General features: G+C 56.2%; 3 protein-coding genes across 5 annotated transcripts; 2 read left to right on the top strand and 1 right to left on the bottom strand.

Moving 5' to 3' along the window:
* Nucleotides 1-8,114: 8,114 nt before the first annotated feature.
* RHEB (Ras homolog, mTORC1 binding) lies at nt 8,115-23,299 on the top strand. Its single transcript, XM_060196850.1, has 8 exons — nt 8,115-8,297; nt 18,074-18,145; nt 19,770-19,837; nt 21,595-21,677; nt 22,059-22,115; nt 22,214-22,261; nt 22,510-22,591; nt 22,898-23,299. The coding sequence occupies exons 1-8, from the start codon at nt 8,246-8,248 to the stop codon at nt 22,988-22,990; spliced, it is 555 nt and encodes a 184-aa protein (XP_060052833.1). The 5' UTR covers nt 8,115-8,245; the 3' UTR covers nt 22,991-23,299.
* Nucleotides 23,300-28,027: 4,728 nt separating this feature from the next.
* On the top strand, nt 28,028-36,621 carry CRYGN (crystallin gamma N). Its single transcript, XM_060195745.1, has 4 exons — nt 28,028-28,114; nt 34,428-34,676; nt 35,995-36,137; nt 36,455-36,621. The coding sequence occupies exons 1-4, from the start codon at nt 28,094-28,096 to the stop codon at nt 36,588-36,590; spliced, it is 549 nt and encodes a 182-aa protein (XP_060051728.1). The 5' UTR covers nt 28,028-28,093; the 3' UTR covers nt 36,591-36,621.
* A 5,752-nt stretch (nt 36,622-42,373) lies between these two features.
* NUB1 (negative regulator of ubiquitin like proteins 1) lies at nt 42,374-61,014 on the bottom strand. 3 transcript variants are annotated; one of them, XM_016193680.2, is made up of 15 exons: nt 60,908-61,014; nt 56,540-56,657; nt 53,725-53,892; nt 52,658-52,716; nt 51,873-51,943; nt 49,594-49,776; nt 49,378-49,469; nt 46,722-46,828; nt 44,870-45,056; nt 44,644-44,751; nt 44,170-44,322; nt 43,806-43,952; nt 43,580-43,669; nt 42,828-43,029; nt 42,374-42,737 (listed from the first exon to the last, which is right to left on the bottom strand). In XM_016193680.2, exons 2-15 carry the CDS (start codon nt 56,654-56,656, stop codon nt 42,559-42,561), a joined length of 1,863 nt encoding a protein of 620 aa, XP_016049166.1. In that variant the 5' UTR covers nt 56,657; nt 60,908-61,014; the 3' UTR covers nt 42,374-42,558. The 3 variants fall into 3 exon arrangements, with proteins under 3 accessions (XP_016049166.1, XP_060052817.1, XP_060052816.1); XM_060196834.1 differs by having other exon boundaries at nt 60,854-60,938; XM_060196833.1 differs by lacking the exons at nt 51,873-51,943; nt 52,658-52,716; nt 53,725-53,892; nt 56,540-56,657; nt 60,908-61,014 and adding an exon at nt 49,925-50,068 and having other exon boundaries at nt 49,594-49,822.
* Between the last annotated feature and the right edge of the window lie 7,268 nt (nt 61,015-68,282).

Below are 68,282 nucleotides of genomic sequence, written 5' to 3'. Positions count from 1 at the left end.
CTGAGTAATAGGCTTAGCAGATAGTGTTTTACATAGAGTTTTAACATATTTCATGAGAGGAGGTGAGTAAGTATTATTAAGAAATTTTCCTAAAACTTTATGTATTTGATGACCCATAACTTCGTCCACCTCATTTCTTGTTCATCTGTATCTAATCTGGGAACAGGGGCTGTTCGTCCCCGATGACACGGCATCATTACCATGTACATAATGAAAACAAGAATCAGAGTTTCCAATTTAGATCTGCTCAGGATGCCAAGACCCACTCCCAGAATTCTTCTTCCTTGAAGAGAGTTTTCCTGGGTGCTGACCCTGTCAGACCTATCATTCTGGATTTGAGTGGGGTGTGGCAAATAATAAATATTTTTTTAAATAAAATTAAAAATATGCATTTATTAGGGGAGAGAGAGAAGTGCAGTCTCACCCCGGCACATGTGATGCTGGGGATTAAACTTGGAACCTCACACTTGAGTGTCCAATGATTTATCTCCCGTACTGCATCCCAGGCTGCTGTCTCTGTTTAAAATTTAGCAGTAAAGAGGCTACGGGGAGGCTCCAGGCAGTGGTGCACCTGGTTGAGTACACATGTTACAGTGCGCAAAGACCCAGTTTCAAGCTCCTGGTCCCCATCTGTAGGGGGAAAGCTTTTCAAGTGGTGAAGCAGAGCTGCAGGAGTCTCTCTGTTTTCCATTCCTATTGCCCCCTTCCCTCCTGATTTCTGACTGTTTCTAGCCAGCAAACAAATATAATAAAAATTTAAATAAAATGAGTTTAGGGACAGGGCGGTGTTGGGAAATTGTGCAGATGTGGTCACATCCACCATGTTGTCCCCTCAGGATATTGTCAATTCCCGTGAGAGTTGAAACTCTATTCCTGGAGTGCCTTTCCCAACCAGTCCTGTCCCGACTTCCACTTCTGGCTTTTATCCTATAAAGCCCGCTGCTGCCGCTGCTGTGGGTCCGCTCTCTCCTTGCCTGCTTCTCACCTTGGTGACCTGACGCAGGGAAGGGTCCTCGCACACAGCGGGAGGCTGCCATTTTGCTGGCTCCATGTGGCCCGAACTGCTGCGCTCTCTCTCTCTGAGGTACCCGCATGAATAAAGATTTGTGTTCCCTCCCTGCTCGGGTCTCTTCTCTCCCCACCGCGGTGCAGCCCGACAGGGTGGTGGTTTTGCAGGTGTCTCTCTTTCTCTCTAGATTCCCTCATCTGAATTTCTCTCTGTCCTGTCAAAATCATAAGATATACTTTGGGCCCCCTTATCCCAGAGCCCTGCCCCACTAGGGAAAGAAAGAGACAGGCTGGGAGTATGGATCCACCTGTCAACGTCCATGTTCAGCGGGGAAGCAATGACAGAAGCCAGACCTTCCACCTTCTGCAACCCACAATGACCCTGGGTCCATGCTCCCAGAGGGATAGAGAATAGGAAAGCTATCAGGGGAGGGGATGGGATACAGAGTTCTGGTGGTGGGAATTGTGTGGAGTTGTACCCCTCTTATCCTATGGTTTTGTCAGTGTTTCCTTTTTATAAATAAAAATTAAGAAATAAAAAGTAAATTTAAAAAATCAAATGGAAAAAAAATCATAAGAAATCAAAGAGCTTCCAGGAGCAATGGAATCTTCATGCAGCCACAAAAGCCCAACAATAACCCGAGCGGTAATAAATGAATGAGTGAGTCCAGCTCTTGGGTCAGCAACTCAGCAGCAGAGCACAGGACTCGCGTGCCTGTAGCCCCAGCACCACCACAAGCCAAAGCTGCATGGTGCTCTGGTCTCTACCTGTCTCTATCTCATGAAATAATAACAACAGAAGCAAGCATTGCACCAGCTACCACCTCGCTATCTTAGTCTGACCCAGTGGGAGAGAGAGAGCTCCATGTGTCACCTCTCGGAATGAAAGCATGTCTGTACACCAGGTCAGACGTCAGCTGCCGCTGAACTCGGACAAGTCGCCATTAACTCTGTGACAATCCCACAATGATTCCATGAGCAGCTTGGGCTTCACGTCACTGTCACTCAACTATCTCGTCCTCTGCAGGGTTAAGCCAGAGAGCTTTACGTGCCTGGCCAGTTGAAGGGTTGGCACAAGCTCCTTACTGGTGGTGGTAATCAGATGAGTGCCCTCTCTCCGGAATGTGAGTGGAAGACAAGAGTTCTCAGTCCCCAGGAACATGGGACACTGTCAGTTCAAAATACTGTCAGGGTGGAGAGATCTCTCCGTGGTGGAGAACCAGACTTGCACCACTATCCCCAGCACCAGCTAGAGCAGGGCGGTGCCCTGGTACCCCTCCGTTGGCCTAAAACGAAATCTTTTTCAAAATACCTCGAAATGGGACGTCATTCAAAGTCACTAAGGAGAAAAGGGACCCCTTTTCCTGTTTCCTGGGGAGATCACTTGAAGGCCTGAAGTGTAGCTCAGTGATGATACACAGAGAAGAAAGCAAAGGCCCATTATGGTGAGATACGAGACTTCAAGGATGTCGTCCCCATCCACCTGGGCACCTGGGCACAGCCTGCACACTTCAGGACTTCAGGATCTGCAGGGCGTGGGGGGAAGACTCGGTCCTCTCTCTCTCTCTCTCCCCCCTCCCTCACTCCCCCTCTCCCCCCTTCTCCTCTCTATATGTGTGTGTGAGTGTCTCTCTCTGTGTGTAGACCCTTGTTTTACTTTAATAAGAGAGACAGAGAGAAGACTAGGGCCCTACTTAGCTCTAGCTTACCGCGGTGCAGGGGATTGAACCTGCAACTTTGGAGCCTCTGGCATGAAAGGTTTCTGTGGTCTGTTTTGTGTCACCATTATACTGTCTCCCTCATTCTCAGTGCCCTCTGTCAAAAAAAAAAGGAGGGCTGGAGAGACAGCACAGAAGTCACGCACTGTGACAGACTTGGCGGCTGGGATCCTGGGTTCCCCTGTGACCCAGGATTAAAAAGATGGACTCAGACACTCACAGGACGAGTGTCAGAGTGTCTGGACAACACACAGCAGTAGGTTTCACCGAGTGTGACCTCCGAACAGACTCTCCTCACGGTAGCGACAAAAGCTGCATTGCATCAGAACGTGGAGCGAGGGACGTCATGAGCATCTGTGTGCCCCAGCAGGTTATTAGAGTCACTTGAAGGAGGAGGGGCATCAGCGAAGGACGAAGAATGAGAGACGAGTGAGTTGATGCTGAATCAAGCTCAAGCAGACGTCTCTGTCTTACTTAAGCAGAACTTTATTTTTATAGTCTCATAAGGCTTAGATCATTCAAACAAAAATCACCAAGGCTTTGATTATTGAAACAAAAATCACCAAGTAAGAACAGCACAGGTAGGGAACACCTCCTACTTTGTGGAACATTTACATTCCAGGGGCACTTTCTGCCCTAGAGATCACATCACCATTTCTGTGTCTTTTGTTGTTCCTGTACCTGTGTGCTAGGCAAATGTCCTACTGATTAAGATTAATTTCCTACCTTTTATGCCATTCTCTTGGCCCTGTGCATCAGAAGACAGTGGTTTATAGAAAGTTCAAGTTTGTTATGTTTCTAGGGGCCTTAAACAAATCGAGCAGCCCATTTTTCACAAAATCTGTTGCATTGTTTGATCGAGGAGTTTTGTTTGATTTTGTTCCAAGTTAAACTCTCTAGCTAGAATCCATCTTCTGTGCATGCTCACTATGCGACCTAGGTTCTCGTGTACTATTCCTGCATAAGGAGGTGGAGCATGGTGGTGGACGGTAGATTAAAAGGCCCGTTGTATCTAGGCAGGTACCATAACTTTCCATTAATTATTTATGTTATAAGGTGGCCCCTCCACTGTGGGAACCACCAGTCTTTTTCTATATTGTAGTGGGAACACTAAAGGAAGTGGTGTAGATAAAGGGGAAAACATTTCTTCCTATTGGGGCCTCCTGAAAAGTTCTGCATTACTGCTATTGCTTGTTCCATTATGTTCAGTCTTACAGAGTGCAGTGCAGGTTTTGTCATTATTTTTGTCATTTGGTCAGGCTCTGAGCCTGGCCATAGGTAAATATTATTAAGACCACACAGAGCTGAATCATGGCAAAAGGTGAGATGGTTTCAGTTTGGCCTGGAGAGTCCAGCCGTGCTGAACTTCCTGCGAAGCTGGTACCTTGTCAAGCAGCTCGCATGGCGGCGCCTGTGCCATCTGCAGGGGACAGAGATGGCAGTAGGTGCAGGACACCAGCTCACCCAAGTGACCCTCTGTCTGGGCGGCAGGGCCCTACTCTGTCCCCGTCAGCGTCCCACAGTCTGAGAGGGGCAGGGTGCAGCCTCACAGGTGCAGCTTCAGGCCTTTTTGCCTTTTTTCTTTTTTTGGGGGGGGGTGCTGCAAACCTCAGAGCCCTAAAGTTCTGTCATCCACCAGCTGCCCCTCAGAGAACAGGAGCTGCAGCCTGAGGGGGACCTGAGTGCCTGCAGGTGGTCAGCCTTCCTTTGATCTCTACAGAGCTCTTGGTAACTGAGGAAATGGGGCAGCAGAAAATGTGTGTGTGTCAATAAGTAACAAGTATGGGGGTGGTCTCTGACATCAAGTAATAGGCAGAGAGAAATCAGGGGTCTCCAACAATGTACAGAGTTTACATGCAAAAGATCCCAAGTTCAATCCTTGGCACCACCGGTAACCAGAGCTGAACAGAGCTCTTATCTCTATCCCCCACCCCGTGTGTGTGTGTGTGTGTGTGTGTGTGTGTGTTTCTTTTCTTTTTATATTTATTTATTTATTCCCTTTTGTTGCCCTTGTTGCTTTACTGTTGCAGTTATTATTGCTGTTGTTACTGATGTTGTTGGACAGGACAGAGAGAAATGGAGACAGGAGGGGAAGACAGAGAGGGGGAGAGAAAGACAGACACCTGCAGACCTGCTTCACCACCTGTGAAGCGACTCCCCTGCAGGTGGAGAGCCGGGGGCTCGAACCGGGATCCTTACGCTGGTCCCTGCGCTTTGCGCCATGGGCACTTAACCCGCTGCACTACCACCGGTCTCCCTGTGTGTGTGTTTCTGTCTGTATCTCTCTCTCAACACTGAGGACAATCCCAAGAGAAGTACAGTGTCTGCTTTAGGCACCAACAGGCACAACATCATCTACCATGACAAAAAAGGCTCCCAGCTGGAACAACTCACGGCACATCCTTCTCAGACCCCAGGCCACACCCCCTTGTTTTATTGTTGTAGTTATTATTGGTGTTGTTACTGATATTGTCGTTGTTGGACAGGACAGAGAGAAATGGAGAGAGAAGGGGAAGACAGAGAGGGGGAGAGAAAGACACCTGCAGACCTGCTTCACCGCCTGTGCAGCGACTCCCCTGCAGGTGGGGAGCGGGTGCTCGAATCGGGATCCTTACAACAGCCCTTGCACTTTGCACCACGTGCATTTAACCCACTTTGCCACCACCCGACTCCCCCCTTTCTCTCCTTTCTAAAAATATAGAATAAAAATCAAGTGGCTCAGCTTGAGAAGAAATTTCCAAACTTTAGCCCCTGGATATGCTTAAGGTACAGGTGTGTGTTTATAAAATGTTTGGCACGTCATCGTGGTGCATGTATAAGGAGGCCTCGTCACAGGACAGACGGACTGAAAATATAGTAAAGAGTGCAGAGTGTGGAGAAGGCCTGAGATGCTGTAGGTGGTCAGCACGTCAGCACGGAGATGCGGGCTGGCCTTCATCGGGTGAGCAAGTGACAACAAAGCAGAGGCCATGAGGGTCAGGCTGGACTTTCTTGAATGGACAGTAGGTAAGATGAAAGCCGGAGAAATGCTGCGTGGAATGTGCCTGATTCCGTCTACTGAGCTGCCAGGTGTCTCATTGCATTTCTTGCCTGCTTGCTCCCAATAGCTGCTGGCTAGGTCAGCTTCCGTAACCCTGCTTGCTTTGCATTTGCAGAAAAGGGATAGAAACTGAAACTGAACTTAATTCAGGGCTGGAGTTCTTAGAGAGATTTGAACTTTCGCCCCCCCCCCCACAATAAATCTTTTTCTCTTTTTTTTTTTTTAATTTTCCTTTTTGTTGCCCTTGTTGTTTTATTATTGTAGTTATTACTGATGTCATCTTTGTTGGATAGGACAGAGAATGGAGAGAGGAGGGGAAGACAGAGAGGGGGAGAGAAAGACAGACACCTGCAGACCTGCTTCACCGCCTGGGAAGCGACTCCCCTGCAAGTGGGGAGCCGGGGGCTCGAACCGGGATCCTTACGCCGGTCCTTGCGCTTTGCGCCACCTGCGCTCAACCCGCTGCACTACCGCCCGACTCCCAATAAATCTTTCTTTATTGCCCCACACCGGCTTCAGTCATAATGTTGAGGGAGAGAAGGTACCACCCAGAAAGAGAGTGGCTGCAGGTGGAGGTGCGGCCTTTGGCTGGAAAGGGATGAACCTCTGGGGGCGCAGGCTGCCTCGGGACCAGCATGCGGCCATAGAGCGTGGGAGCGATTCCTCTGCCATCTCTCTGTCTCGCTGTCTGTCTCCGACATGTGCTCTTTTCAGTGGAAGTTTAGTCTCTTCTTGATGCTTTGCCACTTCTGCGCGGCGCCTTCTCCCCCCAACAACGTCGGGGGCGGGTTCCCGGACCAGGGCGGCCGTGTGGCTGCTGGGGCAGCGCGGGGGCTCCGGGTGGACACTGTGGCCCAGGGGATAAAGCGGGGCCTCTCGAGTCCGAGGTGCCGAGTTCGAGCCCCAGCAGCCTATGCCTGAGTCCTGTCTCCTCCTCTTGCTCATTAATGAAAAACAAACAAAAGGGAGTCGGGCTAAGCGCACGTGGTGCAAAGCGCAGGGACCGGCATAAGGATCCCGGTTCGAGCCCCCGGCTCCCCACCTGCAGGGGAGTCGCTTCCCAGGCGGTGAAGCAGGTCTGCAGGTGTCTGTCTTTCTCTCCTCCTCTCTGTCTGCCCCTCCTCTCTCCATTTCTCTCTGTCCTAGCCAACAATGACGACAACAATAATAACTACAACAATAAAACAAGGGCAACAAAAGGGAATCAATATTAAAAAAAAAAAAAACAAGAAACAAAGAAAAACAAGAAAAGAAATAGAAAAAAAAAAAAAAACCACAGGGGCCAGGTGGTGCAGCCCCTGGCTAAGCACGCACATTAAGGGCGGAGGGTAAAGCGCACAGTGGTCACGCAAACGGACGCCCGTGCCTGCGGCTCCAAGGCGCTCACCTCGCAAGCGCAAGGACGCGGGTTCAAGTCCCGGGGGCCCCCCGTGCGGAGGAGGGGACCTTCCAAGGGGTGGAGCGGGACGGCCACGTGTGTCTCTCTCTTACCCTCTCTACTGCCTCCTCCTCCTCCCTCTCGTTTTCCGTGTCTATCTAGTAATAAATAAGACATCATTATTTTTTATTTAAAAAAAAAAACGGAACCTTAAAAAGTCACCGCGTTTTATTGTATAGAGTTTTAAATGTTGGGTTCGAGCAGGCACCACAAAATCCAAGACAAATGAGTAAAATTCAGGTAGACGAGATCAAAATAAAATGCCTGACGTTTCTGCAATTTCGGGCAAATTCCATTCTTCCCACGGCCCGTCAACCGCCGACACCTAGCCATCGCCGACGAGGCCACCGCTGCCCTAACAAGCGCCGCGCTGCACCTTTTAAGGGAAGCGCGCCCACCAATCAGCGCGCCGCATCCTGATCTGGCCAATCACCGGGGCGCAATCTCCTCTCCGCCCCGCCCCCGGGAGCCCCTACCCCTGACAGGTCGGCCGCCTTCCAACGTTCGCCGAGGTCCTGAGCGCGGTCGCATCCGGAATTTATTTTTAGCAAGCAGCCCAGCAGCCCCGCCCATGCTTCCGCTTCCGCTCCCCCTCCCCACCGCCGCCTGGCCAATGGGAGACGGAGTTTCCGCCGCGTCATCGCGCGGGGCTCGGCATCTGTCCAATCAGCGCTGGAGCAGCCCGCGGGTCATTAAAGAGCGTCGGGGCTGGTGGGCGGGTCATGACGCAGCGAGTTTCCGGAGTGGGGGCGGGGCCTCGCCGCCTGCCTTTTTTTTGTTTTGTTTTGTTTTTCCCTTTAAAAGTCCAACGTCGGCCGACGCAGCGCTGCGTACGTCGAGGCGGCTCCCGGCGCGCGGGTGACGTGGCGTGTTTGGGGGCGGGCCCGGCGGCGTCGCGCGCGTGCGCAGAGGAGCGTGGAACCGCGCCCGCCCGCCCTGAGGCCGCTCCGCCCCGCCCGGGGCCGCCGCCGATCGCGCACTCGAGCCGCCGCCGCCGCCGCCGCGGTGGACGCGCTGGGCCTGGGCTGAGAGGCCGCCGCCATGCCGCAGTCCAAGTCCCGGAAGATCGCCATCCTGGGCTACCGCTCCGTGGGTGAGTCGTGCGGCGCCGGCGGCCATGTGGCGGCCGCGCGTGTCGTCACCGCCGCCGCCTCCATCTTGAGCGGGGGAACGGGGGGGGGAGGCCCGGCGGGCGCGGGGCCCCGGGAGGCGGAGGGTCGCGGTCGTCTTCCCGGCCCCGGGGGGTGTCGCACCGCCGGTCGCTCGGAGCGCGCCGCGGACCCACGTGACCCCCCGCCCGTCGCCGCTGTGGACACGTCACCCGTCGGCGGCCCGGTGCTGAGTGCTCGGTGCTCCCGCGACCCCTTGCCCGCAGCAGCCCCGCAGCCCAGCCCCAGCCGCAGCCCCCGGCTCGCGGGGCGGCGTCGCCACGTGCAGGGACCCGGGTTCGAGCCCCACCTGCGGGGGGAGGGAGACGCACAAAGGCCGCCGCCCTCTCGGGGAGGGAGATGGGCGCCCGCAGACGGGGCCTGGCCGAGCACCTCGGAGACGGAGCCCAGGCCGGTGCTGCCCTGTGTCAGGCCGGGTGCTGTCCCGAGTCAGGCCGGGTGCTGTCCCGTGTCAGGCCGGGTGCTGTCCTGTGTCAGGCCGGGTGCTGTCCCTGTGTCAGGCCGGGTGCTGTCCTGTGTCAGGCCGGGTGCTGTCCCGTGTCAGGCCGGGTGCTGTCCTGTGTCAGGCCGGGTGCTGTCCCTGTGTCAGGCCGGGTGCTGTCCCTGTGTCAGGCCAGGTGCTGTCCCTGTGTCAGGCCGGGTGCTGTCCCTGTGTCAGGCCGGGTGCTGCCCTGTGTCAGGCCGGGTGCTGTCCCGTGTCAGGCCGGGTGCTGTCCTGTGTCAGGCCGGGTGCTGTCCCGTGTCAGGCCGGGTGCTGTCCCTGTGTCAGGCCGGGTGCTGTCCTGTGTCAGGCCGGGTGCTGTCCCTGTGTCAGGCCGGGTGCTGCCCTGTGTCAGGCCGGGTGCTGTCCCGTGTCAGGCCGGGTGCTGTCCTGTGTCAGGCCGGGTGCTGTCCCTGTGTCAGGCCGGGTGCTGCCCTGTGTCAGGCCGGGTGCTGTCCTGTGTCAGGCCGGGTGCTGTCCTGTGTCAGGCCGGGTGCTGTCCCTGTGTCAGGCCGGGTGCTGTCCCGTGTCAGGCCGGGTGCTGTCCTGTGTCAGGCCGGGTGCTGTCCTGTGTCAGGCCGGTGCTGTCCCTGTGTCAGGCCGGGTGCTGTCCTGTGTCAGGCCGGGTGCTGTCCCTGTGTCAGACCGGGTGCTGTCCTGTGTCAGGCCGGGTGCTGCCCTGTGTCAGGCCGGTGCTGCCCTGTGTCAGGCCGGGTGCTGTCCTGTGTCAGGCCGGGTGCTGTCCTGTGTCAGGCCGGGTGCTGTCCCGTGTCAGGCCGGGTGCTGTCCTGTGTCAGGCCGGGTGCTGTCCCGTGTCAGGCCGGGTGCTGTCCCGTGTCAGGCCGGGTGCTGTCCCGTGTCAGGCCGGGTGCTGTCCCTGTGTCAGGCCGGGTGCTGTCCCGTGTCAGGCCGGGTGCTGTCCCGTGTCAGGCCGGGTGCTGTCCCGTGTCAGGCCGGGTGCTGTCCCTGTGTCAGGCCGGGTGCTGCCCTGTGTCAGGCCGGGTGCTGTCCCTGTGTCAGGCCGGGTGCTGTCCCTGTGTCAGGCCGGGTGCTGTCCCTGTGTCAGGCCGGGTGCTGTCCCTGTGTCAGGCCGGGTGCTGTCCCTGTGTCAGGCCGGGTGCTGTCCCTGTGTCAGGCCGGGTGCTGTCCCGAGTCAGGCCGGGTGCTGTCCTGTGTCAGGCCGGGTGCTGTCCCTGTGTCAGGCCGGGTGCTGTCCCTGTGTCAGGCCGGGTGCTGTCCCGAGTCAGGCCGGGTGCTGTCCTGTGTCAGGCCGGGTGCTGTCCTGTGTCAGGCCGGGTGCTGTCCTGTGTCAGGCCGGGTGCTGCCCTGTGTCAGGCCGGGTGCTGTCCTGTGTCAGGCCGGGTGCTGCCCTGTGTCAGGCCGGGTGCTGTCCTGTGTCAGGCCGGGTGCTGTCCTGTGTCAGGCCGGGTGCTGCCCTGTGTCAGGCCGGTGCTGCCCTGTGTCAGGCCGGGTGCTGTCCTGTGTCAGGCCGGGTGCTGTCCCGTGTCAGGCCGGGTGCTGTCCCGTGTCAGGCCGGGTGCTGTCCCGTGTCAGGCCGGGTGCTGTCCCTGTGTCAGGCCGGGTGCTGTCCCGTGTCAGGCCGGGTGCTGTCCCGAGTCAGGCCGGGTGCTGTCCCGTGTCAGGCCGGGTGCTGTCCCGAGTCAGGCCGGGTGCTGTCCCTGTGTCAGGCCGGGTGCTGCCCCGTGTCAGGCCGGGTGCTGTCCCGTGTCAGGCCGGGTGCTGCCCCGTGTCAGGCCGGGTGCTGTCCCGTGTCAGGCCGGGTGCTGTCCCGTGTCAGGCCGGGTGCTGTCCCGAGTCAGGCCGGGTGCTGTCCCGTGTCAGGCCGGGTGCTGCCCTGTGTCAGGCCGGGTGCTGCCCTGTGTCAGGCCGGGTGCTGCCCTGTGTCAGGCCGGTGCTGTCCTGCGGCAGGCCGGGTGCTCCTGTCAGGACTGTGCTGGCCGCCTGCAGCGAGGCCCGGGCACCTGAAGCCGCGTCCTCTCTGAGGCTGTTTTCCCCAGAGACGAGGACAGACGCCTGCGGCCCTCTGCCGCCAGGGAACCTTTCCCGCCCCGGCGCTTGAACCCAGGTCCTGGCCCTGAGCCTCCCGTCGCGCCGCGTCTGGGCCCAGGTGCGCCTGCGCAGGGCCATGGCCTTGGCCTCCCGAGCTGATGTAGCCGATCGTCTCAGAATGTTTGTTATTTACGTGATGTTAGGTGGCGCAGCGGATCAAGGCTGGACCCTCAAGCATGAGGTCCCGAGTTCAGTCCCTGGCAGCCCGTGTACCTGAGTGATGGCTTGTCTTCTCTCTCTTCCTGCCCATCGCATGAATCAATCAATAAAACGTTGGGGCCAGGCGGTGGCGCACCTGGCTAAGCGCTCACATCACAGTGCGCGAGGACCCGGGTTCAAGCCCCTGGTCCGCACCTGCAGGGGGAAGCTTCATGAGTGGTGAAGCAGGGCTGCATGCGTCTCTCTGTCTCTCTCCCTCTCTAGCTCCCTCTCCCTCCCAATTTCTCTGTCTCTATTCAATAAGTAAAGATAATTTTAAAAAATTTAAAGAAATTAAAATGTTTTTTTTAGAGAGTATTTATGTATTTTCTTAGTTTCCCACAATCCATATAGTACAGTTTTTTTTCTAGGCCTCTTCTACACGTTTATCTTACCAATATCTGAGTTCTGCAAGCTTCTTGGCTCTCACCGTGAACTTCCGTGTCTACCTGAGAGCACCGAGCCCGGGTCTGTACATGAGACTTGTGCACTGGTCCTTGATTTGGCCCTTGGCCAGCGCCGAACGCCTGCCCTGGGCTCGTCGGTCCCGTCAGAAACGCACCCCGTTAAACGCACACCTTACAGGGCGCGGGGAGCCCCCAGTCCTGGCCTGCAGGCTCTCTGTCTCGCCCTCTGAGCCCCTGTCGTCCCAGTCTCTCTCTCTCCTCTCAAGTAGAAACGTTAGCAAAGCACAGGTGTGGGGCCAGGCCGTGGCACGCAGCGCGAAGCTCCCCTCCTGCAGGGGACACTTGACAAGGGCTGGAGCAGGTCTGCAGGTGGTGTCTCTCCCCGCGTCCTCTCGCAGTCTCTGTCCTGTCCTGTCCTGTCCTGTCCAATAAAATGGGGAAAGGGAAAAAGGCTGCCAGGAGCAGCGGACTCTCAGGGCCAGAACCGAGCCCAGCGATGACCCTGGAGGCAGGAGGAGAGCCAGGCTCAGCCCGTCCCTCTGTCCCCTCAGCCCTGGCGCTGGCGGAAGCCTGGCCGGCTGCTCTGTGCTCTCAGCTTCTCCGTGTTCTGTGGGGACCTTCGTGGGGCGCCTGGCTGGTGCTCATGTTTCCACGCACAAGGACCCGGGTTCAAGCCCTGCTCCCCACCAACAGAAGGGAATTCTCACAAGAGAGGAACAGGGCTGCAGGGTCTCTCCTCTCCTGTCTCCCCTGTTTCTCTGAAATAGTCAAACAAACAAGTTAGTGAGTAATGAGAAGAAGCATCTGGGGCTGGGCTGGGCTGGGCTGGGCTGGGGCGCACGTGGTCGAGAGCACGCGCACCATGCGTGAGGACCCGGGTTTGAGCCCCTGCTCCCCACCTGCAGGGGGGAAGCCTCACAATGGTGGAGCAGGGCTGCGGGTGTCTGTCTCCCCTGCACCGCCACCCCTCTCAGTTTCTGTCTATCCAAAACAGCGTGCGTGTGTGTGCATGTATACATATGTCTGTGTGTTTAATTGTCTGCTGCATATACATATATCTGTGTGTGCTTAATATCTACTGCGTATACATATATCTGTGTGCTTAATATCTACTGCGTATACATATATCTGTGTGTGTTTAATATCTACTGCGTATACATATATCTGTGTGTTTAATATCTACTGCGTATACATATATCTGTGTGTGTTTAATTATCTACTGTGTAAACGTATATCTGTGTGTGTTTAATTATCGACTGTGTATACATATATCTGTGTTTAATTATCTCCTGCGTATACATATATCTGTGTGTGTTTATCTACTGCGTATACGTATATCTGTGTTTAATTATCTACTGCGTATACATATATCTGTGTGTTTAATTATCTACTGTGTATACATATATCTGTGTTTAATTATCTCCTACGTATACATATATCTGTGTGTGTTTAATTATCTCCTGCGTATACCTATATCTGTGTGTGTTTAATTATCTCCTGCGTATACCTATATCTGTGTGTGTTTAATTATCTCCTGCGTATACATATATCTATGTGTGTTTAATTATCTACTGCGTATACATATATCTGTGTGTGTTTAGTTATCTCCTGTGTATACGTATATCTGTGTATTTAGTTATCTCCTGCGTATACGTATATCTTTTTTTTTTTTTAATTTTTTTTAAATTTTTTATTTAAGAAAGGATTAGTGAACAAAAGCATAAGGTAGGAGGGGTACAACTCCACACAATTCCCAACACCCAATCCCCATAACCCACCCCCTCCCATGGTAGCTTTCCCATTCTCTATCCCTCTGGGAGTATGGACCCAGGGTCATTGAGGGTTGCAGAAGGTAGGAGGTCTGGCTTCTGTAATTGCTTCCCCGCTGAACATGGGCGTTGACTGGTCGGTCCATACTCCCAGTCTGCCTCTCTCTTTCCCTAGTAGGGTGTGACTCTGGGGAAGCTGAGCTCCAGGACACATTGGTGGGGTCTTCAATCCAGGGAAGCCTAGCCAGCATCCTGGTGGCATCTGGAACCTGGTGACTGAAAAGAGAGTTAACATACAAAGCCAAACAAATTGTTGAGCAATCATGGATCCCAATACGTATATCTTTGTGTGTTTAATTATCTCCTGAGTATACGTATATCTGTGTGTGTTTAGTTATCTCCTGCGTATACGTATATCTGTGTATTTAGTTATCTCCTGCGTATACGTATATCTTTGTGTGTTTAATTATCTCCTGCGTATACGTATATCTGTGTGTTTAATGATCTACTATGTATACATATATCTGTGTGTTTAGTTATCTCCTGCGTGAAGGCAGAGGTCGAGAGAGGGGCACCTGCAGCCCTGCTTCACCAGTAGCAAATTCTCCCCCTACAGGTGGGGACCTGGGGCTGGAACCCGAGTCCTTGTGCCCTGGAACGTGCTCGGCCAGGTGCGCCCCGCCTGGCCCCCAGGTGTATGTTTTGGGCACTTGGCGTTCCTCAGCCCCTCCTGAGTGAGCCCCCTCCCGCAGACGGGAGGGAGTCAGCCCCTCGAGGAGGCTGTGTGACGCCCCTGGAGCCTGGCTCTGCAGCGCCTCCGCTCGGCCGTCTGCAAGACTCCGGGTGGCGGTCTGTCACGCAGGACTGCCCCTGGGCCCGGGGTTCTGCCACCATGCGTGGAGCAGGCTCCTAGAACTCCCGCTTCTGCTTCTCGGAGCCTGGGCCAGGTGCTGCTGCTTTCATCTGCCAGAAGACGCCTGCCAGCTGCCCCTCGGGCATGCTGAGCTGACCCCCTCTCTCTCCCCCTCTCCGTCCCCCGTCCCTGGCCAGCGCACTAGCTCAGAGCCCTCCTCGTGCTCGCCCCACACTGCTCTGCCCCACAGGGTGTGGGGAGCCGCCGTGCAGTGCAGTGCAGCTGGGCTGCTCCCGCCGCCTGCCAGGAGGTGAAGGGCTCTAAGGTCGGGGAGGCCGGCTTGCCCGGGGAGCCAGGCCAGCTCTGCTGCCGGAAGGTGCTCCCTCCACCTGCGTCACCTCCGCCATCTGTCTGCCTCCTGGTCTCAACCTGCATTTTCTTTTCTTTTTTTTTTTTGAATAGAGACAAATTGGGGGGGGGGGCAGGAGAGACCCTTGGGCCTGCTCCATTGCTTGTGAAGCTTCCCCTACAGGAGGGGAGCGAGGCTTGAACCCAGGTCCTTGCGCACTGTGATGTGTATGCTCAAGCGGGTGAGCCTCCGCCGGCCAGTGTCCCAGCTCTGCCCACAGCGAGCCTGCCTCTCCCCGGCCGGTGTCCACCCGGCCCTAATGTCCGAGCAGGTGGCCCCTGCCTCGTGGGGGCAGGGGATGCTTCCCTGCTTCCCTTTTGATCCTAGACAGATGCGTGGAGGCGCCCACCACACAGCCCCACTGTCCCACAGAGCTTCCTCCGACACCCGTGGTGCTCCCATGTGGTGCCAGGGCTCAGGTGGGGGGGGCAGGCAGGAAGCAGCTATAGGGCGAGGTGGCTTGTCTGGGAGAGAGCGGCCCCTGGCAGCTGTCCTTCAGCCGGGAGGGTGTGAGGCAGTGCAGACTCCCCAAGAAGCTTCCAAACCTCGGCGTGTCCCTGGCACCCTGGGCAGGGTGTCCGCGTGTCCCGTGGTCCTGGTGCCTCGGCCTGGGGGTGGGGCACCTGGCCAGCTTGGCGGCTTCCGGGCACAGTGCTTTCACAGAGGTGCTGGCTGCATGGGGCACAGTGCTTTCACAGAGGTGCTGGCTGCATGGGGCACAGTGCTTTCACAGAGGTGCTGGCTGCATGGGGCACGGTGCTTTCACAGAGGTGCTGGCTGCATGGGGCACGGTGCTTTCACAGAGGTGCTGGCTGCATGGGGCACGGTGCTTTGCTTTCACAGAGGTGCTGGCTGCATGGGGCACAGTGCTTTGCTTTCACAGAGGTGCTGGCTGCATGGGGCACGGTGCTTTCACAGAGGTGCTGGCTGCATGGGGCACGGTGCTTTCACAGAGGTGCTGGCTGCATGGGGCATAGTGCTTTCACAGAGGTGCTGGCTGCATGGGGCACGGTGCTTTCACAGAGGTGCTGGCTGCATGGGGCACGGTGCTTTCACAGAGGTGCTGGCTGCATGGGGCACAGTGCTTTCACAGAGGTGCTGGTTGCATGGGGCACGGTGCTTTCACAGAGGTGCTGGCTGCATGGGGCACGGTGCTTTCACAGAGGTGCTGGCTGCATGGGGCACAGTGCTTTCACAGAGGTGCTGGCTGCATGGGGCACGGTGCTTTGCTTTCACAGAGGTGCTGGCTGCATAGGGCACAGTGCTTTGCTTTCACAGAGGTGCTGGCTGCATGGGGCACAGTGCTTTGCTTTCACAGAGGTGCTGGCTGCATGGGGCACGGTGCTTTCACAGAGGTGCTGGCTGCATGGGGCATGGTGCTTTGCTTTCACAGAGGTGCTGGGTGCATGGGGCACGGTGCTTTCACAGAGGTGCTGGGTGCATGGGGCACGGTGCTTTCACAGAGGTGCTGGGTGCATGGGGCACGGTGCTTTCACAGAGGTGCTGGCTGCATGGGGCACGGTGCTTTGCTTTCACAGAGGTGCTGGCTGCATGGGGCACGGTGCTTTCACAGAGGTGCTGGCTGCATGAGGCACGGTGCTTTGCTTTCACAGAGGTGCTGGCTGCATGGGGCACAGTGCTTTGCTTTCACAGAGGTGCTGGCTGCATGGGGCACAGTGCTTTCACAGAGGTGCTGGCTGCATGGGGCACGGTGCTTTGCTTTCACAGAGGTGCTGGGTGCATGGGGCACGGTGCTTTGCTTTCACAGAGGTGCTGGCTGCATGGGGCACAGTGCTTTGCTTTCACAGAGGTGCTGGCTGCATGGGGCACAGTGCTTTGCTTTCACAGAGGTGCTGGCTGCATGGGGCACGGTGCTTTCACAGAGGTGCTGGCTGCATGGGGCACAGTGCTTTGCTTTCACAGAGGTGCTGGCTGCATGGGGCACAGTGCTTTCACAGAGGTGCTGGCTGCATGGGGCACAGTGCTTTGCTTTCACAGAGGTGCTGGGTGCATGGGGCACGGTGTTTTCACAGAGGTGCTGGCTACATGGGGCACGGTGCTTTCACAGAGGTGCTGGCTGCATGGGGCACGGTGCTTTCACAGAGGCGCCGGTCCTGCTGTTTTAGCTCTCGGACTGGCTCATAAGATGTGATCGGTAGAAAGCATTCTTTTTTCTAAGCCAATGATTCTGATCGAGCCCCTGGTACCACGGAGGACATCCTACAGCATGCAGGGAAGCTCCATGAAGGGTGGAGGTGCTGGGGTACCTCTAGCTCCAGCTGGAGGTGAACGTGGGGCAGCTCTGCCGAGGGAGGTGGCATTCCCTAGGGCCCGGGGCAGTGAGCGGGCAGGCTTCACACATGTAGCCTTTACCGAGTGGAGGGGTGAGTCCGGGCGGGTCTGTTGCTCCCTGGCCTAGTCTGGCCTCCGGGGCCCCTTGAGTCTGGGGAGTCACCAGCGCTGTCTGTGATGGGCTCAGTGTCCCCCGCAAGGGGTCAGGGGTCTGCACCGGGCGTGTCCCCCAGCGGTCGGGGCTTACCCCTCCGGGGCCCTTGTGATGAGCGGGGGCCTGGCTCGGACCCGGGTCTCGCCCCCTGGATGCCCTCCAGGGTGAGGGAGAGCGGTGGGCTCGGCATGGGGGGCGCCTTCTCCCCAGCCCGTGCCGCCCGCGCTCCGCGGAGATCTTTGGCTTCTGGTCCCGGCGAGTTGTCCGTGGAGGCCCGCGGTTGCTCTCACGGTGCGTTTCCCCTCCCTGGCTGCGACGTGGGCTTCTGCGGCAGGCCGGTGCGTCCCTTGCCTGAACTCGCCGCCGCCCCCTTTTTCACTGCGGCGTCGTACTCCCGTGTGGATGCGGCGAGGCCGGGCTGCTTTCCCGCGGGGGAAGGGAGGGAGAACGGCCCGTCGCCGGGCCCCTGCTCGCTCCACGTGGTTCCTCGCGGTCGGGTCGTGGCCCGGCTTTAGTTCTGCACATTTGGGGCGACGGCACACAGCGTGTCAGACGCGAGCCGGTCCCCCTTGACGGTGTGGGGGTGGTTCCGGACCCTGCTTTGCAAACCGAGTTCAGTCGGCACCATGCTGGCGCCGTGCTGGCTTGGCAGAGACACCCCAGGCCCTCGGGATGGTGGCGGGGGGCTGTTGGGGGCCTGCTGCTGGGGGGGGCTCCGGGCTCTGCGAAGCTGCTGTGTGGCGCTGGCAGCCGGGGCCGGGGTCCCTTTCTAGAGGTGGTGCTGCTTGTCGCATTAGCCCCTCGGCTCCTCATACTCCCCAGAGAAGCAGCCCCCCGCCCTCCTTGCTGCTCCCCCAAAGCCGGCTGCACTGCGGGGCCCCTGGGAGCAGGTGGCCGCTGAGCTCGAAGCCTCGGGTCTCTGGCCCTCCTGACCCTGGGGACACGCCAGGCGTCACCTTGCGGCTCAGACCGCCCCGCCCCCCCCCCCAGCTTGGCGGGACTTGTGATGAGCGCCCCCGCGGCCCCTCCGTCGCCAGGCCGTCACTAACCCCTCTCCCCCTCCCCAGGCAAGTCCTCGCTGACTATTCAGTTTGTGGAGGGCCAGTTTGTGGACTCCTACGACCCCACCATCGAGAACAGTGAGTGCCGCCCGCCGCGGGCAGGGGCTGCGGGTCAGGTGTGGGTGCGGGGCTGCGGGAGCCTGTGGGGAGCCCCGGGGCGGTTCTGAGATGTGCGGAGGGTGAGCCCGACTGCCAGGCTCTGGAGTCTCCCGAAGGACCCTGGGCCGGTCTCGCCCAGCCTCCCTGACCACCAGGCTGCAGCACCCCTCGGCGGGGGGAGGGGGTGCTGTCCTCACCTGCAGGGGTTGGGGGCTTCTCGGAGTAGTGAAGCGGGCTGCCGTTGTCCGTTCCTCGTTCCTCTGCCTCACTGCCTCCCCATCCCTCTCAAGCTCTCTCCGCTCCATACTAAATGTTAGAACGATAGTGAGCGAATGCGGGGAGGCGCACGCAGCGGCACTCAGTGGTCCGCACAGCTTGCTCTGGCGCTCGCTCCCCTGCATGAGTTCGGGGGCCGGGCCACCTGAGGGTGCGAGGCCGCCCAGGTGTTGGGCCGAAGGGCGTGCTTCATCTCTCCCTGTTGGAATAAGAGCTGAACTGGTTTTGTTCATTGAGAGAGAGGGCCAGGGTGGTCTGGGAGGTGACGCAGTGGATAAAGCACTGGACTCTCAAGCATGAGGTCCTGAGTTCAATCCCCAGCAGCACATGTACCAGAGTGATGTCTGGTTCTTTCTCTCTTGTCCTATCTTTCTCATGAATAAATAAAATCTTTTTATTTTATTTTTTTATATTTATTTTTCCCTTTTGTTGCCCTTGTTTTTTATTGTTGTTGTAGTTATTATTGTAGTCATTATTGACATCATGGTTGTTGGATAGGACAGAGAGAAATGGAGAGAGGAGGGGGGAGACAGAGAGGGGGAGAGAAAGACAGACACCTGCAGACCTGCTTCACCACCTGGGAAGCGACTCCCCTGCAGGTGGGGAGCCGGGGCCTTGAACCGGGATCCTTACACGGGTCCTTGGGCTTTGCGCCACGTGCGCTTAACCCGCTGCGCCGCCGCCCGCCTCCCAGGCGCTGCCCCCGGCTGCCCTGCCCGAGGAGGGAGCGCTCGCAGGTGCGGCCACACCTCAGCCTCAGGGAGTTTGCGGCTGCTCTGCCCACGTGCAGCGGCTCTGCTCCCTGACTGTCGCCTTCCAGATGGTTCTCTCTGATGTTTGCCCCTATTAATAGCGCTCCCTCTGTCTGCACTCCTGTGAAGTCTGCCTCCTTACAAGCCGGAGTTGACTTTTCCGGGAGTTATTTGAGTCTCGTCCTCTGGGTAGGGGAGAAGTGGTGCCAGATCTCCTGGCTCCGCAGGCCGAGGGGGCGTGCGGCTCCCGGGCTCGTCTGTCCCCGGCACGGGTGGCTTCCGGTTCTGGGTGCTTGGCACTCAGGACCGGCTCTGCCTCGGACCCAGGCCTGTGGGCAAGGGCGCGGGCTCCGCCATCTGCCCCGGCCCTTATCAGGAGTCCGTTCTGTTGATGACTCGGTAGTGACCGACGGGCTGCCGCCGTGGCCCCCGCCTGTGCCGCCGGCTGCCGGCAGGGCGGATCCGGAAGCTGCAAGGTTGGGCCTAGTGGGACCCTGGGTGCGATCGCCGCCGACTGCATGGGTGGAGGGTTGCAGCTCGCTCTCTCCTCGGGCACCTGCTCTGTTTCTCCCCAGCGTTCACGAAGCTGATCACGGTCAACGGGCAGGAGTATCACCTCCAGCTGGTGGACACAGCTGGGCAGGTGAGTGTCCGGGAGCCCCCGGCACGGGACCCGCGGGGTCGGGGGTGGCGGTCCGCAGGTAGCTGCGCGAGCTTGCTGGGGGCGCTGGCTCTGTGACCTTGAAGGGACAGCTTACTCCGAGGATCGCATGGACGCACCCCCAGCCCCATGACCTTCCCCCACGTGCAGGCAGCGGTCGGCTCTGGGATCAAGGACCCTCCATCCCCGCAGAGCAGGCCCCGCTGGGGTCTGGTGCTGTGACAGCTCCTCCCAGAGCCTTCCAGAGGTCCCTTTGCTGTGCCTGGAAGTGGAGGGCGGGAAGGAGCGGCTTCAGTGCCTGCCTGCGTGGGCGTGGGCGGAGGGGCTCCCCCACAGGCGTGTCACAGGGTAGAACGACTCCTGGCTCGGCTTCCACCACCAGACGGGGGAAGGGGGGTCTTCAGTACAGAGTAGCCTCTGCTAGAGCGTGTGAGGGCCTGGGCCTGTGGGGGGTTCTCTGCATGGTCACAGCCGCTCTGGACTCTGTTTCCTGAAGCCCGTGGCTCTGGGGTGGGATCCTGCCTGCCTTTGTCCCTCTGGTGTTTGGAATGGTGGGGCGTCCCACAGCTGACCTCCAAGGGGCCTCACACACTGGTTGCCCCTGGCTCTCGTGGGGTGAGAGCCGGCGACACGAAAAGCAAAGGGTCCTTGGGGCCAGGCGGTGGTGCACCTGGTTAAGTGCTCACATTACGGTGCGAGAGGACCTGGGTTCAAGCCCCAGGCCCCTACCTGCACGAGTGGTGAAGCAGGGCTGCAGGTCTCTCTTTGTCTCCCTATCACCCCTTTCCCTTTCCATTTCTGGCTGTATGCAATAAACAAATAAGCAGACAAAGTAAAAAAATAAAGAAGCTGAACAAAAAAATTTAATGTAAACCAAAAAAAAAAGGAAAAGGGTCTCCAGGGGGGGGCTGGGCGTCCACACCCCACGGCGGCCGCCTTCCTGCCAGGGTTATGGCCGAGGCCCATGGCCTGCATTCTGCACCGCCTGCGGGCCAGCTTTTCTCACAGAGACAGAGCTAGCAAGGGAGGGAGACGGACGGACACCTGCAGGTGGGAGCTGGGGGCCGAATCCGGGTCCTTGCATAGGGTGGCATAAGCGTTCGCCCAGGTGCACAACCGCCCGGCCCTCTCCCTGCATCCAAGACCCTCCTCGTGGCTCGGACTGGGGGGTGGGGAGTGGGGGGTTGTGTTGTGCTCAGTACACTGCTGCGCCGAGAGCAGGTGCTGTTACTAAGTGCTCTGAGCGGGTGCGTGGGGTGGGGTGCCGGCCTAGTGAAGTCCAGCTGCCGATGCTACCTCCTGGGAGCCGCGGACCCGAAGCCCCAGGCAGGCGCAAGCCCTGCACTCCACCAGCTGAGCTGTTTCCCCCGCCGCTGAGCTGGCTGCTAAGAGCTAAGAAGAAAGGCCTTTTATTCTCTTTATTTATTTATTTATTGGGGAGAGGGAAATCAAGAGGGGAGGGGAGCTGGCGAGGGAGAGAGAGACAGACACTCCTGCAGCCCCGCTTCAGCACCGAGGCCTCGGGACCACTTCAGTGACCCAGCCTGGTGGGAGGTGGGGGGAAGGAAGGCTGGTGACACCCCAGGCGGGCAGACCTGGACCGAGGACGGTCCCAGCCAGGAGCCCCCGGCCCTTCTCTCGCACGCTCTCCACCCGCCTCTGGCCCCTGAGGTCCAGGCAGGGTTCTGGCGTGAAGCCGCGTCGGCCGTGGCTGAGCTGTGCGTGTGTCCGACCCGCAGGACGAGTACTCCATCTTCCCGCAGACCTATTCCATCGACATCAACGGCTACATCCTGGTGTACTCCGTCACGTCCATCAAGAGGTGAGGGAGGCCGCGCCCCAGACCCCGTGGGCACCTTACTGACAGAGTCGCGGAAGCCAGGGGCCTGTCCCCTCGGCCGGCCTTGCTGGGGTGACTCCTCGCTGTGCTGACCTGGGGACGGTGGGGCCTTTCTGAAATGAGACCCTGGAGCAGTGTCACCACAGCTGGCCCCCGCACCTCCATGCTCACCTTGGAGTCCGCTGCCCTGGGGGCCCTGAGCCCCTGGCTCAGAGGGGGCCTGCTTCCCTCCCTCAGCTCCCTCCTAAATGGGGGGGGGGGGTGTTCCCTGAGGAGGGCAGGCAGGCACCGTGAGCGGCCGGTCCCTGCGACGCCCCTGCCCCGGCTCTGCCCGGGGTCTGACCTGCCGCCTCCTCTCCCTAGTTTTGAAGTGATCAAAGTCATCCACGGGAAGCTGCTGGACATGGTGGGGAAAGTGCAGTAAGTAGCGGCCACGGGTGTCGGCGGGGCAGTGGCGACTCCGCGCTGGCCCGGCACTGACCGCCCACCCGCCCGCCCGCCCGCCCGTGTGCTCACAGAATACCGATCATGCTGGTCGGGAATAAGAAAGACCTGCACATGGAGAGGTGAGTAGTCCCAGCCCTGCAGCCCGAGTCAGCCCATGTGGACAGCCGGAGAGTGGCTTTGGCGGCCCCACCCCGTCCTTCCCAGTTCCAGTCCCTGTCCGTACCTGTCCCTGTCCCCTCCCTGTCCCAGTCTCATCCCTGTCCCGTCCCCGTCCCAATCCCATCCCCGTCCCATTCCTTTCACGTACCTGTCCCTGTCCCCTCCCTGTCCCTGTCACAAGCTCACACGGCTGCTCACCCTTCCTCAGGGTCATCAGCTACGAGGAGGGGAAGGCACTGGCAGAGTCATGGAACGCCGCCTTCCTGGAATCTTCTGCGAAAGAAAACCAGGTGCGTCTCTGCCCCGCCGTGGCGGGCGTCTCCCCACCCCACCTCCCCCCAGCACCCACTCCCGGCCTCGCCGCGGGGGTGCCGGTGGCTTCGGTGGTTTGCCCAGCCGGGGCCTCCCGAGGTCGGGGAGCCTGCGCGGACTGGGTTCCTGCCTGCTCGCGCCCAGACGGGAGCAGCTGCGTGCTGGCGATCGTGTGGACCCCACTCCTTCCCGCCGGCGGGCGTCAGGGTGGGCTGGCTTCCCTCTGTGGGGACCTGACCGTGACCGTGACTGTGACCGTGACCTGCCCCACCTCCTCTTGGCAGACCGCTGTCGATGTCTTCCGAAGGATAATTTTGGAGGCAGAGAAAATGGACGGGGCTGCTTCGCAAGGGAAGTCATCCTGCTCCATGATGTGACCGCCCCCCCCGCCCCGGGGACCCCAGACCGCGGCAGCTCCCCCCCCCCCCCCCGATTATGTTCCACTCTGACTCTGTCCAAATGAGTCCACTTCCATTTTCAAATTTTAAGCAATCATATTTTCAATTTATATATTGTATTTCTTAATATTATGACCAAGAGTTTTACGGCATTAATTTCTTAGTGTACTTTGTTGTTTCGATAATGTAACCACGCAGGTGAAACACTGTCCACTCCTAGCTAGGCTGCCCTCAGTACTGACTCCATTGTGCTGCTGTATACTTGTAAATAAAATGCTGCAGACCTTACTCCGCCTGCCTGCCTGCCTGCCTGCCGTCGGGAAGCGTGGGGGGGGGGCGGCTTACGTCACCCTCGTGCCATGACAGGCGGAATTGGAGCCTCAAGCCATCTTGCCACGAGCAACGTGAGTCTGAGGCTGAAGACAGCCGGCGGGTAGAGCACACACCTAGCACACGCGACCCTGGTCCTGTGTGGGAGCCGTGGTGTGAGGGCCGGTGCCCCAGCCGGCCTCTCCTCCTCCCCTGCCATCCAGAGAGGAGCTGCCACACAGGGGGGGTGGGGGGGTGGACAGGTCTCACACGAGGCCGTCGGGATAGCCGGCCAGACAGCCCACTGCTCTGCCATGTGCCGGCCCGGGTTCAAGCCCAGCCTCGCTGCACGAGAGGAGGCTCCGGTGTTGTGTTCTTTGACTCCAGCTCTGCCTTCTGTTTTTAAAAAGAAAGTTTGGGGCTGGGAAGACAGCGGGGTGATTCCACAGAGTCTGCCTGAGGCTCCACAAAGTCCCAGATTCGATCCCACACCACCACCAGGAGAGCTGAGCAGGGCGCAGGTAGGTAGGAAGGGAGAGGGGAGCTTTCACAGGCAGCTGGGGCACCCAGGGGCAAGGCGGGCTGGAGTCTGGGCCTGCCCTGGCTCCCTGCTCAGGGCCTGCATGCTCCTGACACACCGCAGCTGCTGTCTCCGGCCCGAGGGAGAGGAGTCCTCTGGGACTTTGCATGTTCCACAGAGGGGAGGTGGAGGGGAGGTGGCGGGGCTGGCGGCCTGGAGACAGGGGAGGCAGCCGCAGCCCAGTTTGGCCTAGCCCCCTCCCCCCACTACAGGTGAGTCAGTCCCTGGCATGGGGTCAGGTCCATCCTGGTCCATTTGGCTTGGGGGGCCTCAGCTTCCCACAGCTGGGAGGGGGCTGAGGGGGCCAGCACGGTCTCGAGCTCGCTGGAAGACAATGGTCGGGGAAGCACAGTGCAGACAGGAACTGCACAAATTGAGCCTCACCGTCCCGGTGTGTCCACGCTGCCAGCACAGCTGGGGAGGCGCCCACACAGACGCAGCTCCCCGGTGGCCCAGCCCCTGACCCCCGACCCGTCGGCAGGTGGGCTCTGCGGTGGTGAGCCCTCGGTGGCCCCCCGACCCACTACTGCCAAGCTGTGGCCTTGGGTCCAGAATCCATTTCTAGGTTCTCCCGTCAGCCCCGCTTCAGGAAGTGACACTCGAGCCCACCTGGGGCTGAAGCTCGGGCTGGGGCTGGGGCTGGGGCTGCGCCTGCTCCCTCAGTCACACCTGAGCCCCGCCTGTGCCTGGGGACCCTCCCTGGCCTCACACCTGGGACGCTTTCCAGCCTCCTCTGGACCCCTGGGGCTGCCCAGAGCTGGGGGGAGAGGGGGCGCCGACGAGAGGGTGCTCATATCCCTCCCATCAGCCCTTTGCTTATTTATTTATTTATTCCCTTTTGTTGCCCTTGTTTTATTGTTGTAGTTATTATTGTTATTGATGTCATTGTTGGATAGGACAGAGAGAAAGGTAGAGAGGAGGGGAAGACAGAGGAGTAGAGAAAGACACCTGCAGACCTGCTTTACCACCTGTGAAGCGACTCCCCTGCAGGCGGGGAGCCGGGGGCTCGAACCAGGATCCCTACACCGGTCCTTGCGCTTCACGCCACGTGCGCTTAACCCGCCGGGCTGCCGCCCGACTCCCGTGTTTATTTTCTGTCTGTGGCCACCAGGGTTCTCAGTGGGCTTCAGTGAGAACCACTCCTGGCAGCTTTTTTTTTTTTTTTGGTGTTTCTTTTTTGTTACGACAGAAATTGAGAGGAGAAGGGGAGATGGGGAACACCTGCAGACCTGCTTCTGCTTCACCACTTGGTGAAGGGGACCTGGGACTTGAACCCTGGTCCTTGGGTGTGGTAACATGCTCTCTAGCGGGCAGCCAGGCCCTCCTGGGTGGCTGTGACTTGAGCCGGGCAGTTGAACTGGGGGATGGACAGCGACTGCCTGCCCACCGCTGCTCACTGGGCCCGGGGGTCACTCGGGCACTGTTGTCCTGCTGATGTCCCCTCTTGGGGAGCTTGGTGGGTGCACCCCCACCTCCAGAACGGCCTGTCCCTCCTCACTCCACCCTCGGTGGTCCAGCGCAGCCGCGGCCTCCAGATGGGCCTCTGGGTGGAAGCCCGTTCTCTCCGTTCCTGGCGGGGGAGGGCACACAGGCCAGCCGGCAGGCCTCAGAAAACTCTGGAAGCTGGCTCTGCTTCCCCTCCCCGCAGAGGGACGCTTACTGTAAGTCACAAACCCGCTCTGGTGCCCCTCCTGCGTCCCTTCTGCCCCTTTGAGAACTTCCAGGAAGGCCAGAGCCAGTCCACTGGGGGGGGAGGGGCAGCGGAGTTGTGGCTGGCACGCACCCCTGAGGCCCGTGCCAGCCTGGCTACAGCTCACCTCCCGCCCCCTCCACTACCACCCTGTCCGGCAGTTCCCCTGCACTTGTCCTCAGCTGGGGCTCTGACGGCCACAAAGTGTGACAACGTGGCTGTCCCCTGGGACCCCACAAAGAACCCTCCACCAGGAGCATCCCCAGCAGCACTTGGCCCTGTTGGGATCTCGGGGATCCCTGGGGACTGCTGCCAGCCCCCCCCCTCAAGCTCCCAGCCACCAATTCCGGGACATTCCAGTCTGGCCTGAGGTGTCCAGAGCTGAGCCTGTCCCCAGGGTCACAGGGAAGCACCTGGGCCAGTGGCCCCCTCCCCTCCCCTCTGTCCCTGACCCAACCCGACCTTTCAACCAGCTCTGCCCCCCAGGAGGAAGGGAGGGAGGCTGCGTGGGTGGTGGGCCGCCACCTCTGGATCTGGGTTCAGTTCTTGCAAAAACAAAACCGCCCTGGGCCAGGTCACATGGTCCTGTCCTGTTTCCAGCAGGAGTGACTGGCACTAAAACAGGAGGGGCCTTTGGCCAGCTTGGGGGCAGGAGGCCTGGAATCACAGCAGGTCCTGAGTCGCTGCTGTTAAGACTCCTTTGTGCTGGACCCCTTGTCATTGACCCCCGGGGGCCGGGGTGGGGGAGGTATCAGCCCAATCTCCCTGGCCAGGCAGGTGGGGAGCCCTGAGCTGGAGACTGCTGTTTTATTTATTCATCTTTATCTTTATTTATTATTTATTTTCCCTTTCGTGGCCCTTGTTGTGGTTATTATTTTATTATCATTATTATTATCATCATTATTATTGTCATCGTTGTCATGGAGAGAAGAGGGGAAGACAGAGAGGGGGAGAGAAAGACAGACACCTGCAGACCTGCTTCACCACACTGCCCAGTGAGCCGTCCCACTAGCCCGCCCGTGGCTGTCTGTAACGCTTGTTATCGTTAGTCTATTATTATTGTTATTATAACGCTTGTTATTATTAGTTATTATAACGCTTGTTATTATTAGTCTATTATTATTGTTATTATTAGTCAAAGGATTTGTTGCCGAGGTTCTGTGCCAGGACTGTGAATCTACTGGCCCCAGTGGTCTTTTCTTTAAGTTGGTTTTATTTATTTTTCCTCTGGGGTGATTGCTGGGCTCGGTGCCTGCACCATGAATCCACCGCTCCTGGAGGCCATTTTTTTCCCACCTTTTGTTGCCCTTGTTGTAGCCTCATTGTGGTTATTATTATTGCCCTTGTTGTTTTATTGCTGTAGTTATCATTGATGTCATTGTTGGATAGGACAGAGAGAAATGGAGAGAGGAGGGGAAGACAGAGAGGGGGAGAGAAAGACAGACACCTGCAGACCTGCTTCACCGCCTGGGAAGCGACTGCCCTGCAGGTGGGGAGCCGGGGGCTCAAACCGGGATCCTTATGCCCGTCCTTGTGCTTTGCGCCACATGCGCTTAACCCGCTGCACCACCGCCCAACCCCTCCAGGTTTGTTTTATTAGAAGTTGAGAGGGGAGTGGAGAGACAGAGAAGCCGAGAGACAGGCCTGCTTCACCACTCACAAGGCTTCCTCCTGCAGCAGGGTTTGAACCCAGGTCTTGCTCATGGTGACATGTGCACTCTACCAGGTGTGCCACTGCCCAGCCCCTTACCTATCTGCACGCAGACAGAAATCAAGAGGGAGGGAGTCGGGCGGCAGCACAGCCAGTTAAGTGCACGTGGCGCAAAGCGCAAGGATCAGCTTAAGGATCCCAGTTCGAACCCCGGCTCCCCACCTGCAGAGGAGTCACTTCACAGGCGGTGAAGCAGGTCTGCAGGTGTCTGTCTTTCTCTCCCCCTCTGTCTTGCCCTCCTCTCTCCATTTCTCTCTCTCTTACCCAACAACGGCGACATCAAAACAACAATAATAACCACAACAACAATAAAAAACAAGGGCAACAAAAGGGAATAAATATTAAAATCATCTTTAAAAAAGAAATCAAGAGGAAAGGAGAGAGAGAGAGAGAGAGAGAGACACCTGTAGCCCAGCTCACCGTTCCTCAACTGCCCCCCCGCAGGCAGGGGGCGGAGGCTGGAACTCGGGTCCTTGCGCATGGGAACAGGTGTGCACTCTACCAGGTGTAGCAGCCCCCAAGGCTTGCTTTCTAAGACAGTGGGGGAGGGAGAAGGTCCAGCCCAGCCCGTTCTAGGGGAAAGAGGAGCCGGAACTCCCTGGAGGCCTGGGGGCTGTTGTGCCTCCCTCTCCTGGGGACCCTGTCAGCAGAGCCCGGCCGGGCCACGCTGGCTGCCTGGCTTAGCCAAAGTGTTGGCCCAGCACGTCTTTTGTCCTATTGTCGCGGCGCTGAGCCAGCAGGGGCCCCACTACATAAGGCTGCTGCCTGGCCTGGGCCAAGCTTCCTCCTGTCATGGCCCAGCGCTCTGGCTCGGTGAGTGCCCTGGGAGCGGCGGGGGGGCTGCAAAGGGTGCATAGACCCTGCCTTTCTCCAGCCAGGACAGATCTTGTTTGTTTGATACTTAGAGAGAAAGACATACAGAGAGAAAGACCAGAGACCTGCTCAGCTCTGGCTGACGGTGGTGCTGGGGATTAAACCTGGGACCTCAGAGCCTCAGGCAGGAGAGTCATTTTGCAGAACCACTGTGCTGTCTCCCCAGCCCCTCATTTATTTTTCCATGTTTTTTTTTCTTTTTTTTTAAACTTTATTTTTTTATTGGATAGAGACAGCTAGAAATTGAGACGGGGGGGGGGGAGAGAGAGACAGACAGACAGACACCTGCAGCCCTGCTTCACCACTCACAAAGCTTTCTCCCTGCAGGTGGGGACCGTGGGTTCAAAGCCAGGTCCTTGCACATTGTAACATGCGCTCAACCAGGTGCGCCACCACCCAGCCCCCCCTAAGTTATTTCTGCTTTATGGTGGTGCTGGGGATTGAACCCAGAGCCTCAGACATGAGTCCTTTTGCAGAACCATTAGACTATTTCCATAACCCTTTTCATTACTATTACTGTTACTATTATTTTCCCCAGATCCCTTCTCATCTCTGGCTGATGGTGGAGGGAATTGAACCTGGGAACTAAGAGCCTTGGGCAAGAAAGTCCTTTATAAAACCCCTCTGCTGCCTCCACCACCTGCCTATTTATTTATCTATTTGCCTCCAGGGTTATCGATGGGGCCCCTTGCCGGCACCATGAATCCACTGCTCCTGGAGGCCATTTTTTCCCATTTTGTTGCCCTTGTTGTTACTGTTGCCATTGTTGTTGTTGCATAGGACAGAGAGAAATAGAATAAGGGAAGACAGAGGGGGAGAGAGACAGATAACTGCAGACCTTCTTCACCGCCTGCAAAGTGACAGCCCTGCAGGTGGAGAGCCGTGGCTCGAACCAGGTCGGGGCTCTTACGCAGGTCCCTGCGCTTTACACCACGTGCGCTTAACCCGCTGCGCTACCACCCGGCCCACCTGCCTTTGCTCTCTGAGGAGTGTCCACTGGTGACAGACACTCAGTCCAGCAGGGACGGGGGCAGGGCGGGAGTCCTGGACCTTCCAGCAGGGCGGAGGACAGCTGGTGATCCTAGAGATGGGGGAGCTGGGTGGAGGCCCCTGGCTCTCAGCCCCCCCCCCCACTTTCACTGCTGTGACCCAGGGCCCAGCAGCTCCTCCCGGCTCAGGGTGCTACCACCAGGGTCCTCGGCCCCAGGGGACACCAAGAGAGACGCCCATTGGCGGAGGGTGGCTGGTGGGTGAAGCATTTCCTGGGGATGTCCCCGGGGTGCTGCATGTCGCAGTGGGCAGAACCGGGTTTGGGAAGCACAGTGGTGGGGGCCAAGGAGGAGGCTCAGCAGGCCAGGTGCCACCTTGCCTGAGTGAGTGAGGTCCTGGGTTCGAGCCCAGGCTCCACAAGGGAGCAACAGTGACAGAAACTCCTGGAGCTCACGAGTGGGGCGTGGGGGGTCGGGCTCTACGCTCTCGGGGGCCAGGCGGTGGTGCACCTGGTGAAGTACATGTGTTCTTGACCAGGGCAAGGTCCTGGGTTTGAGTCACTGCTCCCCACCTGCAGGGGGCAGCCAAGCAGGTCTGAATGCACCTGTCTCTGCTTCCTCTCTCAGTTTCTGTCCTATCCAATAAGATAAAGTTTCTTGGGGGAAAACTGAATAAGGAATTAAAAACAGGGCTTATAACATAGCTCACCTGGGTGCTGATCTTGTCTTGCCAAACTGGAGACCCAGGGAGTCGGGCGGTAGCGCAGCGGGTTAAGCGCATGTGGCGCAAAGCACAAGGACCAGCAGAAGGATCCTGGTTTCAGCCCCGGGTGTGTGTGTGTGTGTGTGTGTGTGTGTGTGTGTGTGTGTGTGTGTGATAGTCAGCCTCGGGGGCCGGGCGGTAGCACAGGTTAAGCACAGGACCGGCATAAGGATCCCGGTTCGAGCCCCCACCTCCCCACCTGCAGGGGAGTCACTTCACAGGCGGAGAAGCAGGTCTGCAGGTGTCTGTCTTTCTCTCCCCTTCTCTGTCTTCCCCTCCTCTCTCCATTTCTCTCTGTCCTATCCAAAAAACAACGGCATCAATAACAACAACGATAAACAACAAAAGGGAAGAAACAGCCTCCAGGAGCAGTGGATTCATAGTGCAGGCACCGAGCCCCAGCAATAATCTTGGAGGCAAAAAAAAAAAAAAAAAAAAGCCTCAAGCCCTAGTGATGACCAAAATCAAAGAAAAATATATTTTTTAATTTATTTATTTATTCCCTTTTGTTGCCCTTGTTGTTTTATTGTTGTTGTTATTGTTGTCATTGTTGTTGGATGGGACAGAGAGAAATGGAGAGAGGAGGGGAAGACAGAAGGGGAGAGAAAGACAGACACCTGCAGACCTGCTTCACCGCCAGTGAAGTGACTCCCCTGCAGGTGGGGAGCCGGGGGCTCGAACCAGGATTCTTATGCTGGTCCTTACACTTTACACCATGTGCATTTAACCCGCTGCACTACCGCCTGACTCCCGTAAAAAACCCTTTTTTAAAACAGGAGACTGGGTGACAGCTCAGTCCTTACTGTGTGTGAACCCTGGCACCACCTGGAAGCACCGCAGACAGCACAGGGGAAGCTCCTGTATGGTGGTGTGTGTGTGCTCTCTCTCTTCCCTGTGTGTACCTTCTCTCTTTCTTTCTTTTTTTTTTTTTTTTCTCCTCCAGGGTTATTGCTGGGCTCGGTGCCTGCACCATGAATCCACCGCTCCTGGAGGCCATTTTTTCCCCCTTTTTGTTGCCCTAGTTGTTGCCTCTCTTTCTTTTAAAGAATGAAAAACCTGCTTAGCAGGAAGTCTTTTCCAGACTGGGTCAATCTTAGCACGTCCAACTTGAGTTAGGTGACTGGCCACTGAGTTTGGAGATACGGGAGGATGGGAGACGGGAGGGGGTTGGCTACCGGCACCCAGTCTGTGAAGAAGCTTCCAGGCCTTCCTACTTGAGTGGGTGAAGTTCAGACTTTCCATGAGTTGTTGCCAGCGGGCTTGGCGTGCTGCATCCAGGGAGGCAATGAGATGGTCAGCCACCTCTGGGTCACCCGACTCATCATACTGCTTTAGTAGTTGCTCGCATTCAGCATCAAGACAAGGCGTATAGTTAGCACGTCTCCCACGAGGAATGGCTTGGGAAGCTGCTTTGAAGATGGCTTGGCGGAAGCGCCTGTAGGAATCTTCAGAGGGGATAGAGTTAATTGGAATTGCAGGAATAGATTTGTTGGTAAGGTCACTGAACAGATGCCAGTTTGCTTTCCGAAATTTCCATCTTAGTTTCTCCGAGCACAGAATCAGTGGGAGCTGGAGACCAATGTGGATGATAGCTGGGCGGTGATGACTGTGCGGTGATGACTGTGCAACTCAGGCATCCAAGTTCGACATCCTCGAGGAAACACTCACGAAAGACATGTCTCTGATATCTGATTATTGTAAAAAATGGCGACTAATCCCTAGCACAGCAAAAACGGTATCTGTTTTCCATCTACACCATGCCTCGGCCTCGCGTGAGCTTAATGTGCAGCTTGGCAATATAGAATCCGGCATGAAGCCCAGCCAGTCTATCTTGGCGTTACTCTCGATCGCACCCTGTCATTTCACAAACATCTCATAAAAACTGCAGCAAAGGTGGGCGCGAGGAATCACATCATTGCAAGACTGGCCAGCTCTTCATGGGGCGCGAGCGCTTCCACACTACGATCATCATCTCTGGCATTACGCTATTCCACTGCAGAATACTGTGCCCCAGTATGGTTCCGTAGCCCCCATGTCCACTTGGTCGATTCCAAATTATATTCCTCCATGAGGATCATTTCTGGAACCATCCGTTCCACCCGGTTCCATGGCTGCCAGTTCTTAGCAACATCGCCCCGCCAGATATTCTAAGTTCATTTCCCACGTCTACGCTCGACCGGACCTGCCAATATACGCGGATATCTTCGCCCACCCTGTCCAACGCTTGACGTCTCATCACCCAATCTGGTCCCCTACGCCTACACTGAACTTCTCTGTTCCAGTCTCTTGGAAACAGAGTCAGCTGAGGTAAAGAACAAACACCTCATCTCAGACCCCTGTAAGCGTCAACCCGGCTTTGACCTAGCACGTTATGATTGGGCCCTCCTCAATCGCTATCGAACAGGCCATGGCCGGTGTGCCGCTATGTTCCATCGCTGGGGAGCCAGAGACGACCCGAACTGCCCCTGAGGCTCCAGACAGACTATGACCCACATAGTCAACGACTGCCACCTCTCCAGATTCAAAGGAGGTCTCGAAACTTGACATCAGGCTCAACCTGACGCTGTTGACTGGCTACGGAAGAAGGGCAAACGCTAGAAGAAGAAGAAGCAGGAAGTCTGCTCAGCAAGGTATCACAATCAGGTCCCAGCACTGCACAAAAGTGACTTAAAAATAATGAACTGAGAGGCCAGGCGGTGGTGCACCAGGTTAAGTTCACAGGCGGCAGTGTACAAGAACCCAGGTTCAAGCGGTCCGGGTGGTGGCGCAGAGGATCCAGCAGTGGACTCTCAGTGCTGGCGCTCGCGTGGAGTGCCTCCAGCCAGGGGGAGAACCACTGGCCCTCTGGCTGCTGGTTCAAGGGACCACGTGCAAAGAAAGGAAGCGCCAGGAGAGATCCTAGTAGGAAGCCCTAGTTTATCTAGGGCAGAACACAAGGCTTTATAGCAAACAGAACAAAGGACATTTTTCACATGTCAGAAATAACAGGTTTCCTAAAGGTCAGCTTGCCCCTATGGTGGGGAGAGGTAGGAATGACAAGAATTGATGTGATACCATAAGGTCAGGACAGTTAGTCTCCATGATGCGGGCATGTTAATTATCCAAAGGTATTAAGAAAAACACAGTGGGGGCCGGGTGGTGGTGCAGTGGGTTAAGCGCAGGTGGCACAAAACGCAGGGACCAGCGTAAGGATCCCGGTTCGAGCCCCCGGCTCCCCACCTGCAGGGGAGTCGCTTCCCAGGCAGTGAAGCAGGTCTGCAAGTGTCTGTCTTTCTCTGTCTTCCTCTCCACTCTCCATTTCTCTCTGTCCTATCCAACAACGAACAACATCAACAATGGCAATAATAATAACCACAACGAGGCTACAACAACAAGGGCAACAAAAGGGGGAAAAAATGGCCTCCAGGAGCGGTGGATTCATGGTGCAGGCACCGAGCCCAGCAATAACCCTGGAGGAAAAAAAAAAAGAAAGAAAGAAAGAAAGACAGACAGACATAGTGGCCAAACCAGTAGAATGATAGGAAGCAGAGAGAGGCAAGGCTTAATGTAAGTCACAGATATCCAAGGCAAGGAAATAGAATATGGGGAAATAAGTGGGTTCTCCTATATGATCAAAGGGTGAACTTATAGTGAACGTGTGAACTTTGAATGACTATGGCGAACTTTGAGTGAACCCTCAAGCAGGCAGCCATGTGGCCTGCTGCTAGTAGGGAACTGAGTGTGAGAGGCTTGTAGGCTTTCTGTGGGCTTGAGAGACTAACAAGGGGAAACTGAGTCTCCCTATACGGAAGAGGCCAACAAGTGGGGTGTCTTTCCAGACCTCCATCCAGGGATGGGAGACTCCCCTGAGCTCCGCCAAGTGTTCACACAGTCCCACATCAAGCACGAGGTCCCATGTCCAGTCCCTGGCAGCACATGTACCAGAGTGATGCTCCGGTTCTGCTCTTTTCCCTCCTACTTCTCTCGTTCATAAAGAAAATATATATATAAAAAAAAAAGCCAGGGTTCAAGCCCCCAGTCCCCGCCTGCAGAGGGGAAGCTTCACAGCGGTGAAGCAGGGCTGCAGGTGTCTGTCTCTCTCCCTCTCTATCCCCGCTCCCCTTTCAATTTCTCTTTATCTCTACAATAATAAACAAGATTTCTAAAAAAGGAACTTAAAATAAAAACACAAAATATTAACAAAATAATGATAATAAACTAGGCATTATGCCTTGTGCATGAGTGGCCTGGGGTTCAATCCCTGACACCAAATAATAATAATTAATAATAATAATAATAAATAGAAATTTCGGGACCAGGAGATGGCTTAGCACGTGCCAACAGTCCAGCCCCTGGCACCACACAGCAGTGGGGAAGCTCTCCCAGGAGTGGTGCTGTGTGTGTGCAGGACTTGCTGCCAGGAGGGAGCCAGGGGGGTCCGGACAGGGCGCAGGGGTCCAGGTGGGTGCCGGCCGCCCTCCGTCCCAGGGGTCGCCCTGAGCACCCCCCACCCCGCCCACAGATCACCCTCTTCGAGGGCAAACACTTCTCCGGCCGCCGCCTGGACGTGTGCGGGGACTGCGACAGCTTCCAGGAGCGCGGCTTCATGAACCGCGTGGGCTCCGTGCGCGTGGGCAGCGGCGCCTGGGTCTGCTTCCAGCACCCCGACTACCGGGGCCCCCAGTTCATCCTGGAGCACGGAGACTACCCCGACTTCCGCCGCTGGAACGGACACAACGACCATCTGGGCTCCTGCCGGCCCGTCGGCATGGTGAGGGGGGGGAAGGGGGCGGGGAAGGGGATGGGACGACGGGGACCAGACGTGCAGGGGGCACGGTGAGCAGCCCGGGTGGGGAGGAGACGGGCCGGGGTGGCAAGGGGCCTGGCAGGTGTACGCTCTGCCCTGCCCTGCTCTGCGTCCTGCCCCCTGCCCTGCCCTGCCCTGCCCTGCCCTGCCCTGCTGTGCCCAGAGCCAGAGGCAGCGCCAAGCTCCGTGGATGACTGGGTGGGACTGTGGTCTCTCTGCGTCTCTCTCCTCCACTCTCTCAAAGAAATGAAGAACACAGGGAGTCGGGCAGTAGCACCATGAGTTAGGCTCATGTGGCGCAAAGCACAAGGACCCCGGTGTAAGGATCCTGGTTCGAGCCCCCGGCTCCCCACCTGCAGGGGAGTCACTTCCCAGGCGGTGAAACAGGTCTGCAGGTGTCTGTCTTTCTCTCCCCCTTTCTGTCTTCCCCTCCTCTCTCCATTTCTCTCTGTCCTATCCAACAACAACGACATCAATAACAACAACAACAACAATAAAAAAAAAAACAGCAAGGGCAGCAAAAGGGAAAAATTTTAAAAAGAAAAGAAAGAAGGGAAGGGAAGGAGGGAGAGAGAGGAAGGGAGGGGGAGAAAGGATGGATAGATGGATGGACAGACAGAAGGGTTTATTCCTGGGCACCACAGGGAGAAAAAAAAAAAAGAGGGCTGGGTAGTTGTACACCTGGTTAAGTGCACATAGCACCATGAGCAAGGACCCGGGTTCGAGCCCCGCTTCACTTGCTCCCCACCTGCACCAGGGACTCTTAGAAAGAAAGAAAGAAAGAAAGAAAGAAAGAAAGAAAGAAAGAAAAGAGAGAGGGAGAGAAAGGAGAGAGAGAGAGGGAGAGGGGGAGAGAGGGAGAGAGAGAAGAAAAGAAAATAGTTGGAACAGCTAAACTTTTGGATGTGTGGCAGGCAGGGCAGTGAAGTGTGTGGGTGCTGGGGGCTGGCCACCGCCCTGTGAGTTTCTGCCACTTTCTGGAACCTTCCACCCAGCTGGGCCCAGCCTGCCTTTGGACACTGAGGCCACACGGCTGGCCAGCCCCCTATGTAGCCCTGGGTCTGGGGGTATCCTGGCTGACAGACTCTGGAAGAGGGTGGGCATGGGCCCCCTCTGGCTTTGTAGAGGGGAAAGTGACCGCCTCCTTCAGGAAGCCACAGGGACTGCAGCTCCGACTCTGCTGGCCATCTTCACCAGGACCTTTGGGGATGGAGGGGTGGTCTCTAGGGGTTGGAGGGGTCCTGCCAACGGCTTGGGCCCTGAGGTCAAATCCCACCCCCAGCACGGGGAGCACTTCCACCTGCAGGTCTTTGAGGGCTGCGGCTTCACAGGCGCCAGCCTGGACTTCCAGCAGGACTGTCCCCTGCTCCAGGCCGCCGGCTGGGCCCACGGGGTCGGCGCGCTCAGGGTCCTCGGCGACGGCGCGTGAGTGGGGTCCGGGGACTCGGGGGAGGGGAGAGGGCCCTTTGCAAACTGTCCTCTCTGTTTCCTGGTGACCCTGTGTGGCCTCGGGCCGATAGGCGGGGGGGAGGGGGGTTCAGCTGGTATCAGGGGCCTGGGGAAGGGGGCACGGCCTCTGGGTTTGCCCCACACACAACTGGACAGCAAGGGGCGCCCCAACTGTGGGGACAGTGACAGGACAGCAAGTCCCCTGGTGGGGCTGCCAGAGCTCCTGGTGTGGAGGGGACCTCCCCCCGTGAGGGCAGCCTCCCCGCCACCTGCGCCTCCCCGCCCTCCCCCAGGTGGGTGCTGTACGAGGAGCCTGGCTTCCGGGGCTGCATGTTCCTGGTGGAGCGGGGTGACTTCCGCAGCTTCTCTGACTGGGGTGCCCCCAGCGCTCGGGTCCAGTCTGTGCGCAGGGTGGTCAACGCCTTCTAGTCGCCCCACAAGCCGACCCCGGTGAGTGGGGGGGTGGGGCACATCTGGAATAAAGGCCTCGGACCCCAGACTCCCCAGAGCCTGTGCTGTCTGCCCTTCTTGGGGGGGGGGGGGCTGGGGCTTTGGGTTGGGGGCAGCCTGGGCACTGGGGTCCTGCCACAAGGAGACGCCCCAGAGGGGGAGAGACACCTCCCCAGAGATCCCAGGAGGAGGCAGGATGGTCATGGAGCCCCACGCCCCACCCTGTCCCCGGGGCCCTGGGCAGGTCGGGGGATGGAGGGGACTTGGGGGACCCCGGAAGTCAGCTGTGGGGTCATCCCCCCCACAAAGTCCACAGTCGCGGGTGGCATCCAGAAAGCAGGAGGTGTTTGCTGTGGCTTCTGCAGGTGGCTAACAAGGTTGGGGGCTCCTGCACCCCAGTGCCCCCATCAGAATCCTTAAACCAGCCTGGGAGGCCCTGTCAGCCCCGACATGGGCGGGTTTGGGGGCTAGCGAGGGCCAGGACTCTCCCTGCACAAATGCTCCCTCTACGACAAGTGTTCCCCGGACATGAGAAACACCTTAGAGCAAAGGGGCCTGGACAAAGCTCACTCGGTTGGTTGGGCACCTGTTTTGTCGGGCACACGGCCCAGCTTCTAGCCATGGCACCACGTGAGAGGACCCTCAGCACCGGCGGAAGCTCAGTCTCATGCTGTTTCCTTCTCCTGGGTTGCTCTCTGTGAAGGACACGCTGGCCCAGGAGCGGTGAGGCACCGTGAGAGGCCCTGACATTGCAGAAAAAAGAAAAAAGAAAGACTAACAGCCCAGTAGTTGGACTCTGAGCCTCAAACCCATGGGATTTGAAGGTGGCATCACTGTTTGCTGTTGGAGAGTTGAAATGAAAGTGCTTACGGCCAAGAGACAGATCAGTCAGTAGAATGCCTGCCTTGTGTATGAGGCTCTGGGTTCAAGCCCTGGCAGCACATGGGAGCACCAGGCACAGCACCCAGGGAGCCCATGGAGGGTGGGCAGGGCTGTGGGGTCTCTCCACTCTCAGCACCCTGCACGGCACCCAGGGAGCCCATGGAGGGTGGGCAGGGCTGTGGGGTGTCTCCTCTCTCAGCACCGGGCACAGCACCCAGGGAGCCCATGGAGGATGGGCAGTGCTGTGGGGTCTCTCCTCTCTCAGCACCAGGCACAGCACCCAGGGAGCCCATGGAGGGTGGGCAGGGCTGTGGGGTCTCTCCTCTCTCAGCACCCTGCACAGCACCCAGGGAGCCCATGGAGGGTGGGCAGGGCTGTGGGGTGTCTCCTCTCTCAGCACCCTGCACAGTACCCAGGGAGCCCATGGAGGGTGGGCAGGGCTGTGGGGTGTCTCCTCTCTCAGCACCCTGCACAGCACCCAGGGAGCCCATGGAGGGTGGGCAGGGCTGTGGGGTCTCTCCTCTCTCAGCACCCTGCACAGCACCCAGGGAGCCCCATGGAGGGTGGGCAGGGCTGTGGGGGTCTCTCCTCTCTCAGCACCATGCACAGCACCCAGGGAGCCCATGGAGGGTGGGCAGGGCTGTGGGGTCTCTCCTCTCTCAGCACCAGGCACAGCACCCAGGGAGCCCATGGAGGGTGGGCAGGGCTGTGGGGTCTCTCCTCTCTCAGCACCCTGCACAGCACCCAGGGAGCCCATGGAGGGTGGGCAGGGCTGTGGGGTGTCTCCTCTCTCAGCACCCTGCACAGTACCCAGGGAGCCCATGGAGGGTGGGCAGGGCTGTGGGGTCTATCCTCTCTCAGCACCAGGCACAGCACCCAGGGAGCCCATGGAGGGTGGGCAGGGCTGTGGGGTCTCTCCTCTCTCAGCACCCTGCACAGTACCCAGGGAGCCCCTGGAGGGTGGGCAGGGCTGTGGGGTGTATCCTCTCTCAGCACCAGGCACAGCACCCAGGGAGCCCATGGAGGGTGGGCAGGGCTGTGGGGTCTCTCCTCTCTCAGCACCCTGCACAGCACCCAGGGAGCCCATGGAGGGTGGGCAGGGCTGTGGGGTCTCTCCTCTCTCAGCACCCTGCACAGCACCCAGGGAGCCCCATGGAGGGTGGGCAGGGCTGTGGGGTCTCTCCTCTCTCAGCACCGGGCACAGCACCCAGGGAGCCCATGGAGGGTGGGCAGGGCTGTGGGGTCTCTCCTCTCTCAGCACCAGGCACAGCACCCAGGGAGCCCATGGAGGGTGGGCAGGGCTGTGGGGTCTCTCCTCTCCCAGCACCGGGCACAGCACCCAGGAATCTCTGGTTTGGATCTGACCAGAGCAGAGCACAGCTCTCCTTCTTGGGGGTGGAGGTGCAGGACAAGCCTCGTTGTCTGTCTGCAGGGGCTCGGCTGAGCGAGGTGCGTGTTCCTCTTCTGTTGTGTCATTGAGGCCCAGACAGTCTCTGCTCTGCCCTCCCCCCTGCAGTCTCCCAGAGCCTGGGGGGAGGGGAGGCCCCTCAGCTGGGGGGTAGCACACATGTTCCCAGAAGCTTCTAGAATGTGCTGGCCTGGTTGCCAGGCTGCTGTTCCCCCAGCTCCTGGGCTCCAGGCTGGCCCCGGGGACTGGGAGAGGGTGCTGTGGTGGACAGGCTTTCTCAGGAATTCTGGGTAATTCCCCAGGAGAGCAGACAGAGCTGCTGTTTGTTAAGATTACGTATTTTTACTTATTTTGGAGACATTTAGAGGGCAGAGGAAGCTTCCCTTCTGCTGGTGGGGACCAGAGGCTTGAACCCGGGTCCTTGTGCATGACGTGTGTGCTCTACCAGGTGGATCACCGCCCAACCCCCTCTGCACAGCCAGGGAAACTGAGGCTCAGAACAGTGACTGGAGCCACACTCTAGCGGGTCCCCGAGGAGTGGGTGGGGTGGAGGGAACATTGCCGGCTTCTGTCACGTGCAGGAAGTAAGTCAAGATAGGTCACAGGTGGGGCCGGCTAGTATGTGGACATTCCAGACGCAGAGACCCGGCCTGAGCTGCAGCTCCCCGGAGGTGGTGCACGGGACTGAATCTGGGACTTTTGGAGCCTCAGGCATGGGAGTCTCTTTGCAGAACCATTATGCTGTCTATCCCCCTCTGCTCTGCAGTGTTTGTAATATTTTTATAGATTTTATTATTTGTTTTCCCTTTTGTTGCCCTTTTTTATTGTAGTTATTGTTGTGGTTGTCGATGTCACTGGTTAGGACAGAGAGAAATGGAGAGAGGAGGGAAGATGGGGGGGGGGAGAAAGATAGACACCTGCAGACCTGCTTCACCGCCTGTGAAGCGACTCCCCTGCAGGTGGGGATAAAGAGGCTCGAACTGGGATCCTTCCGCCGCCGGTCCTTGCGCTTAACCCGCTGCACTACCACCCGACCCCCAGTATTTGTAATTTTACCATCAGGGTTTTCACTGGGGCTTGGTGTCTGCCTCGAGACCATCTTTTTTTTTTGTCTTGTGTGTAGGAGAGGGAGAAAAAAAAAAAGGAAGAGGCAGAGAGGAGAGGCACCTGCAGCCCTGCCCACCACTGGTGAACCTCCCCCCCAGGTGGAGACCAGTAGCTTGAACTTGGGGTCCTCACACACGTTCACGTGCGCTGGCCGCAGTGCTGCCTGGCCCTTCGTGCCTTACATCCAGGTCTTTACTCCATTTTGCGCCAGTCTTCCTGTGGAGTGTAGAGTCAGGGGCTCAAATTCACTCTTTTTAAGTTTTTTAAAGCACTGCTCAGCTCTAGCTTAAGGTGATGTTGGGGACTGAACCTGGGACTCAGGAGTCTCAGGCACAAAAGCCTTTTTTTGTGGAACCGCTGTGGTTTCTCTCTGGTCCCCAAACTCACTCTCACAGCTAGCTAGTCCCGTGCCAGCACAAGCTCCTGAATTAAAATCCCTGCTCTACAGAATCATCTTAGCACCTAGCTGAAAGGATACAGATGTGTGGGTTCATTCCTTTTTATTCATTCCCTTTTGTTGCCCTTCTTTTATTATTGTAGTTATTGCTGTTAGCGATGTCACTGCTGGATAGGACAGAGAGAAAAGGAGAGAGGAGGGGAAGACAGAGAGGGGGAGAGAAAGACAGACACCTGCAGACCTGCTTCACCGCCTGTGAAATGACTCCCCTGCAGGTGGGGAGCCGGGGGCTTGAATCAGGATCCTTACACCGGTCCTTGCGCTTTGTGCCACGTGCGCTTAACCTGCTGCGCTACTGCCCACCTCCCCATTCCTTTTATTTTATTATTGGGTAAAAACAGAAATTGAGAGGGGAGAAGAGACACCTGCAGCCCTGCTTCACCACTTGTGGAGAGTTCCCCCTGCAGGTGGGCACTTAGGGGCTTGGACCTGAGTCCTCGTGCGTTGTCAGGTGTGAGCTTAACCAGGTGTGCCACTGGCCCACCCCCTCATATTTTTTCTTTCTCTGCCCCCGGGGTCATCATGGGGCTCGGCGCCTGACTCCACTGCTCCCAGTGGTCACCCCCCCTTTCCTTCTCCTTTCTGAGAAATTCAAAGAAACCCCTGCAGCCCTGCTCCACCACTAGTGAAGCTTCTGCCCTGCAGGTGAAGACGTGGGGCTTGAACCCAGGTCACTCAGCTAACGCATGGCAACATCTGTCCCCTACTGAGGGTGTGTCACCCAGCCCCAGGCTGAGCTCTGCAGAGGAAAACATGGGTGCCTATTTGTTTGTGAGAGAGAGCCGGAGCGTCACCCTGGCACACGTGATGCCAGTGGTGGCCTCGGGACCCCGTGCGTCAGAATCCGACGCCCTTGTCACCGTGTGGCCTCCCGGCATCTTCCTACATGAATAGTCGGCCCACTAGCAGACTTAGGGTCACAGGGCCTGCTCCCTCCCTCCACTGGAGACTGGCTGCCATCCTTTTTATTATTTATTTTACCAGAGCACTGCTCAGCTCTGGCTTATGGCGGTGTGGGGGATTGAACCTGGGACTTGAGAGCCTCAGGCATTAAAGTCTCTTTGCATAACCATTATGCTATACCCCCACCCTCCCTTTTTATTTTTAATATTTATTTATTCCCTTTTGTTGCCCTTTTTGTTTTATTGTTGTTGTTGATGTCGTTGTTGGATAGGACAGAGAGAAATGGAGAGAGGAGGGGAAGACAGAGAGGGGGAGAGAAAGACAGACACCTGCAGACCTGCTTCACCGCCTGTGAAGTGACTCCCCTGCTGGTGGGGAGCCGGGGGCTCGAACCGGGATCCTGACACTGGTCCTTGGGCTAGCGCCCGACTCCCTCCACCCTTTTTCTTCACAGAGACATCACAGCACTCAGCCACCATCAGGGCAGCCTCCCCCAGTGCTGTGTGGTGTCTGGGTTTGAATCCAGGGCCTAACAGGTGAGGTGACTGCCCTACCCAGTGAGCTACTTGTTTCACTGAGCACACCCACTACCATGAGCAAGGACCCGGGTTCAAGCCGCTGGCCCACATGAGCAGTGGAACGGTGCTGCAGGTGTCTCTGTCTCGCTCCCTATGTCCCTTTCCAGCTCAATTTCTGTTTCTGTCAGAAAGAAAGAAAAGGGAGAGTGAGAAAGGTCATCAGCCCCAGCCCTGCCAAGAGTCTGGAGGAAATTCAGAGAAAAGGCGAGGGGCTGTGGCCGCAGGCTCCCGCGGGCTGTGTGCTCAGGGCCCGAGGCCGCGGGCAGCCCGTCGCCCTCCGCCCTCCGTCACCGGCACACCCTCCCAGGCGGGGAGCAGACGCCGTGACAGAGGGCGGGCACTGTGTGACGGGTCCTGCGGATGGCACAGCTGGGACCCCACGTGGCGCTCAGCCCCCTCCCCTCCCCCTGGAGACCTGAGGCAAAGGCCTGGGGAGGGTGAGGCTTTATTTTCACTGCCAAGCACCAGGCACACTGAGTCTCGAGCGGGAACCCGGAAAGCGGGGGCGTGGGGGGCCAGAGTGGGGGGCGACGGCCCGCGGGGCCGAGCCGGGCGGGAGCCTCCCGCCCCCCCCCCAGGACAGGAGGCGGCGGTGGGAGCAGAGTCTGGGCCTCAGGCGCTCCGGGCCGCCGTGCGCAGCCCGTCCACGTAGGACAGGTACTCGGCGATGAGCAGCTCCTCGTCCTCCAGCGTGGAGTCCAGGTAGTCCTCCTCGTGCTCCGGGATGTCCTCCAGGATCTCGTTCACGGCCTCCGTCTCCATGTCCTCGTCTGTCGAGGTGCTGGGGGTGCCTGGCGGGAGGGAGGGTCCGCGTGGGCTCAGGTGAAGACGCCCGGCCTGGCTCCCGGCTCCCCGCACCCCGGGGTGCGGCCCAGACGCACCTGCGGAATCGGTGGGCGACGTGGAGGGCGAGGGGGATGGCGACGGGGAGGGAGATGGCGACGGGGAGGCGGCCGCGGGCTGCAGGCCGGGGGGCAGGCTGCCTCCGCTCAGCACCAGCGTCTGGGCCGCCAGCTGCACGTTGCCGCGGAAGAACCTGAGCGCCGCCTCGGCCGCCGGCGCCTCGAAGCCCATGTACACCAGCTGCGGGGGCGAGTGGGGAGGGTGTCACTGGCCGGCAGCACTGCCGCCGGCCCTGGGTTCGAGCCCCAGCACCGCAGAGCACCAAGCGGAGTTCTGGTTTCTTTGAAAGGGAATCTCGGGGGTCTAGAGACACTGCCCGCCCACGGGGAGCAGTGGTGGCACGGCCGCACCGTCACCATCACTGTCACTCTGGGGTCTGGAGACGGTGCCTGGGGTGATGGGAATGGACTCGGCGTCTCATGGCGTCAAAGGAACGTGCCTGACGTAGTGCCATTCAGACAGCAGCAGCCTTAAGCTCCCTCACGCTGTTGTTTCCCCCTTAGACACAACACGTCTCCTGAGCTGTGTCTGTGTGGCGAGTGACCACCCATCCCTGTGCCTTAAACACTCCCGGAAGCCGGGGAGGGACGGACACACACCTGATACTGTACCGGCTCGGGGTGTGCTGTGTGTCCCCACCTTGTATGAGCAGCTACTCTCTCTGCGCCCTGGGGCGCGTCTCATCTCCGCGTGAGGACCCCCACCCCTGCCGCGGGGCCCAAGGGTGCACCTGGTCGACACTCTCCTGGGACGGGCTCTCCAGGTTGTGGTCGCTGCGTGGGTCATTCAGCCCCCACAGGGCGGGGTTGCTGAGAAGAATCTGGGGAGACACGGGGGCCCCCAGTCCATGAGTCCTGTGGGGGGTGGGGGCCTGGCTGAGGCTGTGAGCCCCCGTGTGTGTGGGGAGTGAGGGGCCTGGTGTGGGGTGAGGAGGGGCGTGGGGGCTGGCGGGGCACCTTGAAGGCCTGTTCCAGGCTCCCGCCCGCCTGGTGCAGCGCCGCCCTGGCCGCGGCCGCAGAGCAGCCAACCCCCCGCAGCTGGCTGATGCTCTCCAGGCGCCGCCGCTTCTTCTCCTTCTCCTCCTTGCGAATCTGCGCCAGCTCCTGCGGTGGGGGTGGGGGGCTGCGGGGTCAGGGGCGGGGGAGCCCCGCCTTTCCTGTGCCCACCCGGGGTCCGAGCATGGACAGCCAGGGAGCACCCAGTTCCCTGAAAGCGGCTCTTGAACCCGAGTCACTAGTTGGCCGGGTTCCCCGACTTCCCCGACCCCCCTCGCCCCTGCTCTCAGGCCAAGCCACATCCCCGGCCCCGCGCCCCGGGCACCTCTCTGCGGCTGGTGATGTGGGCGGCCGCGTGGTCCACGTCACCCTCGCACGCCCTGAGGCCGAGCCGTGCTTCCTGTGCCGTGAAGCCCAGCTGCAGCAGGCTGTGCACCTTGGCGGGGTCGATGGAGAGCTCTCGGAAGAGCTGCCGGGCCTGGGGGAGAGGGGAGACGATAGATCCCCAGTCTGACTGGGTCGATGGAGAGCTCTCGGAAGAGCTGCCGGGCCTGGGGGGGTGGGGGGTAGATCCCCAGCCTGACCCATGCACCCGGGGGCAGGCCCAGAGGACTCAGGGCGCCCGGACAGGGTGACGGCAGAGCTCCGGGTGCTGGCATGGTGTCAGGTGGGTGCCCACCGGGTGCCCCGCTCCCCTTCCGCCCCCTCAGCCTGTCACAGGGAGTCCAGTCAGTGCTGCCCAGGCCCCCGGGCACCAGAGCGCGGGGACAGCGTGGGGACAGGGCGGCAGGGGCGGCACCTTGTGCAGACAGTCGCGCGCCTCCTCGCCATGGCCGCTGTGGAAGTTGCGGATGCCCTGCAGCAGGTACAGCCGGAGGAACAGCACCTTCTCCTTCCCGCAGTTGCCCTGCCGGGAGACGGGGAGGGAGGGAGAGGGAGAGACAGAGATGGAGCCGCCGCCCGGCCCCGCCCACCTTGGAAGCAGCCCCTTCGGGGCCGGCCGCTGAGGCCCACGAGCCCAGCACCTTGATGTGCACCAGGCGCTGGTGGTTCTCGCCGTAGCAGGTGCGGAAGCAGGTCTGCGCCAGGCTCAGCTTCCTCTCGGCGTCGTCCAGACACTCGAGCTGCTCCAGCCGCAGGTAGCACCACACGATGTCCAGCTGCAGCACTGCGTAGTTGTCCACCGTGTCCAGCAGCTCATGGCAGCACTGGCTGGGGGAGCAGCGGGGACTGTGGGCCCGGCGAGCACCCGAGACGGGAGGCGGTCGCAACACCCTCGGCCCTGGGACGGACGGACGGACGGACGGACGGACAGACAGACACAGGGCCTAGGGAACAGGCCTCCTCGGCTGCAAGCGACGGTTCCCCCCTCCCTGAAGGTCCTGGGGCCTCAGCCAGGGGAAACTGGCGGTGTGCTGTCTTCCCTTGCTTTCTTTACGATCTCGCTCATTTTGATGAGTGATCCGTGCAGTCACCAGAGCCTGTGTCCCCACCCTCCACTGGAAGCCGCAGCGGTTCTCCAGGGTCTCCGCTGCCTGCTTTTGTTCATTGAGTGGCCCTGCCGTCTAAGTCACCCGACACCTGTCACTACTCCCGAGCGAGCGAGCGAGCGTCCTTCCTTTTTCCTCTCCTCCCTCTCTCAGATAAAAGAACAGCCCCTGGCTTCCTCTGGTGGTTTCCAGATTTGCCCCCCTTTCAGACGTGGTATAAAAACAAGAGTCCTGGTGACAGACGCTTCAGGCCCTGGTAGACTTGGAGTTCAGAGCCCTCTGGTCATGTTCCCTTAAGATCTCCCCCTGGGAGTATGGACCAAAGTCCTTTTTGGGGTGCAGAAGGTGGGGGTTGGGGTTGGGCAGGGAAGGAGGCAGGGTCTACCTGCCGGCCCAGCTCCCCTGTGAAGACACAGAGGCCCTGAGCGCTCAGTGGCCTTCAACGCCCAAGGAGGCTGGGTGGTGGCACAGCTGGTTGAGCACATCACCATACCCAAAGACCGGGGCCTGAGCCCTTGGCCTCAGCCTGCAGGGAGGAAGCTTCATGAGCAGTGAATCAGGACTGCAGACGTCTGTCTTTGTCCCTCTCTCCTCCCCTCAATTTCTCTATAAAAAGATGAAAAAAATAAAAACAAACAGCAAATGGACAGGAAACTCTTCTGATGTGAGAGAAGCGATCTGTTCGTTCTGAGAACGAGATCAGGAGAAAGGAGCAGCATGGATTCTGTCTGTCTCTGTGTGACTGTCCCTCAGGACAGACAGACAGACAGCTGAGGAAGGACGATACAGCCCCACCAGGAACACAGAAGCCAAGAGATGGTGCTGGGGTGGGGGTGTGGGGGGGTGAGCTGGGGTACCCCATGTAGGAGAGGAAGGAGAGTGCAGTGAACCAATTCACCTGAACAATGACACCGATTGGGGGACGGCACACAAGGGGTGTGGTGTGACAGGAGGCCCGAGAGTCGGGTCTGGGGAACCCCCGGCCCAGTCCACACCACAGACCGGGAGAGTCGGGTCTGGGGAACCCCCGGCCCAGTCCACACCACAGACCAGGAGAGTCGGGTCTGGGGAACCCCCGGCCCAGTCCACACCACAGACCGGGAGAGTCGGGTCTGGGGAACCCCCGGTCTAGTCCACACCACAGACCGGGAGAAGCGGTCTACACTGCAGCCCCAGGGTACGGAGCTGCTGATGGCGGGGAGCTGAGATGACACACCAGGAGAGAGAGGTGACAGAGGAGACAGGTGACACGAAGAGCAAGCACGACGGGGGAGGGTGGTGGGGGTGGCACCACCCCTGGCAGTAGCCAGGCCCAGGGTGGGCCTGAAGCCCGCAGTCAGAGCTGAGTCTGGGGGGAGACAGCCCCTCCACTTGGGCGCCCGCCTACCAGAAATACTTGTCGGCGTCCAGCAGGCACGGCAAGGCGATCCCGTACTCCCTCCTCTTCAGGAACGCCCGGCCCTTCTCGTGGTAGCCCATGGCCAGCATCAGGGCCTGCAGGGACAGGGTGACAGTGGTCACAGGAGCGCAGGCCGAAAGCAAACCAACACTGAGGCAGCGGAGGCTGAAGTCAGTCAGCACCAGGAGGATGCGGCTGGGCCAGGAGGTGCCTCACCCAGCTGACACACCCTGCAGCGCACAAGGACCCGGGTTCGAGCCCTGGTGCCCACCTGCAGGAGGGGTGAAGCAGGGCTGCAGGTGTCTCTCTACCCCCCCCAACTTCCATCTCTATCAAATTCTTACTTTTTTATTTATTTATTTTGCCCCCAGGGTTATTGCTGGGCTTGGTGCCTGCACCACGAATCCACTGCTCCTGGCGGCCATGTTTTCCTTTTTGTTGCCCTTGTTGTTTATCTTTGTTGTCATCATTGTTGTCATTGTTGTACAGGACAGAGAAATCGGGAGAGGAGGGGAAGACAGACACCGGCAGACCTGCTTCACCGCTTGTGAAGCGACCCCGTGCAGGGGCTCAAACCGGGATCCTTACGCTGGTCCTTGAGCTTCGCGCCAAGTACGCTTAACCCGCTGCCATACTGCCCGGGCCCCCCAAATAACTATTCTCTTTCACAAAGCAGAATACAAAGATTTGTTTTCCTTCAACAGACCAATCGCTCGCTCAGTGAAAGCACCCGGCATGACCAGCCAGGACACTCGCCCTTTACTTCTGGTTGACGCTGAGCGGCCTGGATCTGAGTCTCGGGTCGCCTAACACAGGGGCCTGGCTTCAGGCCCTGCTCCCCGCCTGCAGGGGGCAAATTTCGTGAGCAGTGAGCAGGGCTGCAGGCGCCTCTCTCCCTCTTTCTCTGCCTTCTCAATTTCTATCTGTCCTATCAAATGAGGTGAGGGGGAGAGAGGGACAGGGGGAAAAAGTAAGGATCAGTGGCTTCCAGGAGGAGGGGCACAGAGCTCCAGCAACAATACTGATGGCAAAAAAAAAAAAAAAAAGATAGGAGATTCTTTAATATTTCTAGATTCACATTAACAGGGAATCCAACCTTGGTGGCTTGGGAGGTGGCGCAGTGGACAGAACAAGGGAATCTCAAGCAGGAGGTCCCACGTTCAATCCGCAGCAGCGCATGTGCCAGAATGATGTCGGGTTCTTTCTCTCTTTTCTTCATCATTATTATTATTATTATATTAATTACCAGAGCACTGCTCAGCTCTGGCTTATAGCGGTGCGGGGGATTGAATCTGGGACTTTGGAGCCTCAGGCATGAGAGTCTCTTTGCATAACCTTATGCTGTCTACCCCTGCCCTCTCTCTCTCTTCCTGTCTTTCTCCTGAATAAATAAATATTGAAAAGAAGCAAAGAAACATCCCACCTTGGTGGTTTCCTAACACCACAACCTGAAAGTCATCATTGAACGTGGCGGCGCAGGCAGATACCAAACACACACACTCACTCACTCACACACACACACACACACACACACACTCACTCATACACACACTCTCACACACACACACATTCACACACACACATTCACAGACACACACACTCACACACACACACACTCACACACACACTCACACTCTCACACTCACACACACACACTCTCTCTCACACACACACACACACTCACACACACACACACACTCTCTCACACACACACACTCACACAGTCACTCATACACACACACTCACACACACTCACACACACACTCACACACTCAAAAACACACACATTCACACACTCACACACACTCACACACACACACTCACACACACACAATCACACACACACACACACACACACTCACACACTCACACTCACTCACTCATACACACACTCTCTCACACACACACTCACACTCTCACACACACACACACACACTCAAAAACACACACACACATTCACACACACACACACACACACACACACACACTCACACACACACACACACACACCAGTCTGTGACAGCTACAAAGTCCGAGTACTAAGACTTCACTTGGGAGTCGGGCGGTAGTGCAGCGGGTTAAGTGCACGTGGCACAAAGCGCAAGGACCGGTGTAAGGATCCCAGTTCAAGCCCCCGGCTCCCCACCTGCAGGGGAGTCATTTCACAGGCGGTGAAGCAGGTCTGCAGGTGTCTGTCTTTCTCTCCCCCTCTCTGTCTTCCCCTCCTCTCTCCACTTCTCTCTGTCCTGTCCAACAACAACGACATCAATAACAACAACAACAACAATGCAAAAACAACAAGGGTAACAAAAGGGAAAATAAACAAATAAAATATTTGGGGGAAGGGGGCGGCCTAAGGGTCACGCCGACAGATTCTAATGCCCGTGGCTCTGAGGTCCCCCAGTTCCAGCTCCCGACTGGGTGAGGGCGGGGCTGTGGGGCGACAGAACCACCCAGGCTTCTCCCTCCCTCCCCCCAGCCCAGCCCCCCTTTGCAGTGGGGGAGCCACGGGAAGCCGTGCGTGTGCTCTGCCTGGGGCCGTAGGAAGCGGCAGCCCGCACCGCTCCCCCAGCTGGTGGGCTCCCAGGGTCCCTGCCCGCACCCTGCCCACGGGCTGCTAGGGGTCCCAGTCCGGCCCACTCACCTTCTTCTCCGCCGGGGGGATCTTGAGGGACCGACCCGTCTGGTTCGCTATGTCCAAGTACAGAGTGGTTTCTGGGTCCACCACCATCTCGGCTGCGGCGGCACCGGGAGGAAGCAGGTCAATCCGGGGTCCCACCGCACGGTGACATCTGACAGGTGAGGTGGGGGCCGGAGGCGGGGGGACCCGGGCAGTGCCGCCCCCTTCCGGGTGGGGTACCTCTCTCGGCCAGGATCTCCAGTCCCCGCTTGGTCCTCTGAATGCGCCGCTCCTTCTGCTCGGCCTCGCTCTGCTCCTCCTCCTCCACCTGGAAGGCCCTCCTGGCGTCCTCCTCAGACTGCTTCAGCTCCAGCACCATGGCCTTCACGTTGTGCGTGACACCTTGGCCTTGCAGGGTCTCCCCTGGAAGCCACGGCCCATTACAGGGAGCCCCCAGCAGAGGACCCCGCCTCATCTCCCTCTCCTCTGAAGGTGGGGGCGGAAGGGCAGAGACCAGGAAGCGCCACGGGGAGAGCAGGGTGTGATCTGGGGAGCCCCGGGCCGACCGACCGACCGACCGTGCCTGCCCCGCCCTGAGAGTGGCCGGGATCAGAGCAGCTCTGGCACACGCGGTGCCGGGGACCAAGCTCGGGACCTCAGGCTTGCGGGCCCAGCTCAGCTCCTGTGTCAACTGCAGCATCGGGGAAGGAAGTCACCCGGCCTGGGAGGGGCGCAGGGGCTCAAGCAACGGGCTCTCGAGCATGGGGCCCTGGGTTCCAGCCCCAGCACTGCACGTGCCAGAAATGCTCTGGTTTGTTTTCTCTCTCTTGTAAATGTCAAGAAAGAAAGGAAAGGAAGGGAGGGAGGGAAAGCAAAACCACAGTAATAAAAACCCCATAGTTCCTGCCCAGAACAAGCCCTCGGGTGTGGGAGGCACAGACGAAGGCCCCGATCAGCGTGCAGAACCAGCATGGGGACTGGAAGAAACAGGCTGCACAAGGGAGAGGGGGCTCTGGACAGAGGGGAGAACCCAGACAGAGGGAATGAACAGAGATGGAGACGAGCCCAGTGGCCCAGGAACACAACAGCAAGGGGAAGATGGACGGTCCTCAAACAGCAAAGCAGACAGACACGGGGAAAGGCCAGAGGGACCCGGCCGGCCGGAGGGTGCTGGACGGGCAGCCCAGCTGGGTGGGAAGCTGCCCCTCTGGGCCCCGAGCCCACTGGAAACCGACCAGGCGGCAGTGCTGCCCGCACCGCTGTGAGCCCTGGGGGCAGGTCCATCAGCCCCGTGCAGCTCCAGCCCCTCCAACACTCAGCACCCCACCTTCTTAGGAGAAACACCTTCACTAAGGGAGGCTGCCTCACACTCCCTTTAATTAATTTACTCATCAATTATTTTGGCGCAGCACCTGCATCTGAACTCTATCACTCTTGGTGGCCAATTATTTCCTCTCTTTTGTTGATAAGAGACATAGAGAAATTAAAACAGAAAGGGGACTCTGGTGGTGGGAATGATACAGATTCAAACCCGTTTGTCAGGGAAAGTTGGACAAGATGGATAGATGTGTTAAGTTGAATGGAAAGAGAAAAACGAGTGGTCCGGGAGGTGGCGCAGTGGGTAAAGCACTGGACTCTCAAGCATGAGGTCCAGAGTTCAATCCCCAGCAGCACATGTACCAGAGTGATGTCTGGTTCTTTCTCTCTCTCTCTCTCTCTCTCTCTCTCCTATCTTCATGAATAAATGAATAGAATCTTTAAAAAGAAAGAAAGAGAAAAGGAGACAAGGAGAGCTGAACAGAGGGGGCAGGAAGGCAAGAAGGAACGGGATGAGCTCACCACAGAGTAGCCGCAGCTTCAGCTTTACACGTAGCCGAGGCCTTGAGAGCATCAGAGGGACTGTCTATGTATTGAGCAGCTAAGGGCTGGGCATGGGGAGAGCTAAAGAGAAAACTAACCGTTTTAGCTTCTATAAAACTTGCTTCCTCTTTGCTGAGGGGAGGGCAAGCAAACTGGGTCGGAACCTAACATGCCAGTATCTGCTTCTGTAAGCCCAAAGCTGGCTTCCTCCCAGCCAGACTGGGAGGTAAGGGGCGGTGAAGCTTCGTCCCTGGCCGAAAGTTTCCAGAATGATTAGGGCTCTCGGCCTGCACAAATAAAGATTCCTTTCTCCTTCATTCCTTCCTGGCTCCAGTCTCCTCGATTTCCTAGTGGGATTCCTAGGTTGGTCTCCCTGACATGTTGACATGTAATACTGTAATATATATGGCAGAAGGGGAGAGAAAGGGAGACATCTGCAGCCCTGCTTCAGTGTGGGAAGCTCCTCCCCTGCAGGTAGGGACTGGGGGCTTGAACCTTGTGCATGGTGACAGGTGCACCCTACAAGGTGCCACCAGCCTGTCCCAGTGTTTCGTACTTTCAGTTTCATTTACTCTAAAGCCATCCACACTGAATGGTCTGTGCAGAAAAGATGTTGGGTGCTTCACAATGAAGAGAGTGAAACCTTCTCCATGACTTACCCAGCTGAAGCTGTTTCTTATTTATGACAATTTTGATATAGTTCTCTTGAAATCCAAAGGTTTCAGCTATTCTGTAAAACACACCAGTGCAAACTGAGCGACTGAGTCCGTAACCTTCCCTTTGATGACGACGCTTTGTTAACTGTTACCAGAGTTCTACCCTACCCTACACTAAACACATAGTTATGAAGTAAATCACGACCAGGGGCCAGGTGGTGGCGCACCTGGTTGAGCGCACATGGTACGGCATGAAAGGTTCCTGGTTCGAGCCCCCGGTTCCCACCTGCAGGGGGAAAGCTGTGAGAGTGGTACAACAGGGCTATCTCTCTCCCATTCTATCTTCCTCTTCCCTCTTGATATCTGGCTGTCTCTATCTTCCTCTTCCCTCTTGATATCTGGCTGTCTCTATCTTCCTCTTCCCTCTTGATATCTGGCTGTCTCTACCCTATAAACAAATAAAGATAATAAAAAATTTTTAAAAAGAAATATTGACAAAACAAGGAGGGAAAAATAAATAAATCACGACCAGTACAAATGACTAGTAACTCAGAACCCTGCGTCACCCTCCACGACCACACAGGTTCTGATCACGGCTGCGACGGTCCTGCATCAGAGGAATCCCTGTGGATTTGCCGAGTCAAGGGGACTCGTGGCTCTGCTCGGGGAAGTGAAGGAATGCGCGGGGGGGTGGGGGGGGCAGCTGAGGCCTCCACCTTGTCCCGTGTGGGGTGCGCATCCCGTCCCACAGGCCTGGTTGGGGTGGGGTGGGGGACCCAGTCACACACCTGGACCTCAGCTCTCTGCCGGTGATGTGCAGCCGAGTCTCCAGAAGGTTCTTTCTGTCCTGTGCGGGAGGAGGTCAGGTCAGAGGAGCCGGTCTCCATGACTGTCTGTGCAAGCAGGCGGGCTGCTTCCAAGTGATGGAGACACGAACGCCAGGCCAGAGACAGCTCAGCAGGTAGAGCGCAGGCTTCACTATGTGTGAGGCCCTGGGTTTGAGCCCCAGCACCAGATGGGACAGCTCCATGGTGTCCAGAGTCCCATCCCCACCCCCACCCCTCCGCAGGACTCTCACCCCTCACTGTTTCTGCCTGTGAGTAAACTCAGACAAAGGAAGGAGGGGCCACAGCTCATGGTTCTGTGGAAAGCTGCCCCCTTGTCAAAAAAATCCTCTTCCAGGAGCCAGGCAGTAGCGCAGCGGGTTAAGCGCAGATGGTGCAAAATGCAAGGACCAGCATGAAGAACCTGGTTCGAGCCCCCGGCGGTGAAGCAGGTCTGCAGGTGTCTGTCTTTCTCTCCCCCACTCTGTCTTCCCCTCCTCTCTCCATTGCTCTCTGTCTTATCCTTGCATGAAGCGCAAGGACCAGCGTAAGGATCCCGGTTCGAGCCCCCGGCTCCCCACCTGCAGGGGAGTCGCTTCACAGGCGGTGAAGCAGGTCTGCAGGTATCTGTCTTTCTCTCCCCCTCTCTGTCTTCCCCTCCTCTCTCCATTTCTCTCTGTCCTATCCAACAACGACGACAAGAATAACTACAACAATAAAACAAGGGCACCAAAAGGGAATCAATAAATAAATATTAAAACAACAGAATCTGATGTCACTAAATCAAGTAAGCATTCACACTCTCCCTTTCTCCTTGCTTCCTTCCCGTCTCCTCCTCTTTTGCCACCAGGGTGATAACTGGCATTTGGTGCAGCCATCATCCCCTCCTCTCTCTCTCTGGTGGCAAGGAACAAGGACAGCTGCAGCCCGGCTCAGCAAGCCGCCACCCACGGTGGGGACCGGGGGGCTTGCACTCGGCCAGGCGCACCTCCGCCTAGCCCGTACCGACCCCGTGTGAGAGGACCGCTTACTTTTCCCAGCCGTGGAGGCAGAAAGACCTCGATCGTAGCGATTCCCTTGGTTTTATAGTTCTCATTTCCAGCACCCCGCTCTATGGCTTTGCAACGTATTTCTTCTATCATCTTCTCCACTTCATTTTCACAACAGTCTAGCTTGTCAGAATACTTCTTAGCAAGGTCCTGGGGAGAAAAACCAGAAAATACAGGCCAGTGTGGCACCAACTCAGAACAGGAGTAAGAAGAGACGAAACACAGCCCAGGGCACTGCCCTCTGGGTGGCAACCACACTGGGACGGCGAAGTCCAGGCCGGCCCGACAGCTGAAGGGTGCCGAGGGATGAGAGAACCGAGGAAAAGCAAACAAGATGAAGACAAGGAGAGCAGGCCTGACAGAAAGGTAAAAGAGTTGGGATCATCCAAGGGAAAGCAGGGAGGGCGGGCACAGTGAGACTGCTAGCAGACACTCAATTTACGGGACACTGACTTGTCCGACTCTGTTGATGACAAAGACACTACTTTTAAAAATATTTTTTGAAGATTTTATTTATTAATTAATGAGAAAGATGGGGGGGAGGGAGAGAGAGAAAGAACCAGACATCACACTGGGACATGTGCTGCCAGGGATTGAACTCAGGACCTCATGCTTGAGAGTCCAGTGCTTGACCCACTGTGCCACCTCCCAGACCACGACATTCTAATATGACCTTCTAATTTTTCTATCTCTGTTCTTATTTTGATGGCTGGGACTGAGTGCCAGCATGATGAATCAATCCACCACTCCTGATGGCCCCCCTTTTTTTCTTTTCTACTTAAAGATTTTACTTATTTACTAATAAGGAAGAAGAGAAAAAGGGTGCTCCGGGAGGTGGTGCAGTGGATAAAGCACTGGATTCTCAAGCATGTGTCCTGAGTTCAATCCCCGGCAGCACATGTACATGTCTGGTTCTTTCTCTCCTATCTTTCTCATGAATACATAAATAAATTCTTCAAAAACAAAAAAAAAAAAGAAGAAGAAAGGAAAAGAACCAGACATCACTCTGGCACATGTGCTACCAGAGATTGAACCGGGGGCCTCATGCTTGAGAGTCTAATGCTTTACCCACTGTGCCACCTCCTGGACACACTTTCTTTTTTTTTCTTTCTTTCTTTCTTTTGTTTTTTTTTTTTGCCTCCAGGGTTCTCGCTGGGGCTCGGTGCCTGCACTAGGAACCCACGGCTCCTGGGGGCTGCTCTTACCCTTTTTGTTGTTCTTGTTGTTCGTCGTCGCCGTCGTTGGATAGGACAGAGACCAAGAGAGAAGGGGAAGGCAGAGAGGGGGAGGGAGAAAAAGATAGACGCCTGCAGACCCGCTTCATCGCTTGCCAAGTAACCAACTCCCCCACACACACAGTTGGGGAGCCCAGAGCTCGAACCGGGATCCTTGCGCCAGTCCTTGTGCTTTGCACCATGTGCGCTTAAGGCGCTGCACTACCGCCCAGCCCCACGTACATTTTTTTCCTTTTTTAAAAATATTTATTCATTTATTTTCACTTTGTTAACCTTATTGTTTTTTATTGTTGTTGTAGTTATTAATGTTGTTATTGATGTTGTTGTTGTTGGATAGGACAGAGAGAAATGGAGAGAGGAGGGGAAGACAGAGAGGGGGAGAGAAAGACAGACACCTGCAGACCTGCTTCACCGCCTGAGAAGCGACTCCCCTGCAGGTGGGGAGCTGGAGGCTCGAACCGGGATCCTTATGCCGGTCCTTGCGCTTTGCGCCACCTGCGCTTAACCCGCTGCGCGCTACCTATCAAGCGACTCCCACACTTTTTCTATTTTACTTGATAGGAATAGAGAGACAGAGATATTGAGAGAGGAGGAGGAGGGGCAGGGCTAGATAGCACAATGGTTATGCAAAGAGATTCTCATGCCTGAGGCTCTGAAGTCCAAGGTTCAATCCCCCACACCACCATGATAATGCTGATCACTGCTCTAATAAAAACAGAGGACAGCTAGCAAAAGAGAGAGAAAGGAAGGGAGGGGGGGAGAGAGAGAAAGAGAGAGAGAATGAGGACCTAGGGAAGAGAGGAAGATAAGACACCCAAAGACCCAATTAACCATTGGAGAAGCATCCTCTGTGCAGGTCCTTGCACTTCCTACTATGGGAGTTTAACCAGGTGTGTCATCACCTGGCCCCCTAAGCTCCTGCTTTTCAACAGTCACACAGGAAAAGCCTGGGAGATACACCAACCCTCGGGATATGTTTTGCCTGACACAGATTTGAACATGGGGCTGGGGGAAGAATAACGTCACACATGTGCAATACCCCTAGGAGCCCCCCAAATATCCTCTGAGGCGGTAGCGCAGCAGGTGAAGTACACGTGGTGCGAAGCTCAAGGACCGGCATAAGGATCCCGGTTCGAGCCCCCGGCTCCCCACCTGCAGGGGAGTCGCTTCCCAGGCGGTGAAGCAGGTCTGCAGGCGTCTGTCTTTCTCTCCCCCTCTCTGTCTTCCCCTCCTCTCTCCATGTCTCTCTGTCCTACCCAACAGCAGCAATAACAACAATAACAACAAGGGCAACAAAAATGGGGGAAATGGCCCCCAGGAGCAGTGGGTTCGTAGTGCAGGCACCCAGCCCCAGTGACAACCCTGGAGGCAGAAAAAAAAAGATGACACTTCCCAAGGACAACTCAGTGTGGCGTCCCGGTGAGCACTGCTCTCCAGCCTGTTCGGAGCCCTTGGCTGTGCCCACAGAGGACATGGCCGTTTCTGGTGGCTTCTGGGAGTTCAAGACCCACGTACTGAGGTGACTAGCACAGCTGATCAGCTGGGACTGAAGGGGAACCTACCTTCAGTTCCAAGCCAGCTTCCTTGTTTTCCGCCGTGTATGGGGGTTTCCAGAGCTGAATCTTGTCTTCCCTCAGGAACTGGGTCAGTCTTGCCTGTAGGTATTTCTTTTGCGCCATCCTGGAAGGTAGAACAGCGTGACAGTCACAGCCGACCCCAGGTTGTGGGGGGGGGGGGTTTGCCTGACTGACATGCTGGCGTGTTTGACAAAACAGGTTCCTCTTTTATTCATTTGAAGGCTTTTTTTTTTTAATTCAAAGGTTTTTATCCAGCCCTCAACTTCTTTAAAACATATGTTCTATTTATTTATTTTTAAGTATTTTGGGGGAGTCGGGCGGTAGCGCAGTGGGTTAAGCACACGTGGCGCATCAGGATCCTGGTTCGAGCCCCCGGCTCCCCACCTGCAGGGGAGTCACTTCACAGGCGGTGAAACAGTCTGCAGGTGTCTGTCTTTTTTCCCCCGTCTCTTGTCTTCCCCTCCTCTCCATTTCTCTCTGTTCTATCCAACAACAACGACATCAATAACTATAACAATAAAACAGCAAAAGCAACTTGGGGGAAAGGGGGATAAATATTTAAAAATATATATTTTTTTGGTCTTTTGGATAGAGACAGAGAGAAATGAACAGGGGAGGTGAAAATAGAAAAGGAGAAAGGCAGAGAGACACCTGTAGCCCTGCTTCACTACTCGTGAAGCTTTCCTCCTGCAGGTGAGGATTGGGGGCTTGAACCTGAGTCCTTACGCACTGTAGTGTGTGCGCTTAACCAGGTGTGCCACCTCCTGGGCCCCCATGTGCTTTACATGTATACTGAAATATACACAAAAGCCAATCATGTATTGCCTGAATCTTATATAAACCATCTTTCAGAAAGTTGCTAATATGTAGCAAAGCATTTGCACTGTTGAATTTTTTAACCTACTATTCCTTGAACTAAGAGAAGACAAACAAGACGCAACTACCCTACCATGCTATTAATAATCAAAATTCTCTCTGGCTGGATTTTTCCCCCACTGGGGCTTCACACCTGTGGGCTTTCACTACTCCCAGAAAAATGACCCTCCCGGTCTCTCTCTCTCTAAGGTGTTGTTTTCGACGGGCTGGCTTCACGGGTGGGTAACAGAGGGCCCGGGACTCATGGCTGGGTTGTACGCAGTATCTCTTTATTCATGCAGGACGCAGCGCAATCTATACCAAGCTAGGCTAAACTCTAAAAACTACAATCTTGTCCTTATAAATATACTAGCCCAGTAGGGTGGGAACAGGATGCAACGCAGAGAGGGTGGAGAGAAAAGTGACTGGTGAAAATCAGGGTGTGACAAGGAGAGGGGGCGGAGCAGGCGAGAATTCTATCACTGAACCACCAATGCCCTGGAGGGAGGGTGGTGCTTTATGTAAATGTAAAAGTGATTTATGTAAATAGACCGCAGCTTTGAGTGGGATCAAGCCAATCCCTACACAGGCATCCCGGTGCTTGGTTAAGCAGAAGCCAGGGGGAGCTGGCAGACTACCCAACACTGAGGCAGAGGGAGAGAGAGCACAGTACAGCGTCATCACTCACAGAGCATCCCATAAGGTGGTTGGGGGCTTGAACCCTGGCCCTCACACATGGTAAAAGTGTGAGTGTGTACTACTGGCCAGCCACCAGCTAGAATGTTTAAAATGCTCAGGGCCAGAGAGGTGGCTGAGTCTTCCTACAGATGACAGAAGTGTGCGTGGAGCTCTGGGTTTGAGCCCTGGCTCAAAACAAAAAAGACAAAAGCTATTACACCAAAGTAAAAACTCTGGGGTGGGGGGGAGGAGAGTACAGGTCCTGGAACAGGCTGGCAGAGGACCTAGTGGGGGCTGTATTGTTATGTGGAAAACTGAGAAATGTTATGGATGTACAAACGACTGTATTTACTGTCAACTGTAAAACATTAATCCCCCAGTAAAGTATTAAAAAAAAAAAAAAAGCGAATAGATGATTGGAGGGGAGCAGCTGGTGGTTCACTGGGCAAAGTGCATGTCACCAGGTGTGGAGACCGTTCGAGCCCTGGGTCACCGCACAGGAGGGCTTGCGTGGGAGCTCTGCGGACTGTGTTCTCTCTCTCCTCTCTGTCCCTCACCAGGAGGGGTGGGGTCCCGCAGGCTGAGTAATAGTCCTGGTGGCAAATAAAAGTCGACAGACGCGGAGAGCTTTGTGTGGTGTGTGTGCAGTCACACGTCAGCAGTGTTTGTGGGGACACTAAGTCTTCAGGCCCCAGAGACCCAGGCGAGGCTTGTAAAGTGACTCCCTCAAGCTCACAGGAGCAGGCGGGACCATGACCCTCGGGCACCTGCCAGTGAGGCCGAGTCCCTGTGATGGCCCCTCCCACGCCCCACTGCCTGGCTGAGGACCCACGCCTGCTGGTGACACAGGTGACAGCACAGAGGACAGAGGCCAACGGTCCACCGGCAGCAAAGCAATTGGCTCAATTGGCTCCTGAATGAACATTCTCAAAAGCAAAACTATGTCTACAGCTTCATGCAGATTGAGGAGAACTCTCTCCTCCCCAGAACCCGACTCCGCTGCCCTTGCCGAAGCCCAAACCATGCATCAGGTCGGGGCAAGAAAGAAGGATGGGGAAGCCCAGAGAAGAGAAAGGCAGAAACACATTGAGCTGGGGTGTGAACCCAGCGGACCCACAAGAGAGGACTTGAGCTCTGGACGCTAAGAAACTGCTCCTCACGTGGGAGTGCGACAGGGGCTGCGGAGAGAGCCCGAGTCTAGGAGGACAGGGCCTGCATGCCCGAGGCCCTGGATTCGATTCCTGGTGTGTGTGTGTGTGTGTGTGTGTGTGTGTGCCCTTAAAAAGAATGGGGCCAGGCGGTGGCACATACACTACAGTGTGCAAGGGCCTGGGTTCAAGCCCCTGGTCCCCACCTGCAGGGGGAAGGCTTCAAGATTGGTGAAACAGGGCTGCAGGTGTCTCTCTGCCTCTCTCCCTTTCTACCTCCCCCACCCCTCTCAGTTTCTCTCTTTCTCTATCCAATAGTAAATAAATAAAATAAACAGAAAAAATAAAGAATGGCCTGAAAGGTGACACAGTGGGTAAGGCACTGGACCCTCAAGTGTGAGGTCCTGAATTCAATCTCCAGCATTGCCTGTGCCAGAGGGGTGCTCCGCTGCTCACCCACTCTCCTCTCCTCTCTCATAAATAAATCTTTACGAAAAAAAGTGGGAGCCGGGAGGTAGCGCAGCAGGTTAAGCCCAGGTGGCGCAAAGCGCAAGGACCAGCGTAAGGATCCTGGTTCGAGCCCCGGCTCCCCACCTGCAGGGGAGTCGCTTCCCAGGCGGTGAAGCAGGTCTGCAGGTGTCTATCTTTCTCTCCCCCTCTCTGTCTTCCCCTCCTCTCTCCATTTCTCTCTGTGCTGTCCAACAACGACAACATCGACAACAACAATCATAACTACAACAGTAAAAACAATAAGGGCAACACAAGGGAATTAATAAATATTAAAAAAATAAAATAAGGATGCTGAATGACAGAGTGGGGGTTGTATTGTTAAATGGGAAACTGGGGAATGTTATGCATGTACAAACGATTGTATTTACTGTTAGAGTGTAAAACATTAATTCCCCAATAAAGAAATAATTTTAAAAAATTAAAAAAAAAAAATAAGTATATCCATAATAAAATGAAATGAACCAAATAAAAAAAAAAATTAAACGGCAAGCCCGTCTCCAGGCCTGCGCGGCGGCGGACACAGACCGGAAGCGGGGCGGGGGGTGCGGGGGCGGTTTGCGCCGGGGGTTTCCGGGGCTCGGGAGGGAATGTGACGCGCACACGCTGCCCGCAGCCCCGCACCGGCCAACTGTCCGGCAGCGCGTCTGTCCGTCTGCCCCGCCCCCGGGGGCCTGAGGAGGCAGCCGCCCGCGCTCCCGGAGACCCGGCTGTCGTGTCAGGGCGGGGGGGGGGGGGGGGCGAGGCCGGCCCAGACAACCTCCACGCGGGACCCCCGGCCCGCCCACAACGGAACCCCGGCCCCGGACCCCGCCCCGGACGCCCCAGACTCCGAGTCCCTCCCCGGACCCGGCAAACCCCGGGCCCCAGCCCCCCCAGACTCCGGGCACCCGAGCCGGACCTCAGCCCGGACCCCCCAGATGCCGCCCTCCACCCTGGACCCTCCACACCCCGGCTCCCCGGCCCGGCCCGGCCCGGCCCTCCGCTCCGGCCCCCGAGCTCGCCCCCCTCCCTCCGCCCGGGCCGCCGCCCTCAGGACGCCCCCTCCAGGCCCGCCCCCGCCCGGACTTCCACCGGCCCGGCCGCCCCCGGCCCCGCTGCGAGCGCCCACCCGGCGGCAGAAGCGTCGGCGTCGCGCCCGGGTCGGGGATGCCCGGCTGCTGACCTGCGCCACCGCCGCACCAGCTGCGAGCCGCCGAGTGCCCGGATGCGACGGCCGCCGTTTGTTTTCTTTCCGGGTGAGGCGGCCGCGCCCCCAGGAGACCGGTATTGGGGGCGGGGCCAGGCGGGAGCGAATGGAAAACCTGGGGGGCGGGGACGGACGTTGAGCGTGGGGGCGGGGCCTGGGCGGGGACGCATGGAGAGCGTGCGGGCGGGGCCACGAAGCGCAGAAGCCGTTGTGTGGAGGTGGGCGTGGCATCGCGGGGCGGGGCGGGATGAGAGGGGGCGGGGTTAGTGGTGGGCGGGGCTGTCCCGGTGGGCGTGGCGCCACGGGGCGGGGTTAGGAACGGGCGGGGCTGTCTCGGGGGCGTGTCGCGTAGAGCTGTGGGCGGGGCTACGGCGAGACTCCCTTCCCCGTGGGTTGGGAGCTTCTTCTTCTTCTAGCGTTTGCCCTTCTTCCGTAGCCAGTCCACAGCGTCAGGTTGAGCCTGATGGAAAGTTTCGAGACCTCCTTTGAATCTGGAGAGGTGGCAGTCGTTGACTATGTGGGTCATAGTCTGTCTGGAGCCGCAGGGGCAGTTCAGGTCGTCTCTGGCTCCCCAGCGATGGAACATAGCGGCGCACCGGCCATGGCCTGTTCGATACCGATGGAGGAGGGCCCGATCATAACGTGCTAGGTCAAAGCCGGGTGGACGCTCGCAGGGGTCTGTGATGAGGTATTTGTTCTTTACCTCAGCTGACTGCCAGCTCTGTTTCCAAGAGTCTGGAACAGAGAAGTTCAGTGTAGGCGTAGGGGACCAGATTGGGTGACGAGACGTCAAGCGTTGGACAGGGTGGGCGAAGATATCCGCGTATATTGGCAGGTCCGGTCGAGCGTAGATATGGGAAATGAACTTAGATGATGCCGCATCCCGACGAATATCTGGCGGGGCGATGTTGCTAAGAACTGGCAGCCATGGGACCGGGGTGGAACGGATGGTTCCAGAAATGATCCTCATGGAGGAATATAATTTGGAATCGACCAAGTGGACATGGGGGCTACGGAACCATCCTGGGGCACAGTATTCTGCAGTGGAATAGCATCATGCCAGAGAGGATGATCGCAGTGTGGAAGCGCTCGCGCCCCATGAGGAGCTGGCCAGTCTTGCAATGATGTGACTCCTCGCGCCCACCTTTGCTGCAGTTTTTATGAGATGTTCGTGAAATGACAGGGTGCGATCGAGAGTAACGCCAAGATAGACTGGCTGGGCTTCATGCCGGATTCTCGTACTGCCAAGCTGCACATTAAGCTCACGCGAGGCTGAGGCATGGTGTAGATGGAAAACAGATGATACCGTTTTTGCAGTGCTAGGGATTAGTCGCCATTTTTTACAGTAATCAGATATCAGAGACATGTCTTTCGTGAGTGTTTCCTCGAGGATGTCGAACTTGGATGCCTGAGTTGCACAGCAGATGTCATCGGCATAGATGAACTTCCTTGAAGCGCGGAGCTCTGGGAGCCCAGTGGACCCAGCCTGGGGGTGTGCTGGGGTGGGTCGGGGGTGCAGACCCGACCTAGACTGGTTCTAGGGAGGTTTGGGGGTGCAGACCTCCGCCAGGTGGGGCCCTGGGGAGTTCTGGGCTGCAGACCTGACCTGAATGGTGTGTTTGGGTAGTCCAGGGGGCACGTGGCAAAACAACACTCTATCCAGCTATCCAAGTCCCTAAATAAATAAATCTTAATAGAGAAGAAAAGGGATGTGGGTGGATCTGAAAGATGAAGGAAACATGCTGAGACCTGACTCCCTGATCTCATGGGAAGAGTTTATCTTGCTAAAACGGAAATAGTAAATCCCCGCTTACATCAAACATCTTCAAGCAGAATTGAAACAATACTGATGCCCAGGCCAAAAGGACTATACTGGACATTTCCAACCAGAATTGGGTCATAAGACTCGAGACAATATCGACTTTCAGAGACCTCCAGGCCTAAAGCAAACAGTCCTGGACAATATAAAAAGCCCCCAGGAGGGAGAGAGACACCTGCAGACCTGCTTCACCGCCTGTGAAATGACTCCCCTGCAGGTGGAGAGCCCGGGGCTTGAACCACTGGGCTAGAGCAGCCAGCGGTGGTCATTCCCACTGCTTCACGACAGGTCTACGCTGTGTGGACACCCCCCCCACACACACACACACACCGTTTCTCAGTCGCTCCTGCTTTCTGCTGCCCTGTGATCCCAGGGACTCTGGACTTGTGTTTCCAGAGATCTCTCCCTGCTCCCTGTCACAGGCCTGATGCCTCACTGGCTGGCTGGGGCTCCGCTGTCTTCCTCTGCTGTCGCCTCCTGCGCCCCCAGGAGCCACGCACCCCCATGAGGTCCCATACTCACACTCACCTTCCGTTTCCCAGAGAACTTCAAAGCTGCTTCTGGGCCTAGGGTCCAGGCAGGGGTCTGGACTCATGGAACTGGGCCAGATACCAGGTCTGTGAGGGGGCTGGAACTTCTCAGTGGGAGGACATTGTTCTCATCGAAGCCTTAGAATTTGATTCATTAACAATAATCATTATTATTATCAACATTATTTTACGGGGCACTGCTCAACTCTCATTTATGTAGTGGGAGACTGAACCTAGGACCTCAGAGCCTCAGGCAGGAAAGTCTCTTTGCATAACCACTATGCTATCTACCCCTACCCTTTTATTTATTTATTTATTTATTTATTTTTACCAGCACAAGGCTCAGCTCTGGTTTATGGTGCTTAACTGGGGACCACAGAGCCCCAGGCACGAAATCGGTTTTTGTTTTTTTTTTTTGCAAAACCATTATGTTATCTCCCCTTCTAGTTCTTAGAATTGGGGGGGGGGGCTTTTGTCTTCTTGTCTAAAGTCATGAATCACCCCTGCATTTACCCCTGCATCTGGCTGGGATATATATATATCTTGTATATTAGATATGTTTATATATTTCCTCCATTTGGCTGTGTTTTCTTTTATTTTTTAATATTTATTTGTTTATTCATGAATGTAGGGAGACAGAGAAATTCAGAGGTTGGGGGAGATAGAGAGGGAAAGAGACGTGGGTGGAGTAGATAGCATAATGGTTCTGCAAAGAGACTTTCCTGCCTGAGGCTTCAGAATTCCCAGGTTCAGTCCCCCTTCTTCTTCTAGCATTTGCCAGTCCCCTTTATCACCATAAACCAGAGCTGAACAAGACAGACACCTACAGCCCTGCTTCACTACTCATGAAGCTTTTCTCCTGCAGGTGGGGGCCCAAGGCTTTAACCTGGGTCTTTGTGCGTAGTAATGTGTGTGCTTAACACAGTGCACCACTGCCTGGCCCCTTACTTACCAAATTATTTAATTAATTAATTAATTTATTTATTTATTTATTTTTACCTGAGCACTGATCAGCTCTGGCTTATGGTGGTGTGGGGGATTGAATTTGGGATTTTGGAGCCTAAGGCCTGAGAGTCTCCTTGCATAACCATTATGCTATCTATTCCCATCCTTAATTTTTTTTCTTTCTTTTTTTTTTTTTTTTTTTTTACCAGAGCACTGCTCAACTCTAGTTTATGGTGGTACAGGGGACTGAACCTGGGACTTTGGAGCTTCAGGCAAGAGACTCTTTTTGCATAACCACCATGCTATCTACCCTCACCCAGTGTTATATATATATTAAATATTTATTTTATTTATTTATTCCCTTTTGTTGCTCTTGTTGTTTTATTGTTGTAGTTATTGTTGTTGATGTCCTCGTTGTTGGATAGGACAGAGAGAAATGGAGAGAGGAGGGGAAGACAGAGGGGGGAAAGACAGACAGACACCTGCAGACCTGCTTCACCGCCTGTGAAGCAACTCCCCTGCAGGTGGGGAGCTGGGGGCTCGAAGCGGGATCCTTACGCCAGTCCTTGAGCTTTGTGCCACCTGCACTTAACCTGCTGTGCTACCACCTGGCTCCCTATTTTTTATATTTTTGAATTAACCCTTTCATAAGTTTGTGAAAGGGGGACACAGAGAATGAGAGTGACGGAGAGAGAGACCTGCAGACTGTTAGAAGCAGTAGCTTTAGAATTGCTTTAAGTAAAATTTTAAGCATGACTTATAAGTATAGTTGCTTTTCTGCCTGCAGTGGAATATTCCTGTAAAAAAGGGAGGCTAGACAAAACCCACACCCCAAGATGTAAGCCACCTGTTGTTTGTCTTAAAGAGAATAGCTCGCCTAACCAAGTCCTTGAAACCCAACCACTTGCTCAAGGTCGAGGGAGCTGATAGCCAGGTGGTCTTGGCTGACAACGAGAAAGTGTGGTGACCCTATTTTGCATAAAGGCTTGAAGTTAGACAATTCTTATAGGCTGCTTAGGGTATGACAATGTCTGAAATGATTGGATCCTGCGTTTTCTGTAAAATGCTATTGAGTGTGTGATAGAATTCTAGTTTTGCATATTCCCCACCCAGAATGTACTCTAAAATCCTATAAATTTTGTGGATTGAGCCTTGTTCAGGATCGAGCTGGTGGACTGCTGTCAGTCACCTCTTGGCCCGGATTTGAATTCGTGAATAAACATCTTTTGCTTCCCTGCAGTGGATAGTGGTTTGATTTTGCTCGCTAACATTTGGAGGCACCAGTGATATTTCCTCAGACGGGGATTCCTGAGGAGACCCCATCCTGGGTCCGGACCCTAGAAGGCCTCGGAGGCTCTGCCTGGCACCAATAAGTCAGGCCTGATTTTTTTTTTACTTTTTTTTTAATTAAATAATTTATTTCTTTATTGGGGAATTAATGTTTTACATTCAACAGTAAATACAATAGTTTGTACATGCATAACATTCCCCAGAATGTCATTCATCATCTTTCATGGACCTGTATTCTCCCCACCCACCCACCCCAGAGTCTTTTACTTTGGTGCAATACTCCAATTCCATTTCAGGTTCGACTTGTGTTTTCTTTTCTAATCTTGTTTTTCAACTTCGGCCTGAGAGTGAGATCATCCCATATTCATCCTTCTGTTTCTGACTTATTTCACTCAACATGATTTTTTTCAAGGTCCATCCAAGATTGGCTGAAAACAGTGAAGTCACCATTTTTTACAGCTGAGTAGTATTCCATTGTGTATCTAGACCACAACTTGCTCAGCCACTCATCTGTTGTTGGACACCTGGGTTGCTTCCAGGTTTTGGCTATTACAAATTGTGCTGCTAAAAACATATGTGTACACAGATCTTTTTGGATGGATGTGTTGGGTTCCTTAGGATATATCCCCAGGAGGGGAATTGCAGGATCATAGGGTAGGTCCATTTCTAGGCTTCTGAGAGTTCTCCAGACTGTTCTCCACAGAGGTTGGATCCATTGACATTCCCACCAGCAGTGCAGGAGGGTTCCTTTGACCCCACACCCTCTCCAGCATCTGCTGCTGTTACCTTTTCTGATGTATGACATTCTCACGGGAGTGAAGTGATATCTCATTGCTGTCTTGATTTGCATTTCTCTGACAATCAGAGACTTGGAGCATTTTTTCATGTGTTTCTCGGCCTTTTGGATCTCTTCTGTGGTGAATATTTTGTCCAAGTCCTCCCCCCATTTTGGATGGGTTATTTGTTGTCTTGTTGTTGAGTCTGGCAAGCTCTTTATATATGTTGGTTATTAAACTCTTATCTGATGTATGGCATGTAAAGATCTTCTCCCATTCTGTGAGGGGTCTCTTGGTTTGGGTAGTGGTTTCTTTTGCTGTGTAGAAGCTTTTTAATTTGATGTAGTCCCATAGGTTTATACTTGCCTTAGTCTTCCTTGTAATTGGATTCGTTTCATTGAAAATGTCTTTAAAATTTATGCGGAAAAAGTTCTGCCAATATTTTCCTCTAAGTATCTGATAGTTTGTGGTCTAACATCCAAGTCCTTGATCCACTTGGAATTTACTTTTGTATTTGGTGAAATACAGTGATTCAGTTTCATTCTCCTGCATGTTTCAACCCATTGTTTCCAACACCATTTGTTGAAGAGACTCTGCTTTCCCCATGTAATAGTCTGGGCACCTTTGTCAAAGATTAGATGTCCATAGGTGTGGGGCCTCATTTCTGGGCTCTCAATTCTATTCCACTGGTCAGTGTGTCTGTTCATGTTCCAGTACCAAGCAGTTTTGATGACAATGGCCCTATAATACAGTTTGAGATCTGGGAGTGTGATGCCTCCGGTTCTGTTCTTTTTTCTCAAGATTGTTTTGGCAATTCTAGGTCTTTTCTGGTTCCAGATAAACATTTGTAGCATTTGTTCTATTCTCCTAAAAAATGTGCTTGGAATCTTGATGGGGATAGCATTAAATTTGTAGATGGCTCTGGGTAATATATTCATTTTGATGAATTCTTCCAACCCATGAACATGGAATATCTTTCCACTTCTTTGTGTCTTTTTCAATTTCTTTGAGTAGCGACCCATAATTTTCAGTACAAGTCTTTCACTTCTTTGGTTAGGTTTACTCCTAGATATTTTATTGTTTTTGTTGCTATAGAAAAAGGAACTGATTTCTGGATTTCAATTTCTTCTAACTTAGTGTTTGCATAGAGGAATGCCACTGACTTTTGAATGTTAATTTTATAGCCTGACACAGTACTGTATTGCCTGATGATTTCCAAAAGCTTCTTGCTGGATTCCTTAGGTTTTCCATGTATACTATCATGTCATCTGCAAATAAGGAGAGTTTGACTTCTTCTCTTCCAATCTGTATCCCTTTAATTCCTTGGTCCTGCCTGACTGCTATGGCAAGAACTTCCAACACTATGTTGAATAGTAATGGTGATAGTGGGCAGCCCTGTCTAGTGCCTGATCTGAGTGGAAATGCTTCCAGTTTTTCACCATTAAGTATGATGTTGGCTGTAGGTTTGCTATATATAGACTCCACTATCTTCAGGAAGTTTCCATCTATTCCCATTTTGTGTAGTGTTTTGATCATAAAGGGATGTTGTATTTTGTCAAAGGCTTTCTCTGCATCTATTGATATGACCATGTGGTTTTTGGTCTTGCTTTTGTTGATGTGGTGGATCACATTGATTGATTTACGTATATTAAACCAACCTTGCATGTCTGGGATAAACCCCACTTGGTCATGATGAACAATCTTTTTGATATACTGCTGTATCCGGTTGGCTAGAATTTTGTTCAATATTTTCACATCTATGTTCATCAGAGATATTTGTCTGTAGTTTTCTTTTTTGGTTGTGTCCCTGTCTGCTTTTGGTATCATGGTGATGTTGGCTTCATAGAAGCTGGCAGGGAGTATTCCAGTGTCTTCAATCTTCTGGAAGACTTTTAAAAGTAGAGGTATTAGTTCTTCTTTGAAGGTTTTGTAGAATTCATTTGTAAAACCATCTGGTCCAGGACTTTTATTTTTGGGGAGATTTTTTATAA

Source organism: Erinaceus europaeus, chromosome 8 (assembly GCF_950295315.1).
Source record: "Erinaceus europaeus chromosome 8, mEriEur2.1, whole genome shotgun sequence".
NCBI lineage: Eukaryota > Metazoa > Chordata > Mammalia > Eulipotyphla > Erinaceidae > Erinaceus > Erinaceus europaeus.
The sequence above is the reverse complement of the archived record's forward strand: the minus strand, read 5'-3'. Positions and strand labels throughout refer to the sequence as shown.

Bases quoted from the DNA above. Each gene is read 5' to 3' on its own strand.
- RHEB (XM_060196850.1), top strand. From the start codon at position 8,246: ATGCCGCAGTCCAAGTCCCGGAAGATCGCCATCCTGGGCTACCGCTCC. The intron at 21,678-22,058 runs GTGAGGGAGGCC...TCCTCTCCCTAG, and splicing joins TCCGTCACGTCCATCAAGAG to TTTTGAAGTGATCAAAGTCA. The intron at 22,262-22,509 runs GTGAGTAGTCCC...ACCCTTCCTCAG, and splicing joins AAAGACCTGCACATGGAGAG to GGTCATCAGCTACGAGGAGG.
- CRYGN (XM_060195745.1), top strand. From the start codon at position 28,094: ATGGCCCAGCGCTCTGGCTCG. The intron at 28,115-34,427 runs GTGAGTGCCCTG...CCCCGCCCACAG, and splicing joins TGGCCCAGCGCTCTGGCTCG to ATCACCCTCTTCGAGGGCAA. The intron at 34,677-35,994 runs GTGAGGGGGGGG...TCCCACCCCCAG, and splicing joins CCTGCCGGCCCGTCGGCATG to CACGGGGAGCACTTCCACCT.
- NUB1 (XM_016193680.2), bottom strand. From the start codon at position 56,656: ATGGCGCAAAAGAAATACCTACAGGCAAGACTGACCCAGTTCCTGAGG. The intron at 49,777-51,872 runs GTAAGTCATGGA...CGTGGCTTCCAG, and splicing joins TAAGAAACAGCTTCAGCTGG to GGGAGACCCTGCAAGGCCAA. The intron at 43,670-43,805 runs GTGCCCCGCCAG...GTGTCTCCCCAG, and splicing joins GCCTGGAACAGGCCTTCAAG to ATTCTTCTCAGCAACCCCGC.